General features: G+C 41.1%; 2 protein-coding genes across 3 annotated transcripts; one reads left to right on the forward strand and one right to left on the reverse strand.

The window, feature by feature from the left end:
• Positions 1-17919: 17919 nt before the first annotated feature.
• On the forward strand, positions 17920-36871 carry LOC103175062 (BTB/POZ domain-containing protein 10). The gene is given in 10 exon segments (XM_007887810.2): positions 17920-18058; positions 22827-22923; positions 29108-29304; positions 30628-30913; positions 31323-31425; positions 33256-33376; positions 34197-34394; positions 35176-35234; positions 35236-35287; positions 35947-36871. Coding segments are annotated over 10 exon segments (1503 nt in total). The 5' UTR covers positions 17920-17979; the 3' UTR covers positions 36258-36871.
• An 814-nt stretch (positions 36872-37685) lies between these two features.
• arntl1a (aryl hydrocarbon receptor nuclear translocator-like 1a) lies at positions 37686-57023 on the reverse strand. 2 transcript variants are annotated; one of them, XM_042345464.1, is made up of 18 exons: positions 56994-57023; positions 47063-47210; positions 46832-46852; positions 45526-45564; positions 45189-45230; positions 44798-44955; positions 44073-44152; positions 43889-43981; positions 43290-43407; positions 42806-42955; positions 42006-42252; positions 41774-41880; positions 41308-41458; positions 40551-40639; positions 39935-40043; positions 39350-39443; positions 39119-39221; positions 37686-38425 (listed from the first exon to the last, which is right to left on the reverse strand). In XM_042345464.1, exons 2-18 carry the CDS (start codon positions 47200-47202, stop codon positions 38268-38270), a joined length of 1899 nt encoding a protein of 632 aa, XP_042201398.1. In that variant the 5' UTR covers positions 47203-47210; positions 56994-57023; the 3' UTR covers positions 37686-38267. The 2 variants fall into 2 exon arrangements, with proteins under 2 accessions (XP_042201398.1, XP_042201397.1); XM_042345463.1 differs by lacking the exon at positions 56994-57023 and adding an exon at positions 56833-56913.
• Positions 57024-57808: the final 785 nt, after the last annotated feature.

Below are 57808 nucleotides of genomic sequence, written 5' to 3' on the forward strand. Positions count from 1 at the left end.
GTAACTGAGTTCAGAGGATAAGTACATTGGACTGGGTAAAAAGAATATATTTTACAGTATGTTCTAATTCCTTTCAGATTATTTCTTAGCTGTTTATGTTCTCAATTGCCCTCCTTGCAAGAAGTAACGAATAAGGAGACAATTACTCACTAAAGAACTATCAATACAGAATTGATCCCTGGAGTGAATAAGAATTAACGCAATTAGCTTACAATGAATGAGGCAGTGTGTCAGAGCTGTAATGAAATTTGTGCCTCAACTGCAAGTCTCAACTATGTGCTATTGGGCAAATCTATTTAGAATCTACATTTCTAGTCCACTGTTTCCTCCTCAGCTACGTGAAGAATATACAGTGATGCTCCTTATTAATAGTTCTAACAGTACGTAGGCTCTGCTAAGACAACAGACATAGTCGCAGAAGGTTAGAGACTTTCAGTTGATCGAATGAGTTGCTTTAGCCACTTATTCCAGGGAAGTAATAGGTCATTACAAAACATAAATAGGGGGAAAATGGGAAAATGAAAGAAAAATTAGGGGAAAAATGGAAGACCGGCAGTAACAATGATTTTGCAACAATATTCACTCTGCAGTTATAATGGTAAGATCAATTGAACCAGGTTCGATTCCTGGGCAGGGCGAAACCTTAGGCAAGTTTCCTTCCTCCACACACCTCTGTTTACTCAGCAGTTAGTAGGAACCTGGTTGTTAGTCGATTGGCGGATCGCCTACCAGGTAGGGGTAATAGTTCAAAAATTACCCCATTCAAAAAAAATAATAATTTGGTTATTCGATCCATGATTGTTTGTGGGACACTGCTGGGTGCAATTGGCTGCTGTGTTTCACCCACAAAATACACAGTCAATCCACTTTACAATACGTTCTGTGAAGCACTTTGAGATGTCTGAACAATGTGATAAGGCACTGTACCAAATGCAAGGATTATTACTAATATTATTAGAGTGTGGCATGGTCACATTTCAGTCACTGGCTTTGCCTCATATTGACAGCACAGGTTTTGCCTCAGCAGATGAGAAGATCTAAGTTCCCATTGCATACGTCATGCTTCATGGATAGCCCTCCCACATTCTTGTGCGCGACGTTTGTGAGTCTTAACATGCTGATCATTGTTCAGACATGAAGTAATTAAAGCCGTGAATTTGGGGTTAAAGGTTTCTCTCTGGGAAGCTTGATACTGGTTTGAACTATGCAGCAAAGGTTTAGGATCTCATGCAAGAGCAAAGGGCAATTCATTTAGGCTCATGTCATCAAAACATGCACTTACCCAAAGTCAATCACCACAGGAATCCTCTTTGGTCCCAGGAGTATTGCAGCATGCTGTCATTGCAGTTCTGGTTGCTGAGTTCATTATATTTTTTTTGCTATCAAATCACTAATCGATGTACACTAAAGCTTAGCCATAATTGTTGCACTCATTGCCAAACAAGGCATAAAATACATATTAATATTGAAATAAATAGCAATCCCTCTTCATGTGCTAACTTCTATGAATGAAATTGATAAATCCTTAGGGATTAACGTTCAAAATAATTCCATCCAGTATTGCATGGCTCGTTGTCTTGTGCTCAAAATAGGGCAATATCCATCATCACTTATTTCCTTACCAATTTATCGCTAACATCAGTAGAATTTACCAAGTAGTCCTTGCATTTCTTATAGCGCCTATAACATTGTAATGTCTCAAAGTGGTTTACAGGTAATTACTATCAAGTGGTGCAATTGTGCATTTCTAAGCAAAAGATAATATTTTTTCTCAGCAATACTAAATTTGTTACGTTGGAAATCGATTTCTTTAAAGTTATTTTCAAGTTCTGACTTAATATTTTAGTGAACTATATAATTCCTCCCACTCTCGTCGTCAAAATCTGTGTCAACTACACAAGGATCTGTCCAATAACTGGTGGTGCCTTCTCTCGATCAAGCCATGAAGTCACACGATGGCCATTTGTTCTAACATTATGAACACTAAAATCGACGATAGAGAGAATATGAAATGTGTAAGTGACTATTGGAAAGTTGATGTGAAGCTTGAGATTGTTGCGATGGCCACCCATTAGGTGTTATACAATTATAACAAAGGAGCACTTTCCCTTGGACTAATGTGTTCACCTTTATTCCAAGGGTTTACACTTGTCAGTGTTCTCTAATCTAAGCGCTAATTCACTGAGACACCTGCTATCCTGTCAGATTTCTCACAACAAAGCTAGAACACTTTAGAGAACAGATAAGCAGGGCGCAAGGCCATTCCATCGAGGCACATTGAAACCTTTAGTGATTGTCACATCAGGCGGGGATTACCCCTGTGTCATGACAGATAGGCATTCCTTTGCCACATTTAGAATACACAGCTCATAGTCATCTGATGTGTAATTGTTAGTCTAAAAATGTCATTTAGCATTCTTAAAATAACATTGCTCATATTATTTATAGAACAAGACACTCAATTTCAGCTACTCGGTGCAAAAAATATATCACTGTATTATTTTTAAATAAATTGTATGTTTATTAAGCTACTTTAAGTACTTTACTAGGAACGTAAGCTTTCCTCATTTCATTTCACTTTGTGAATACACTACTGTAACTACTGTAATGTACAATTGAATATTCATTCCTAAACAAGGTCACTTTTATGAATACGAATGCTGATGTTATTATTAGTATCAAGCAATACCTGGAATGTGCTTTGATAGAATGGGTTTTAATAATGACCCAATTGTCACCATTTGAAAGGATTGAATAATAATAATAACACTCAATTCATGTCTGTTTGTGGAACATTGCTGTGCTGCCATGTTTTGCCCACAAAATATGTAGTCAATTCACTGTTGCAGTATATTCTGTGAAGCGCTTTGGGATGTCTTGAAGACATGATAAGGTGTTATATCAAATGGAAGGATTATTATTATTATAACACCACCTCAAGGAGGACACAGATGTTGCGCTACTCCATTATTTTCATTCTGTTCCAGAACACTTATGACTGTTCTTTACGACTTTCTTTACAATTTTCACTTCTATAGAGAATTCCACAGAAAAAAAATCTTAAAGTGCTTTACAAAGACAGAGTGGGAGCCTGAACTATGAGACAGATGGGGATTAATATGAAGTACAGTCAAAGAGATAGGTGTTTGCATGCATTTTGAAAACAGAGAGGAAGTGGGCAAGGCTAAGGGATTTGGAAGAGAGTTCCAGAAGACAGTGGTGCCTGCCAATGGTGATGGTGGGAATGAGCCGGGGTGGCATGAAGCAGAGTGGAGTGAATGGTTGGGTGAGTAGGATCATGGGAAGGACAGAGGTAGGATAGGACAAGGCTGTGAAGGCATTTAAAGGTAAGAACAACATTGATCCACTGAAGGTTAGGCAGTCAGTGGAGCAAAGCAAGGATAGGGGAACCTAGTGCGGGTCGGGTGTGGGCTGCAGAGTTCTGAATGATAGGGGCGGTGGGGGTTGGGACACGAGCACAACATTAGAAACCTTGAGTCGAGAGTGAACACAGATGTGGATGAGGGTTTGGGCTGCATTGGGGATGAGGGAATGGCAGGCGGATGAGGATGATATTCAGAAGATCAACACAACACAACTTCATGTTCGGCAATAATTTTGAAAGTTGAGAAATGGCAGTTGTAATGTGTGAGAGAGCAGTTTCCCTCCAACCCACAAACCACTGTGACAGTTTGCAGAGCTCTGACAGAGGTCAAGTTCACTCACCCAACTCTGACTATACCTGCTTTAAAGTACAAATGCACCTATTGCATTGGATGCTTCCCCCCTGGAGCAATGGTATTAATTGAATTGAATCTGCATTTTATCTCCCCCACCACCACCACCACCACCTCGGCAATTGCCGACTCCAATACATTGGTACATTTGGGACAAGACCACCAATGAGAATGTGGAAGCCATGGCTGACTGACTGAGGCTCTGGCGAGGTTTGCCTCGTTGGGGGCTTCCCAGCACTGAAGCCAACTGCCCACGCCGAGGGGCAGGCGGTCAAACTGGACATCTCCAGTTGACATGATGTGAGAGTCTGTGATCAATGCTGATAACAAACTTCTCTCCATATAAGAACCCAAGCCAAGAGGCACTGGCAACCTGCACAGCCAACAGCACTCCAACCATAGCAGCTCGACTGCCAATGGCAAGTCAAAGGGCATTTGCCCACAGCAGTTGCTCTTTGGTAAGTACTAAACCACACAGTCAACTGACAGCTCAATAACTCACACGTGTAAGTAAATGAGTTTTGTTGACTTAGTTTCGGGAAATTGACTCAAACCGAATTTAAACTGTACAGACTCGAGTCTCGGATTCCACCAATCAAAGCAATAAGTTCTGAATTGTTTGTTATATGTAAGTGTTTAACTAACTTCGGGTTTTAAATGTAACCAACGATGAGGTGACAACGCTCCTCTTCTGATCACAGTTTCTGCATTGAAAGGCAACACATGGAAAGGTTTACGCGGACCCTGTCATTCTGCATTAGAGTAAGAGTGAAGATCCATAAATAAATGGTTTGGATGTTTCTGTGTAATAGAGCAATTGGGTCGATAAACCCTCACAGGAAAGTCACCTCAGACTAACCTGCGATGCTGTGGGGAACTAACCTCCGATTGCACTCCATGCCGAGCATTTGTTATTGTTTTAATGAGTTTTTAAACACACGATATTATTATTTTGTCCACTTGAGTTGTGTTGCACGTTATATTGATGGGGTTTTGCTGCTGTTTCACAGTGTCTCACAGTGGCCTCTCCGAGTGTGAGAGTGTGAGAGTTTGGTGACCCTCTCTCTGCCCTTTGTGTTTCCCTTTATTTCCCGACAGCAGAGACCAAGTGAGGGTTTGCCATCACCGCCTCCAACACCGCACCTCAAACAATACCTCCTCCTCCTCCTCCTCCACATGGACACCGGGACTCACAGCGCTGGGAAACAAACTCTGTGCTTTATTCCCCACTCAGGAGATCGGGGAGTGAAGTCCGGCGGATGCGCGACCGAGAGCGACTTGTGCGCTATGTATGGCAAAGGGCAGGAGCGGAGGACAGAGGTGATGAGAGGTGTCCGCACCGCACCGCACCGCCAGAGAGAGAGGGACCGCACCGCACACACCGCACCGCCAGAGAGAGAGACACCGCACCGCACCGCCAGAGAGAGAGACACCGCACCGCACCGCCAGAGAGAGAGACACCGCACAGCACCGCCAGAGAGAGAGACACCGCACCGCCAGAGAGAGAGAGACACCGCACCGCCAGAGAGAGAGGGACCGCACCGCACACACCGCACCGCCAGAGAGAGAGACACCGCACCGCACCGCACCCTCAGCTCCCACCGGAGATTCGCCTCCTGACAGTCCTCCAGAACTTGACCTGAGACGCTCTCCGCAAACTGTGACTGTGACAAAGTGCGATCTCCTTTCCCGAGTTCGGCGGCAGAGATCGCAAAGCCCTTTCGGATTTCAGACACAACCCCCGAAGTTGATGAAAATGCCGAGTGTGGAGCACAGACTGTGGGGTTTGTCTGATCAGTGAATACGTTTACATTTCCAGCCCCAGTGGTTGACTTTGAAATCAGATTCGGTGACTGTTACAAGATTTCAAATGAACCGGATTTGTAATTTTGGTGAAATGTAATGATGGTATTTTCTTGAGGATTCGGTGCTATTTATTCCGTGTGACTTATATTTTGCATACTTTGTCGTTTTGTAACTAAAAATGCACTTTTTTTGTATTATTTGTTGTAATAAACACTTGACAAAGGGGAGACGACCGCGGACGCGATGGGTATTGATTTCATTAAGTAACAACAGAGATAATTGCGCCTGAGTTTGTTCTGAATTTACTTCCCCCTCAATCGCATGTCGTGTCCTCGAGTTGCACTGTTCTTACTCGTTAACTACCTGATACTTCACTATATCAACATCTGCATCACAGATACTCTTTAAAATATTGTTTTTAAACTTCAAGCTGCAAACTGGAGAATTCGTGCAACAAATAGACACATTTTGCTATATTAGCATTCGTGTTTATTTTAAATTTATTTATTTAAAATGTATTTGTTTAAAATGTACTTTCTTCTCCGGGTTCTGTCATATTCTAAATTGTTTAGATTGTTGCCCCAGTTAATATTTTGAAAACATGTACATTTAAAATAACAGTATCTGGTGTATTATCAGTGGTTGTTTACCTAATGTTTATTTTGAGATATTAAAAAATCTAAGCATCATGTAATAAATGTCAGCTTTCCTACAAACTTTATTTTTGTAATACCTGCAATTGGATACGTCAGTCGAGATATATAGGAATGCTTCCATCTCTTTTATGATCCATTTATTTTATACTGGATCAAATAATACACATTGAAAAAAAATCTTAGGGATTTAAAATCCAATATTCATTGATGTGGCACAAATATCTAAAACCAGACATTGTTTCTCGACTATACCATTGTCTCAGTTTACATCAGTGAAACTTTATAATTCCTCACACTGCATCAAGTACAGGTACTATCCCAGATGTTATATGAAGCCCTACCAACATAGAATTGCACACACACACAGTTCTCTTGTAGCTGATAACATTGTGACAAGGAACCAGTTGGATGTGTGGTACCAGTACAACGTTTCATTCTATAGTCTGGTCCTTATGCTTTTACAAATACTGTATTCAAAAGGGAGGTGAACTAACATGTGGCAAATTGTTCAAATATTATATGTGTGAAAAGTTTCCAGTTGTTCATTCCTATGGTTCTCCATCTCGGGCATATTCAAACTGTTATAAAAGCATCTGGAGACAACCTGCTCCGATATAGGCGCTACAAAAGCCCTTCTTCCCACATAATAATCCTTATTTACAATGAAATATCAGAAAAATCAATACTTTCTTTCTTGTTCATTTTGCCCTTTCCCCGTTTAAAGGCGTTCAACTCATTTTCCATTCAAATGTGATATAAACAGGTGTCTCGACAACGTGATAAGGTGGTACACCAAATGCAAGGATTATTACCATTAATTATTATTAAAATATTCATTATTATTAATAATAATCCCACGAGAGCTGTTTTTTTCTCCAGCACATTGCAGAGGTGTACTAACCATCCTTGGATACAGAGGTGTCCTGACTGAGTTTATATTTTGAGTGTGAAAAAGAGCAGAAACTTTGGCTGATTCTCTTCTCCTAACCCAGAAGGTAATTGTAGCCTTCGAGTTGCCACCCTGACCTAAATCAGCTCACTCGAGAATTAACTTAGATTTAAAGCGTGTTGTGAAGGGAATTTTAATATCCAGCCCACAGCAAAGACATGAAAAGCACATATCCCTCAGTGAAATAAAGTCAATGTAATGTGGAGCATGTCGTTCAGCATCTCAAAGTACATCAACATGTGTGCCAAGTATCTGGGAGGTCATACCTGGAAAGTCTCTTTCTCTTTCAGTTGGTGAACGATCTGATGCGCACTCCAGGCATTTAGATTTCGATCATTTAAAAAAAAAAAAAAAAATCCCCTCAAAAGTTTTCAAACCTGCGAGGTAACCGGTCAGACTGACTTTTAAATAATCCATGGCATCTCACCGATGGCCCACGACATATGACTTATTAATGGTAATAATTAATATTATATTGTCTTGCGCGCCTGTTCAGATATGTTAGCGCACTCGCCACGCGTTTCCTCACCAGTGGAGCACTCTTCTGTGGAGCTGCTAACCTGATCGACATTGTGTTACTCTGTTTTATTAATTCAAATAATCCCATTTTCTTTTTAAAAGCGGCACGAGGAATAGGATTACACGGAGAAATAGTGCCCCCTGTTCTCTTGCAGTGAATTGCTTTTAACAGGTGAATTCCTCGACAGTAAATATGGTTGATTTGTAAAACGCAATTGTTTTTTTTTTTGTTGATGTGACTTTGCAGGGCAAATAAGTCACACATAATAAACACCTGCAGGTGTATGAGCAACCTCGAGCGTCTATCCCTGATCTCTACTTTCACATTTTAATGTATTCAAGTCGAAAACTTAGTTTGAACAAATACAAGAATAAATCTATCCGTTTCCTTGAGACTTTTATCAGAAGAGCTGACAATTGGCCACGATTCATCATCTGCATGTCTACCTATATCCCGTGCAGTGGTGGCTGTGAGCAGTAACAATACACATAATACAGGTGTTTTTTTTTCAAGTCAGAGCAACATTGAATAGATTCGAGTATTCATAAAAGGTAATGAGATGATTTTATCTCAAAGTTGATCCAAAGCATTTAGGGCAAGACACAAATGGGAATCATTTGAAAGCGCTTCAACCTATGTCTTGTCAACCTATGCAAGTTGCCCATAAAGCTGCCCATAAAGCTGCCCATAAGATGCCCATAAAGCTGCCCATAAGATGCCCATAAAGCTGCCCATAAGATGCCCATAAAGCTGCCCATAAGATGCCCATAAAGCTGCCCATAAGATGCCCATAAAACTGCCCATAAGCTGCCCATAAAGCTGCCCATAAGATGCCCATAAAGCTGCCCATAAGATGCCCATAAAGCTGCCCACAAGATGCCCATAAAGCTGCCCATAAGATGCCCATAAAACTGCCCATAAGCTGCCCATAAAGCTGCCCATAAGATGCCCATAAAGCTGCCCATAAGATGCCCATAAGATGCCCATAAAGCTGCCCACAAGATGCCCATAAAGCTGCCCATAAGATGCCCATAAAGCTGCCCATAAAGCTGCTAATAAGCTGCCCAGTGTCCTTAGAAATTTACAGATAGAATATTTTCAGGGAAACTTGCTATTTTACTTGCATTTTGAATAATAAACTTAAATTGGTTTGACCACCTGACGTGGCTTGCCCCAAATTTATCGCCAAGTTTATAGAGGTGCAGAGCATCCTGAGTTGTCCTCACTGGCTCCGCCAGTCCTTTATTTTTTTGAGAATAGGACTGTTTCAGTTGTGCCAATGGGACAGAACAAATAATCCGAACTCCCTTAGCACTTTTTAAAGGATTTTTTCCCCAGATTAGTTTGTTGTCCGAAATTGGAAATGTTGACAATATATTTATTCTCTAAAGGTTAGAAAAAAGAATCTGCTTTGTTCAAACCAACATACCCAGGCTGGTACTGGGTTACCTGATCTCAACCAGCAAGGGCACTACAATTGGCCTCAGTGTCCCTGAGCTAGGCAGGGGGTAACTCAGATAGCTTTTGACCCTGCTGAACAATGTCTATGTATGGATATTGGATGCGGACAGGATTTAGACTTGGACACCATTTGTGAGAGGAAAGGAGGACTGAAGGAGATAAGGAGCTGTGAGTCTTATAAGTATTAGGAAGGAATAATGCATTGTCGAATATGCTAAATATATATATGTAAAGAAATATCGGTGTCAATGTTTGCTGTTTCATTTCTGAGTCCTGGTTCCCTTTATGTGTAGGGGATCTATTACATAAGTGTAACTTCCGTTGTGTAATTTCATCCTATTTATTTTATACTGGGAGTGGAGGGGGAGTGCAACGGTACTTACTGTGACTTGCAGCAACAGAGAAGTGTTTTGTTGGCAAATAAGATGATCGTTAACGCAGAAACGTGATGGAGAGGGATGAAAACTTTAACGCTACACTGCGCTCCAAAGGGAAAAAAAAGACCTGAATGAGCCCCAACGACAATCAGAGAGCGTTTGTGATTCATTCTTTTGTGGCTTTAGTTTGGCGTAAATCGACCCGACTTTGGCATCTTCTGCTGAGTTCGGAGCCCATCCAAGTCCTCATCATTGTGACATTTCACAGCTATCAATACTTTTCAAGGCGTTTTGTTTCCCATAAATGACAATATCCTCAAAACGGTGCACACGACCTTTTGAGAGTCAGTGGCGATCATCTTATTGCACTGATAATCTCAGCAGCGTTTGTGTCTGACGTTGTGGATGGGGGGGGGGGGGGGGTGGGGGGGATCTCTTCAAACCGAGGTATTTGTGTTTCGGTGACATTAATGTTTTCTTCAAACAAAAGCTGGTGATCTAGTCTAGAAGGTCAAAGTCACGGGGTCAGTGTCATAAATCCATTGCAGGATAGGAGCAATGCCAGACAGCTCTGGCTCACACAGTTCAAAAAACTCAGGAGAATTTGCAATTACTTTCCTCCATTGAGGGCCAATTGTCTGCCATTGGGTTTTGCGTCTGACCAACAGTGACTCGTTACTGTGACATCAGCTGTAATAATAAGGAATCACGATCAATGGGTTCTGAACCCTATATAAGGAGCATTTTCTGCAGCCTTAGGATCCAACACAACCTTGAAGCCATGAATTGAGATCCTACAGCCAAGCAGCAATTAGCAGCTTTCTCCAGAAGTCACTGATTGGGAAATCCGAAACGTATTTTGTGATTTGGTAAATGCAACACAATGTGTGCCTCCAAGCAAACAATGCAAATTAATTTGTGAGTTATGACTTAATGTGGTTCAATCCTTTGTAAGGAAATATTTCGAGAATACTGTATATTGTTTAAGATCAAAGGTAAAGTGTTCAGGATGATTTATTTGTCTTGTTTTTCAAGAATGAAGCTATTTCTATTAATAACCTCGCTTAATTACATGGTCCATCAAGTTAGATACATTTATAGGTCTCTAATATTATGTGAAGGTGCATTGTTCTGATTATTATAATTATATCATTATTAGATTTACACCTGTAATATTTTTGGCATTGGGTGTTCATAATAATCCTTATACATCGTGTCTCAAAGCACTTCACAGGATTTTTAATGTGAAGTGCAGTGATTGACTGTGTATTTGTATTTTTAGTGAATTTTTAGTGATAAACCAATGTAGAATGCTGAAAAATAATCTGTTTTGTTTTACAGTTTAGAAATGCTCTCTTTAAGAAATCAGAAGAACGCTGCAATCTTGATAATCCTCTATACCATGTTCTCTGTTCTACAATGCGATGGAAAACCAATAGGGTAAGCAGCCAGTCTCATTTTTATTTAATAAATCAAATAATATTATAATAATAAACTTTGCATTTGATATAACGCCTTATCACAGCTTCGAGACGTCTCAAAGCACTTCACAGAATACACTGTAAAGTCAATTGACTGTGTATTTTGTGGCGAGCGAAAATTTTACAAGATTAATTTGTTCTTTTCAGGAAAAGGACGGTGAGTGAACATCAGGAGATGCACGACAGGAGTCGATTCCTGCAAGAAATGAGAAGACAGAAGTGGCTTGAGGAGGTGATGAAGGACATGCACACAGCAGGTGGAACCACGTCTCGCAGTATTGATGCCAGAGACTTGTTAAGATGGAAAGAAAGTGCTCATTTTCCTGAATTGTTTGGAACTCCACACACTCAGGAGGAAAGTAGCATACCACAACTAGGTAGCAGGCCCAGAAACTCCATCGGAGCCAGTCTTAGGGAAAGAGAACAGATTGCTTCCTCCTGAGTTCATAGAGTTGGGAGTGAAATGATCCAGACATGGAATCAATCCATCGCTAAACTGTTGGAAACTTTGAAGGACCTGGAGTAAGGCAAATGCAGTCTGAAATGAAAACCTAATAAGGTATCCACTTGATAGTGTAAGTCCACACCTTACAACTATATTGCTTAAAATAATGTTTATTTTATGTTAATGTTTCACACACCAAATGCACAGTCACTCCACTTTACAATATATTCTGTGAAGCACTTTGAGATGTCTCAATGACGTGATAAGGCGCTATATCAAATGCAAGGATTATAGGATTATTCTTATTCTTATTATGTACGGTATTTTGCGACATGGGGGGGAAGGGACCCTTATTATGTACGGTATTTTGCGACAAGTGGGGGAGAAGGGGTCCATCATCTTTATTTTCCAAAACAGCACTTGCAAAGAGATATTTATTCAGTAATTTATATAATTTATATTTCATTTTCTGAGTAAATTTTCTTTTTATTGTTAAAGTATATATTTCCTACTGTAAACCTAACACTAAAAAATAAAAAGGCTGTGCAGGGAAACAGAAACATGGTAGGATAATTAGAGTTGAGGTTAACTTCGCAAGCCAGTCATTCTAACACTATTGACCTAGTAAAACCTGACTCATAACACCTTATTATTTTATAATTAAAGATTTTTATTTCTCGGATGATGGATGGATATAGGATGTAGAAACATTATAGAAAGACCATGACGTTTCTAGAAACAGTTCTCAACTTGAGTAGTGATCAAAAAAGTCAGTGAAATGACTTCTGTAGCAATGTTGTTACTTGAATAATGTTTGAAGTGTTACTTGTCATTCGATGTTCAAAATAAAACATTGTTGTGTTGGTTACAAAACAAAAAACAAGCTTATTCTATCTATTTTTTTAAAAAAAAGCAAGCGATATTGTCCTCTCACATTACACTACTGACCTCTACTGCTAGTGTTCAGAACAAACCTGGAAAGTGTCAGTTCGAAAAGATTATTTGTGCTGAAGGTTAATCCTGGACAGAGAAGCGGAAAATAAACCTTCCAACTTGAAATATTTTCTAAAGGTGCAGCCACTTTTTTTTGCAGCTGGAACTGAACTTGGTCATAATCAGTGGACAGAATCCCTCCCATAATTGTCCTGATTATCACAGTTACGTACGAAGGCAGCATTTAAGTCATGTAAAAATAACTCTGTGAGTAACTTGCAAGACAATCTCGCTTTGCACTGCTCCCAGCATCGCCAGCGTAATCGTGCAGTAAGCTGCTTATTGTGTCTGAGAGCAGTTTGGTACAAGGGTTGACATCACATGTTTCATGGTTACTTCCACATGAGGATAAACAACACAGACAAACGTGGCTTTTGCTGTGGCACAATCAGATTGCATCTGAATCACAAAGTCAATTGAGTGAAAGGTAAACTCGCAGACAATCTCAAGTCCCATGTTGTGCTTTTAGCAAAGTGAGAAGACAATACATTGTTAAAACCGACGATGGTGTCAAGAATAGGATCTTAAAATAAAATATTATCTTTGCACATTAAAGATGGCCCAAAAGGAATTTGTTGTTTCCAAAACAAAAGCTGCTGACCGCACCGGGACAACGGAAATGTCTTAAATTTATACGCCTGCACAACATTTGAAATCACTAATTAAAAAAGGTACAGTGCTATTACTTGTCATATATCATTTCCATAATAAGATTATAACTATTATAAAATTTCCCATTAAAATTAATCTGCAACGAAGTGCGCGTTTTCCGCGAGCATTGGTCGGCATGATTTCATATCGCCAGCATAAGCTTCAATAAAGTACCTTAATGCAATGGTGTCACTATATATAGCAGTGCAACAGATTGAGAAGCGCGCAGCATTTTTTAAACTTCTATTTTTGGAGTTAATTACGCGCTCATCAGATTTCAGCATTGGTAACAGAATGCATTTCTGCTCTGTGCTACCCTTGTCGGCATCAATCATGCCAAGCACAGCACACGTGGGCTACAATCCTCCTTCGACAGGAGCCCCAATACATACCAACACGACGGCTCAAGCCTCGACTCTCGCCAGCCTGACCCTAATGTTCGCTTCGGCAAACTGGACGCCTCCCTCCGGGGAGAGCATTCCATCCAAAACACAGGAATTTTCATGCGTAGGTGGGATGCGTGGAATTCTCCGTCTAGTTTGGATGCTCTTGACAAAAAATAAAATATGTTTATAGCCCGAAGTCTCCATTCAATACTAACCCAAGTGTACAGCCCAAATGTACAGCCCCAATATTCTGCGCCGCTCTACTATGGGGCAGCAGAGTGGGAAATCTCGGGTCGTGCTTTTCGTAAACTGTGTAAAGAAAGGTCTTCGAGGGGTCGGACAAAAAAACATTTGTTTTACAGGTTTAAATTTTTTTAGAAATGTAAAAATCCGGGGCCACAGAAACCACGGCCCAACCGGGCGTGAGCCCAACCAATCTGCCACCGTTCCGACACGGGGTCGCGGACCCGAAACGCTGACCCACTCCCCTCTCCCCATAGGTGCGGTCTGACCCCGAGGGCTCCCGCGGACACCTCCGGTCGTGGGTCAGATTTCCAGCGTCTGCGGTATTTTGCGTTTTGTTTCTGGCAGTGACGTCAGTGTGAGTGTGAGGGGGGAGTGTGAGGGGGGAGTGTGAGGGGTGAGTGTGAGGGGTGAGGTGTGAGGGGGGAGTGTGAGGGGGGAGTGTGAGGGGTGAGTGTGAGGGGTGAGTGTGAGGGGGGAGTGTGAGGGGGGAGTGTGAGGGGGGAGTGTGAGAGGGGAGTGTGAGGGGGGAGTGTGAGGGGGGAGTGTAAGAGGGGAGTGTGAGGGGTGAGTGTGAGGGGGGAGTGTGAGGGATGAGTGTGAGGGGGGAGTGTGAGAGGGGAGTGTGAGGGGTGAGTGTGAGGGGTGAGTGTGAGAGGGGAGTGTGAGGGGGGAGTGTGAGGGGTGAGTGTGAGGGGTCAGGGGAGTGTGAGGGGTGAGTGTGTGAGTGAGGTGAGTGTGAGGGGAATGTGAGGAGTGTGAGGGGAGTGTTGGAGAGCAGAGAAACCATCGCGAGAGTTGCTGTCTGGTGACGGTTGGGGGGCGGGGCTGACGCGCGGCGTGGTGGGGGGCGGGGCTGACGCGCGGGCGGTGGTGGGGGGCGGGGCTGACGCGCGGGCGGTGGTGGGGGGGCGGGGCTGACGCGCGGGCGGTGGTGGGGGGGCGGGGCTGGCGCGCGGGCGGAGGGGGCGGGGGCGGGGCTGGCGCGCGGGCGGAGGGGGCGGGGGCGGGGCTGGCGCGCGGGCGGGCGGTGGGGGGGCGGGGCTGGCGCGCGGGCGGGCGGTGGGGGGGCGGGGCTGGCGCGCGGGCGGCGGAGGGGGCGGGGCTGGCGCGCGGGCGGCGGAGGGGGCGGGGCTGGCGCGCGGGCGGCGGAGGGGGCGGGGCTGGCGCGCGGGCGGCGGAGGGGGCGGGGCTGGCGCGCGGGCGGTGGTTGTGCGCAGACTCCAGCCGCGGAGAGAGGACAGACAGACAGACAGAGAGAGCTCAGGGGCTCAGTCGCTGCCGTGTGTGCGGTGTCCGCCTCCCTCACCCGGTGCCTCCGCTCCTCTCGCGCTCACACGGTAGGTCCTCGGCGGGTGCGGGGGCTGTAGTCGGTGTTGCCGGGGCAGCCCTCAGCCCTCCCGCCAACTACATGTCACTGTCAACTCAACTCAGGCTGAAGCGTCTCGACAAGGCCGCTCCCCACCCACGCACTGTCTCCCCCTCCCGCACCGCCTCCCTCCCTCCCTCCCGGGAGCGCAGGGGGAAGGCCCGGTTGTGGGGTGAGGGCGGTTGTGACTGGTGGGGGTGGGGATGGGGTGACGTGGCGCCGGGGCCTGAGGCTTGGGGCCTGGGAACCAGTGTGTGTGTGTGTGTGGGGGGGACTCTCTGGGCTGTGACTGCACTGCAGTGCTGTGTTGGGTCCTGTAGTGGGAACCATTTTTTTTTCGCGGGGAGAGGGAGGAGGGGGTTGACTCGGGTGCCCGACACCTGCGGACACCCATCACCGTGGCTCAGGACTCTCCAAACCAGCCTGAGATTCCAGGCCTCCCGCCGCCACCTGTACACCCCACAGAGGGAGAGGGTTGGAATGGAACGCGCTCTCTCTCTCTCTCTCTCTCCCTCTCTGGAGGGACACATCCTGTTTACCTAATTCCGGAGGGTATTAGGCACAGGTTTGGCGAGAGCCAAGGCTTTGGGGGGGGGGGAGTCTGGAATGTGCGTTGGGGGGCAACAAGCGGAGGGACTGCTCTGCTTTCAACGCTGATCAGTTTACCAGTTGTGAAAAGGTAAACGGTTGGAACAGGCGAACAACAACCGATCCCTGTTGTTGTAACCGTGTACCTCTCACGCCTCACGGAATTGGTTATTTTATTTTTATTTTAAAAAATTGTTGCTCGTTGCGTTTGCTCAGATTCCCCACCGCCAAAAAAAAATGTAAACACGCATTTATAATCGGTTTATAAGTATGTGCTGTGTAAATGCCATCTGATGGTTGCAGACTTTTTTGATTCATTCTTGTGCATTTTTTAAAATGTAGTTTGACGATGTTTCTGACAGTTTGAGTGAAGAAAGGAATTTCCATTTTGTGTGAATCAAGTGGTCAGTTGTCAAGTCAGCCCTTCTCTGTTAGTAGCTTTTAGTTTAGAAGGTTGTAGGTTCAAACCCTGTGGTCTTTGACCTCAGATGACAGATAAATACAGTGCAGGGAGAGCACTGACGTTTCTCAGGTGACTGTTTCATTTGGAATCTATTTGTTTCCTAATATTAGCAGTTATGACATCTAATGGTTAAAGAATTTCTATAAATTGTAGATATATAAATATTTTTGTATTGTGTGCATTGTGTGATGATGACTGGCTGCAAAGACTAACAATTACTAATTACTGCAGCTTTGATCATCAGCTGCTTGTTTAGAGATGTATAAAACAGGCCTCTCCTGCTGCATAGATATCCCTAAATTAATATAATTGATTCAAGAAGCACTGGTTCACTGAGTAACTTTTTCCTCCCCACAACAAACCTGTTCAATATGTCAAATCAAGGTGGTGTGACAATTAAGAAAATCAAAATTTGCAACAATCAGTTAGTCAATAGAAATTCACTTAATTTTTCTTCTTTTTAAAAAAAAGTCTGTGCCTTATTCTGTTGTGGATTTGTGAAGGTTCTTGTGTTTGTTTTGTTGAAATGGAATCCAAAAAGTAAGTTCTGGAATCTGCTGTGTATAGAAATGCTTCTCCCTCACTGGATATAATGACTGATTAAAATAAGAATTTAAATTTCCCAAATTTCTACCACTTTTATTTGCAAATATTGACAACTACTGAAAATAATTGATTGGTTGGTTATATTTGAGGTGATTAGTCTTGGCTTTTAAAGCTTTATACTGATTTTTTACTCTCAGTATGTTGTAAAACTACTATGCATCAGCGTAGCTATCCCCAAAAATGGTCTTAGAGAAAATGCTTTGTTGTGCACGTAAGGTTTTTTCTTAATATAAACAAATTGTAAATTGGTAACTTGGAAAAACTGTATTGTACCACAACATACTTTTTATACAAACTGGGGAAAAAACATACATTCAGTGAAAATGGTGGACATCTTTGAATTTAAGATGGAGATGGTGTATTCTCTGAATTGACAATTGAATTATCCTCATGTCCATACCCACCCTCCTTGGAGATCAGAGTAAAGCAGTGAGATGTATAGTTTTAGTTTTACACTTTACTCCCCCCTTTATGTTTCATGTTTATGTCTTCAGATAACGAATGGCAAATAATTTTCTTCTATTGCTTTTCATCATTTCTGAATTTTTTTTAAAAATTATTATTAGAGTGAGACAAGTGCTAATTGCAGTATTATTGGTATTTTGGATCAAACAGAGCTTGCTGGGTATATTGTGTCCATATAAATGGGAAGCCTTTTAACTTATCTTTTATTAGTCCTGCTTGTTAATGGGTCCTGCATTATTTCCCCTGATTTCTCTGCTGTATTTTTCTTCTCTCCATTGCTCTACCTTGCAGGGGGGCAATTAATAGAAGTCCTATGGAATGAAAAGCAAGTGAGAAAATAGCAGATGGATAGATTGAAGTGGAGAGTATGAGGAAATCTGAGCTTCAAGCGGAAACAAATTGAGACTTCAAAGGACAGTAGAAAATTGGTGGCATTTTCATCCCACACAGAGAAATGTCACGCTTTATTACACACATGGTAGAAAGTCACTTTTATGGGAATGAATCAATGTTTTATGTGGGAGTAACTCAATTACATGTTCTAGAATAAAGCCATTTTATTAAGTGTTATGTCTTGTTAAAGTCTTAAGACTTTATTAAGTCTTAAGACTGTTAAGAAGTGTCATAGACTACTTTTAGCAATGCTATATTGCTCACCTTTTAACTAAACAGTGATGTAAAAAGAAACTGTTCAAGTTTGAAAATATTTTCTTGTAGGTTATGTGTGCCTTGAGTGTGAATTGAAGGCAAGGCTAAGTGGGATGGCTGGACGGCCACACCCTTATGATAGTAATTCTAGTGATCCGGAAAATTGGGATCGGCGCTCACACAACAGACCTCGCAAACTCTATAAGCACTCAAGGTAAGTGAGTGATGTGAACATTTTGATCATGGCCTTCCTGCATGCTCTTTTAGAAGGTGCATCTGATATACCTGCCCAGCAGGAAGATGTGCTAAATCAATCTGATTGTTTGATCTTGTAAAATTGAGATTTATTGTGATTGAGATTTATTTATTATTTACATTTGCCCCAACAACTGTAGTTAAAACATCAAACACTCCCATCGTAGAATGATACTTCACCTGACTGGTCTTTAGTTTCATTATCAGTCAGCACTGAATGCAATGCCTTTATACAATAGTGCAGTGTGAATGGAAATGTTTTTTTCATGATTTGATATCACTGGTCGTGTGTGAATGCTCCCAAGATACCTTTCCGTTAAAAATGCCTTTCATGTTGCCTGAAATGCTGTATTTCTCTCCAGCAGGCCAATTAACTGCTGTTTCCAATATCTCAGCTATTCAGGAGATTCCTAAATATCCTTGACCATTACAGGCTAACATTTCAACCTGCCCCAAACGTAAATAATAACTTTCCTTTATTACTGTTATAATATGTAGTAACTGTTAATTAAAGCACAAATACTATGCCTTAACAGTTACCATTAGCGAACTAGAGTGTTATAGAATGTTCTCAACTGGTTAAATGTTATGAGTGTGTGGGGGGAGAGGGGAGAGAAGCAATGTGATTTTTTTCTTCATTGAATGACCAGTATTGAATTGTAGATGTGTGGGTTGGATGTATGTTACAGTGTTGTTTCATAATGTTCCTCATACTTCTGGGATCAAGGAGTATTTATGCAACAAACTAAGGGTTAGGTTAAGTTAAATCATATATACTCTTTGGATGGAGTGGATTTGATGGATTAAATGTGTTTTGCTTCTTCTATGCTTTTAAGTTCTTATGAGGCTTTGTGACTGTGACTTTGGTTTGGAAACATGAAGCCTCATTAAATAAACCTTCAAGTTAAAAGGATCTTTTAAGTTTCAGGTTTACACTTGGCCCAACATCCCGAGTATGAATGGTCTGACTGATATTGGTCTTGCAGTTTAGATTGAGACCAACACGTAAGAATAATTCTGAACTGACTTGATGTTTTTAATCCAGATCTTGCCCTAGTCATTTCCAACAGTGCCTCTATAGCTACGAGTCTGCAGACTTCAGTTAAACAACCGTGGACCCTTTCTTAGTTCCTTACAGTTATGCAGCGCCTGAAAAAGGATGTAGTGCAGTGTCATAGGGTCAACTTCTGTATGAAATGGATTTAGCCACTTGTGTGTTTATACTGCAGTATAAAATCCCCAAACAGGTGTCTGTCCAGGTAATTTATTTTGGGAGCAGCTCCATTGGAAACGGAGTAGGTGGAAGCCTGGGGAGGATACGAGATCTAAGGTTTTGGAATTTTAGAAATTTGACGAGCAAACTTAAATTTTATTGAAGTATATTTTGAACTACAGTGGTATTCAAGTAGCCGAAAGCAGCATCTTTTGGTCTTGCTTAACCTGTAGTTTAACAGCAACAGTGTTAATGCTCTGCTCAATCCTGTAGCCTGACAACAAACAACAGTGTCAATGCTCTGCTCAATTGTACTAAAGAAGAGCAAGTTTGTAATGTTACAGCGGTTTACATCTATTATGTCTAATGCTGGAAAAACAGCATAGAACTGATATGTATGTGATTGGATGTTTCAAAACAGTTGTGTGTGAAGATACTTAACTCTTGGGAAGCCGATTCTTTAACATTCATTTATTTCAGTAATGCAGGTCGTCAATGGCTTGAAACATTAACGTGAATTATAAATATTAGAGTGTGTAATGATTCATTGAATCCTCTCTTGAATCCCCTAAAAGATAATTGCATTTTAAAGGATGGATTGAATATCTTATATCCTCTACTCTAGGTCACTCTTTAGATCACTTTTAGTTTCATCTAGATCTTATAATACTTTTTTTTAAATTGCTTGAATTCCAAAAAGATTGTTTTGCCATCTATGTATTACCAAGAAATTGAACAATACTGTATTACACTACATAAGAGGCAAAGAGGAAAATCCAGATGACTCTTATCGTTTTTGCTTTCATGTGTAATGTATATCCTGTGAAGCGCTTTGGGACATCTTCCTAAGGTGGAAAGCACTATACCAAATGTGAGAATTGTTATTGTATCCTTAACACTTGCAGTAAAAAGGTTAAACGTTCATTTAAATTGTCAAGCTGAATATTAGTAAAATGATATGTGGAATTTACCGCTGCATCGCCATATAACAAACCAGTTGAAGTAGAAGCACTATAATTAGATGTAATGGAAATAATTGTGCTCGCCCAGACATGTTATAATGAAGGAAAATCTCTCTGGGCCAAATCTTTTCCTTTACGGGAGGCTCTACGGATAAAGGAAGAGTATTAGCTCAGTTGTTATGCATTGTTAATTCTAGAATCTATGCAAATTATGTTACAAATCTTTCTTCTTTTTGAAGCGATTTAAAAACAAATTGTGGTTTTCATATGCTCTGACCTGTACACTTTCAAGACTTTCCCCTGATTGTCCCAGTATTGATGTTAGCTGAGTGGTTCTCACAAATATAATATCCAAACTGGGCAATCTTCTGGATTTACAGTATGAAGATAAGATATGTCAAACCACAGATCCTAGGTATGAGTTATTGTCTTCAGAAGAGGAAAACTTGTAGATGAGAAGAGTGAAATAGTATTTCTGACATTAGACAGTGCATGCTGCTAAACTGGCAGATATGTGGACTGGACACCCTTGTGGTATTTTGCTGCTTAATGCTGTTAGACTAGCTCTTGTACAGTGAAAAGGTTTATGATTCCAGGGAGGTATTGAATTGGCTCTGAACTATGCTACAAACATTGAAAATGGGAGCTAAAGTAAAAGGATATGAAATTAAGTCAAATACCATTCATTAGAGCACAATACTTCAGCAACACAAATATTTTATTGGATACCTCATCTGATTGTCCCATGGAGCTGTTGCATGCGCTACTGCAGATGTAATAAATTTGAGTGGTTTTATAAGTTGAGACTCAAACCAGTAACTGGATGTGAATGGTCCTGTTTGTGAAGTTTGAGATGCTTGATCATACAGAGTAAATGTTGGATTAGTGTATTCAGTGCCATGTTAACTTGAGAGACTGAAGCTCAAGCCATTTACCAGAAGCAGTACTGAGTGTGTTATGCCCTTCATTTTTTTTTAGCAAAACAGATTACCGATTGAGAGCCTTCCAAACTTCTTGCTAAGTGCATTAAAAGTGGAATTATGCCAACATTTCTCTCAATCGCAAATATAATTTTTGTGTTTTCCGTTTCCCAATCAAGTTCCGTGGACAGGTGAAGCTTTGCTACTGATGTGGTTTTGACTGATGCAGAATATACTTTAATTATCTAAAACCAATATGAATCATAGAATTATATAGCACAGAAGGAGGCCATTGTGTCTGTGGCGGCTCTTTGAAAGGAGCTATCCAATTCAATCCCACTCCCCCGCTCTCTCCCCATAGCCCTGCGTTCTTGTCCTCCCCAAATAATTATCTACTTCTCTTTTAAAAGTTGTTATTGAATTAGCTTCCACCAGCCTTTCAGGCAATGCATTCCAGATCCCAACAACAAAAAAATTTCCTCATCTCCCCTCTGTTTCTTTTAACAGCTATTTTAAATCGTTGTCCTCGGGTTACCAACCCACCCGCCAGTGGGAATAGTTTCTCCTGTTCATCCTATTGAATCCCCTCATCATTTTGAAAATTTCCATTAAGTCTCCTCTTAACTTTTTCTACTCCCAGGAGAATAATCCGAGCTTCTCCAGCCTCTCCTGATAACTGAAGTCCCTGATTCCTGGTGCCATCCTGGTAAATCTCCTTTGCACCCTCTCCAATGCCTTGACATCCTTCATAAAGTGTGGTGCCCAGAACTGAACACGGTCTCTAGCCGAGGCCTCACCAGTGTTTTATATAAAGGTTCATCATAATTTCCTGACTTGTGATTTCTGTGCCCCTATTTATAAAGCCTGGTATCCCATATGCTTTTTTAACAGCTTTATCTCCCTCTCCTGCCACCTTCAAAGATTTACTATATGACCCCCAGGTCTCTGTTCCTTCACCCCCTTTAAGATTGTACCATCAGCTTATATTGCCTCTCATTCTTCTTCCCAAATACATCACTTTGCATTTCTCCACATTAAACTTCAAGCATTCTGTAATATCTAAATTATTAGCAACGTGCAGCTGCAATGGAGCTTCAGAGATTTTCAGTATCACTATGGCAAGTATGATTTCAGCACAAGTTTTCTGCTTGGAGGTTTTCGGGGTTTTATTTGGAAACTGAGTCCATTGTCTTGTTAACCTCTAGGACTTAGGTTCAGATCCAGTTTAGCAGGACTATCTCCCCTCTTCAAGGATCCTGAGTGAAATAAGTTTTGGCAGTGACAGACCGGTTCTCGCTAACACTTATGCAACAATTAGCATAGAATACATCTTAAATTGGAAGTTCAAAGAAGAGGGGAAATTGAAAGATTCTCAGTCGTGTAATGGCGGGAGGAGTTCTTCAGTGTTTGGGAGCTGAGGCAGATTTGTGGGGCTGCATTCTGTATCTGAACTGTGCAATATGTTATCTGAAAGTCCTTGATGTTGACACTGGGTGCCCAAAGTAGAAAGTGCTCTGTTTCCAGCACTTTAAGCACAGAAATTCACCAAAATAATTAGAAATGTTTGTGTACTCTTTTTTAAAAAGAAATCCTGCATTTTAAGATCTCAAATTTAGCCCTTTGTCTTTTTAGTGGTACACACAAAAACATTTGTACGTGTCAACATGCTGGGGAGAGAGGCAGCAAGAAAAATCCAGCTGGTCGAATCTCTTGATGTGTCACTTATTGGGTAATGAAATCTATTGCAATTTTTCTGGAAAAACTATTTGAAATCTATTCAGCTGCGCCCCGCAGTGTATTCAGCAGAAATGTTGGGAGGTAATTTGTTTTTCTGTTCTTGCATGGCAGATTTGTTCTGAAGTTAGTAAGCACAATAGATATGGATAAAATCAGCAAGTTTTTGTTTGGCAGGGAGGGTGACATAATATGAAGTTACCTTTTTCTGCTTGAGTTACTTGCGGTTCGTGGGCTGCAGGACTGATGTGCAACCTGTTCCCAGGTCATCCAAATACCATTCTAAGATGGTTGCTAGGAGATGTGCAAGAATAGTTCAGGAACTATAATCCCAGTCCTTGCCCTTTCTTATAAAACCGCTGATTAGATACGTAACTCAGGGAGTGTGGGATTTTGAACATACATTGCCCCCCATATTAACCTCAATCTTGCTTCCTCACCTTCATATTCAATTCCGATCAAATCTTTGAGCCTATTGAAGTCATCATTTCTGAATATTTTTCTAATTTAATTGTAGAAATTTTCTAGTAGCACATGCGACCGTACTCTTTTAAAATGCTTATTGCAGCATCCTGAGTGCATCAGGAAAAAAAGAGGTGAATAATCCAAATAGCATAGAATTTGAGTAGCTGTGAGACCACTGAGCCGCAGTGTTGCAGAACTTTCATTTAGGCACCATTTCTCCTCCAGCTGCCATTTAATTAAGGGAACCATATTCCCAAATGTTGCAATAGAAGCTGGAAGTTCTATGCTCAGGAGGCTGATATACGGATGAAAGGGGAAAGTACATCTGGTACCAATTTAGAACCTAATCTAAACTGCATAATTGAAATGTATTTGTAAAAATTGTAGTCGTACAGAACAATTTATGATCAATCTTTCCCCCCCCTCGCCGCACCAAGAACAAGCAGGCTTGCCTTCAGTTTTTCTATTCTGCAATTCGTCACCTATATCTTTAAGACATATAATTCAGGCTCTTTCATTTTTTAAATGTTATTTGTATTGTAGATAACTACATCTCCTGCCTTTATAGGTGGAGCAATAAGTGGTCCCATTTTAAATATTTGAGTTCAGTTTAATCTTCCAGCATACAGTGAAGAAACGCTTAACAGATGGTAACAGAGACAGCTGGCAGCTTACCAGGGGAAAAAAATCCTTTCTGCATCTGATGTCAATTGCACCATCTCGTCCCTGCTTAGAGTTGGAGTAATTGCAGTCACAAATGCAGAACAAAGGAGACTGGTGGGGGTCAAGACGTCAGCACCTACACAGCACGCCCCTGAGTCAGCAACTGCCACACAAGTGATTTGAATTTACAGCTCGTAGGCAGTGGGTTTTTTTGTGTGAGCAGAAAGGTTACTTTCAGAATCTGGCAGCTATCTAGCTTCAAAATAACCTTCGAAGGCAGCTTGCGATGCGGTGCTTTGCTGCAGGGTTCTTCTAGCTTTATGGCAGGGAAATGACAAATGGATCTGGGTTTGCTGAATTTGAAAAGTAATGCCCAAGGAGACTGAGAAAGCTGCATTGTTATCAGAAGTACGACTCTTCTGGGTTTTCCATTCGTCTTGTATTCAGAAATTCCTGACCTGCTGTTTTGTTCCAATTTCAAGTAAAACCGTAAGGTATGTACAGTATTCTTCATCTTCAGAGGCAGTGTAGTGTTTGGAAATGAGAAATCATTAAGCACGACTACTCTGTCCAGATATCGAGTGGGTATTTTTTATTATTATGGGAAGAGGAGGTGCTGCTGTAGTGCGAAAATGGGCATTTTAAAACTAGTCGTACGGGTGCAGCTCATGTTCAGATGTTAACATTGAGGAGAAATCAGAAGGCGCTTCAGTGCTAAATGGCAACCCTGAACCCAGGCTCTTAAATTGTATCATGATAAACTGATGTGCATGTTTTCATCACATTGTCATCATTGAAGGTATAACATTAATTGGTAAAGAAAATAACCTATTTTTCTCTCCCAAATCTGCAGTAGTGTTCAATCTTCGTGCTGCACTAAGTTTATGATTACGAATGCTGCTAGTCTTTGTTTTCAAGGGTGTCAGTAACTGTACAATGCCTAATAGCAGATGCTTGGAATTTGACTAAATAGCTGCAAATGTATCTTAAAGCAATACATGTTTTAACTTCTGACTTTAGATTGCAGTTTTCAACCAGGAGCAAGTGAAGTTATTTTTCATTTTCTATTTGGGTGATTTAGAATTGCAAAATAATCTGTTTAATCAACATTTCGTGCAATTTGTCCATTTGTGCTTTTTTCCTGTGAAATTTGACTTGACTCAGCAATTGTTACTAATCTGTCCATTTGACAAATCTGATTGGATTATCCAGTTTATTCTGCTGAGCAACATCTGTCAAATTGTCTAGCAAACTGCACCGTGTTATTAAAAGTACTGTACAATAATTTAAATTGTCACATTTTATAAACATCCACAATGTTGAGTTAGTTATTCCACTTAAGTGGGTACATTTGTTTAGTTAGGTGCTAAGGTTACTATCTGTAGTTGATTTCACTCAATATACAATGGTACTGACTGACGTCCGAGTGTATATTTTTCATTCCGTACCAATGTAACCCTTATTTCATTGCAAATACTGTTCACTTGTGTACCGTAGTTGAGTAATGCAAATAGCTTAAAGCCTAGAAAAGACAGTTCTACACACTATCCTCTCACCTTTCTTCTATCATTAGCAATTTTACTCAAGTCAGAGAGAAGCAGGTGATTAAACTTCTACGCACGCATGGAGTATGGATTTGCAAAGCTTTTTTCCGCCCGCTACCAACAACAACTTGTATTCATATAGCGTCCTTCACTTAGAATAATGTCTTGCAGTGCTTTAAACAGCTGAGGAGCAGTGTGACATGAGTTTCAAGTACTCCATTGCTTAGGGCATTCATTCAGGGGTAAAGTACTGTATTAAGAGTGATGTGTGCTTAACTTTACATCAGTAGTGTGTGGCATGTATTGCTTATACAAACCCTTTACTTCAAATTTAAATATGTATGTCTTTAAATTGCTGTTATTAACAGTGCCTTGGGTCATCCTCCCGAAGTGAAAGGCGCTATACAAGTGTAATTTTGTATTGTATAAACGCCCACGAGAGTCCGACTAGTAATAAGATAATGTGACTTTGGGTTACATGTTGGACATGAAACTAAGCAACATGGAAACATGTCTCTGATGAGCTGAAGTAAAATGGGAGTCGGTTTAGAACCTTTTTATTTTGGGGGTGGGGGGAAAAACTAAAGCAGCATTGAAATAAAATGCATAGAAATGAGTCATGGCTGCAGAATTTGATTAAACTGTACTGGTAAGTGTACAAAATTGCTGATGACTGTTAATGTCAGCTGAACAGATCAGTCACTAAAAATAGGGATAGTTTAGGGAAAATTGACATTTTATTTGCATCAAACCTTGCTTTATGGTGTATTATTGTTTTACTGTCTATCCTTTAACTGGAGCACGAGTTTTAATAAAGAACTCATTCAGCTGCTGACAGTGCCTGGCGGCTGATCTGCATGTTCAATTTGTTCCTAAAAATAGTATGAAATCTTCGACATTTTGAAAGTCATTTCATTTATTGCTTTGGGCTTTCCTCTCGACTTTACAATATTACTTTCTTGTCCATGGTTTTATTTCAGAAGGTTTTTTTTTCTTAATCTCTGCTTTAATTTTTTTAAAATGAAGGCATATTCCTTGTCATCCTCTTGGTGTCCGTGAGTTATTTGCCACCTAGAGTGAAGAGGAGACAGTTACGTGTTCTCAAGGCTCTCAGTCAGCCATTGGGAGGTGTACCAAAGCAGCCCAGTCATTAACTCGCCATTCTATTGTATCAGCTTCTATTTATTGGGACTTTCAGCTTTTTAAAGAAAGTAGTTTCATGCTTGATATATTTTCTCTCCCCTCCTTTCCCCATTTTTGTTTTATTAATCATCCCTGCCCAGTAAATCACTTGATTCCACTAACTTTTATCACCGTATTGTTTAGATCTTGCTTAGAACTAAATTCCAGTTTTCGGACTCCTCTAAAGCCCAGTATTGATGTATTATATGAATAAGTGTGCCTATGGATAATATCCTTAAATGTTCTCTTAATACAATTTTTTAACTGGTGCTTAGAAAATTATTTAGCGCAAAGTACACAAATTCAGAAAGTATTCCAATTTGAGTGCTTGTGTGCAACTAAGCTGTTTATACAAGCAGTAGGTCAGATATACTGCTCTGATACATTTAATTCTTGTTTGAGATCTGTATGTGAACTTCAAATAGCAGAACATTTTGAGAGGCTGTTCTGTTGCCTTTTTTGCTGAGTGATACCCAACAGGAAGGGCAGAATATGTAATTGGAGTAATTGTAACCTCAGGGTTTGTGGTTGAGATGGTTGCAGGAAAACATTATTGAATTTTAACATAACTGTGTGGATCATTAATTTATTTTTCTCCATTATATTACTTTCTGGGTCCATTAACCCCCCCGCCCCCCCATTACTTTCTCCTAATAAACTGGCCCAACAATAGTATTTGCCGGAGAACCGTGGAAATTCAGGTGGAGACGGGTTGGGGAAAACAGTGTTCACTGACCATTTTTTCGACTCCATTGTATTTTGTGGTTTTCAGTTTTTGTTGACAGGTCCAGGTACAGATGTAAAATATAGCTTTAATGTGCTATATCTTACCTCTGTACAGCCCCACCTGGTGACAACACGTAAAACAATGCAGTAAAATCCACCAGACTTTCTACATATTGGTTTTCTACCAATCCAGCAAGCAGTTGAGCAGTTCTATTGAGCACTGTTGCTAATTGAATAAAGTTTTAAAATAATCACTGTTTAAAGCTGAGCTGATGTAATAAAATCACACTATTTTGATGAACTAATGTCATAATTACTCTGTTTGGATTTTACCAGTAATGTGTAGACCATTGTAATTTACTAACAAGTCTTGTTAGTAAATTGTTTACTATCAATCTGAATCTTATCATAAATCTGTCCCAAAAATGTTTGCATACGTTTAAGTAAATCATATTGTTGGCAACTGTAAAATTGTAAAAATGAACAAATTCTATGGAAATGCATCTATTTTAGCATTGTGCAGGACATGACATTTAATTAGCTGCTAGATTTTGAGCTTTCCTGTCATTGCTTCATTCTTGGGTTTGTTTTTTTTACATGGGATGTTCAACGAACTGTCTCCAATAAACAGTACAATATGATTTTCCTGACACGATAGAAACAAACTAATGAGCTTTAGAAATCACATAGGATGATTACAGAATCATATAAATTACAGTTTAACAAACAATCATGGAGCCTGTGTTGGTGCTCGCTCTGCCTCTAGGTATTGAATCTAATGTGAATTTCACCAGACCCTTTCATTTTCTTTTGATAACCTTTGTGAAAAATTACTTCCACCTGCTTACCTTTGCCAGTGACAGTCATATGCGGTTTTGCTTTTCAGGGTTCCTTTTTGTCTTTCTCAAAACTCACTCTACATTTCTCAACATTTCTATGTATCGGTTACGTATTTCTCCCCTCTGAATCATTCTACTGTTTCCTGTATTCCCCACAGCTTGACATACACCATCATTTGGTATTGTAGGTAAATTTAAGATTTTGTTCCTCTATGCCCGGTTCCAAATCATTAATATAGATGAAAGCAACATAAATCACAGCACAGTTCCCCGAGGCACACAACTATCAACATCCAGCCATTTATAGCAACATACATTTACGCTGACTGCACTGACTGGAATATGAAAAACAACATGACCTAATCTTATTTTAAAAATATTGGTTACTACTTTTCTACCCATTTATTGAAAATCAGATAGTAAATTATGGAAAATGTTCTTATTCTCATAAATGTAAAACTAAGAAGGTTGCACTGATTCCCTGCTTTCAATATAAAATTGGTACACATTTTTTTCAGAATTGTTTTAAATGAGCACAAATAATTGTGACTTTCTCTAATTTTCATTGTTAAACAATGATAATTAAACAGTTTTTGAAAATTATTGTAGAAATTTACATTGTCAAAGTTTTAGATTTCTAGTTAGCATATTTGTAAGAATCTATATTAAGTGTCATTTTATTATTTTAGTGGAATTTTTAAGTGACCTAAACATCGTTAATCATTTATTAGGATGCATAATGCATATTTTTATTTTGCAGTGCTCCTTCACGTACCACAAGACTTGGGTCAGTCCGCGCTAACAAAATGAGTCTACATGAGTCCAGTGGATATGAACGTTCTCGAGATCGCCGCAGGTCAAGTGATCGCTCTCGTGATTCCTCACATGAACGGGCAGAGGGTCAGCTCACACCTTGCATTAGGAATGTAACTTCACCAACTAGGCAGCATCATGGTGGTGAGTTGACTTTTTGGAGTGTCTGTGGAGCAGAACCCCTGATTCGAAATGACTGATCTACATTCCATGATACTAACCTCTACCACTTGAACTTTTTTTTAACCACATAAGTATAGGTTATTCAGAAATAACCTAATTGATGTTGGTGAAATGTGAGTTTATGCCTATAATTCCTTTGTAGTGAGTATTGCATCCTGAGTGGGTTTCTGGCAGTGAGGTGGAGAACACAGGCTAAATGGCCCTTAAGGAAGGAGAGAAAAGTGGAGGGAATGCCAGCAAGAGCTTGTTTTCAACCCCTTGTTTGTGGTATTCTGTGTGTGACGTGGGGTGGGGGGAAGACGGAGCGACGAAAAGAGAATTTACATTGTTTTACAAATACTTCAAAGCATTATGCACCTTTTTTAATAATAATAATCCTTGCATTTGACGTCTCAAAGCCCTTCACAGAATATACTGTAAAGTGAATTGATGGTATATTTATTTTGTGGGTGAAACGCGGCAGCCAATTGCACACAGCAGTGTCCACAAACAGTCGGGGATTGAGTAATCACATTTTGTTTAAAGGAATTATGAGTTTGTGAAACTGAACTTATAATTAGTTTTAGTTACACGGGTGGACATGGGTACAGCAATTACATTGCCACTTTTGGTATCTCTTTAGTCTGAGGCATGAGCTATATATAATTTGAGTGCATCGTTGCGTGTGACTTAAAATATTTTATTTGAGAATGAAAACCATTATTTAAATTGTAATGATTTCTACAAACATATAATCAAAGATGGAAATCATTAATTTGGAGAATTTTTATTCTAAGGTTTGTTATTAGTTGTGTCTAAATATAGATCACAGTTGTATGTGAAATTACTTGTGTAATGTCTAGGTTGTTGGTCAAACATTAAAATGTTGATGATCTTAAGTACAATTACAATTTTTTTGTAAAAATAAATATATGAGTTAGTGATATTTAATGGAACATCTGGGGTAGTCAAGCCATAGTGTTGCAAGGGATTCAGAACGCTCTTGACTGCGTGGAGGGTGCTATATAACTGCAAGTTGTTGTTGTTGTAGAGCACTCTTTCAGTTAATCCAAAACATGTTATCTGGTGTGAAATTTCCACCAATACTTGAGAGCTAAACATAGTCATGGCATTTACCCACAGAGTTTCCATTCCTTTCAAAAGGCTTTCTTTTTCACTTCCACTGTAATTCCTAATCAAAGCCTATATATTTCTTACTACTTTGGGTGAATTACTGCCATTATTGTGAGATTAGTGAATGAAGACGATTTCATTCTCATTTTAGTGTGTCATTTCTGCCTACAGACCGAGAGAAGGATCTCAATTCCACATCACGCCCTAGTAGTCCCCGTCTTCAAAAACTTTCCCCTAATAGCTCCAGCAGCGGTGGCATCGTCAGCCGGAATGGTAGCCAGTCCAGTACTGATGGAATGTGCAAGGCGACAGGAGAGATGGTGTTTGTATATGAGAATGCAAAGGAAGGAACAAGAAGTGTTCGTACTTCAGAACGAGTGACACTCATCGTTGATAACACAAGATTTGTCGTCGATCCTTCTATTTTTACTGCACAACCAAACACGATGCTGGGCAGGTAAGCTGTGTGAATGTAGATTCCTGATTAAAGGGAATGCTGATGTTCCTTTGTTTCCTTCCAATAAAGCCTCTGTTTACCTAGCAGTAAGTAGCAACACGGTTTTTAATTAATCGGCGGATCGCTTTTCCGGAGGTAATAACCCCTTCAGATAATAATAATAATTTGATCACTCAGTCTACGACTGTTTGTAGGACACTGCTGTGTGCAAATGTCTGCTGCTTTTCACCCCAAAAATACATAGTCCATTCACTTTACACTGTATCCTGTGAAGCGCTTTGAGACGTCTCAAAGACATGATAAGGCGCTATATCAAATGCAAGGATTATATTATTATATAGGTAACCTGAGTGATTAACCAATACATTTTCTAAATGTGATATTCACAACTGTGTTTTCTCTTTCCCAGGATGTTTGGTTCAGGTAGAGAACACAATTTCACCCGTCCAAATGAAAAAGGAGAGTTTGAAGTGGCAGAAGGTATCAGCTGTACTGTGTTTCGAGCTATTTTGGTAAGTGCAGTATCTGTAAGTTAAGTGAACTGCCAAATAAAAGCTTTACATCCCTTCCAGCTCAGAAAAAAAACATCCTTTCAATGCTGAAAATGAATAGCCATGAATAGCCCAAAGCCATTGTCTATCATCATGTATCTGATTAAAATGGCTGAGATTATATTTTATACAAGCTAACCCTCTGGGTATGTAGTACATCAAAACTGAATTTAAAGTACGCAGCGATCTCTATTTCTTGACCCATTATATTAATGTATATAGATGATGCTTCAGGAATTATAAACTAGATGTAAGCCCTTGTTTATATAAGGGAGACTTGTTTATGCCATGTCAGTCTATGTGTGAGTAAAACCAGAATTGCTGGCAGGTTGGCAGATTGCTTGTATTAGAGCTGTCTTAAAAGAACGTTTTTTAATTGCTTATTATCAGCAAAAGAAAGCGCATGTTAATCCAAAATGGTTTAATCACAAATTAGTTATTAACATAATAAAGTAGCTTTGCTTAATTAGCTTCTTGTCTCCCATTCTAGTGTACTTTAATAAAGAAACCAACTAAGGCTTGTAAATCACAGGGTTAAGGGATATAATGTTCAATAATGCATTACACCATCTGTTCAATCTGGCACTTGAGAGGCAACTTCCATCCTGAATCTGGGGATTTGGCCATTGTCTGGTTTAATCAGCTTGATGCCATCTTTCACTACAGAGCAAACTCATTCATATTCCATGAAGTCAAAATGCATCATGTAGCAAACATTTATATCTTGAGGACAAAAAATCACATACACAGCCCGAGTTAGACTTCGAAAGTACATTTGATTTCTCCCCCACTGCTGTGTATAACATTTAACTATTTTACAGTCACCACTAATCTCTTACGCTTGAATTTTTCCCCAATATTTGTATAGAAATTTAGCAATGCAAATTTATGTATTTTTATAAAAATTTATAAATGATTTCTAGCATAGCAGGCCTGACTACTGCTTCTGGAGATGTACAAGGGAGCCCAGACATTTGAAGGCATTCTAGATTGCACTTGTGCTTGTCCATTAGCCATATAGATGCCTGGAGACAGCCAGACAATTTAGTTACAGTATGGAGAAAAATCAAGAGACAGAAAATAGAAAAAGGATCATTTTTAAAAAAAATAAAAAGTGATTGTAAAGCAATTTATTTATATATATATATATACAATCCTTGCATTTGATATAGCACTTTTCACGTCTTCTCGACGTCCTAAAGCGCTTCACAGAATAGACTGTAAAGTGAATTGACTGTGTATTTGTGGGCGAATTATTTTTTTAACAGGATTCAGTTGTTATATTCCCTCTCTGTTGACACACCAAGTGTTATAAATAGAATGCTTTAGCCAGCAGTCAGTGGTGAAAATGAATCCTTTTGATTGAAGGTTATCTAGTCAGTGTCACTTGTGCAGTGGTATATATGGTTTGGCAGTACCAGCTTCGAAACAACCTCTGCATTCTGGGACCACAAAAAACGTGTATTGGAACGTGTGAAGCTTTTGTTTTGTACCTTAACTTTCTTGCCCTTTTTTCATTCCCTAAGCTTTCCTCGTAACACACCTGCAACTTACAAAACTAGGAGCAGCTTTTAGCAATGTTGCCTTTTTTCACAACAATTAAAGATTGTAGGGGGAGGTTGACAATTTTAAAAACACAGTTGCAAACGGGGGAAAGATTGGCAAACATACAAAAAAGTGGCTATTTAAAAATGATTTGAATTCTCCAAAGCAATTGGTGGTGTCCTATTTTTATATAGATCTCTGAATAGTCTGTGTGACACTTATCCTTTGAAGTTAATTTGTTTGTAGGATTACTACAAGACTGGAATAATTCGCTGTCCAGATGGAATCTCAATACCTGAATTGAGAGAAGCTTGCGACTACCTCTGTATCTCCTTCGACTACAGCACCATTAAATGTAGAGATCTCAGTAAGTGCACCGATCAGTTTCAAAAAATTATAGGAACTATACTCTAAAAAATACTTTTCTTTACTTGATTTAAAATTGTACATCAGTGATTCATACCATAGTAATCACCATTTACTTGCAGGCAATGTTTCTCTGGAGCAGAAGTGTTCAGTCGTGTGCACCCAATACAAACGTTTCTAATTTTCAAACACCAAATTGTTACAGGAAATTCTTTCGCCAAAGCGTAACTATCCAAATGTGTTCCTTGTATCATTGTGTTCAACAGCACTCCACGCTGCTCAGCTGCTAATAGCATTTGTGTCGTTCAGCTTTACCTGAAGCATAAGTTGATGAAACCGTGTACTTCCGCACAACTATTCATCCAGAATTTTACAATTTCCAGGAATGTTTTAATTTCATCCATTTTAAATGCAAATAGAAAGTCTCTGGAGTGGAATGTAGATTGTTAATTGTGTTGGAATACTTTAGTCACATTTTGTAAAGTCATCTTATATTTTGGGGGGAAGCAAATGTGGCCCTTCTGGGAGATTTCAAGATACAGAATGAAAGGAGCAGTTTACCCAGAACCAGCTAGAGTTTTCGGACAAATGGAACTGTCATGTTCCTAAGAGATTTTATTATGGCCTTGGTTTAAAATCTTTATTTTCTTTTCCTTTCTTGCCTTGTGTTAAATAGCATGTGAATGTTATTAAATGAAAAATAAATCCTAATTTACAACGGTTCTGGCCATCGGAACCACAATTAGTTAGTTACATGTGCTGAATGTTTTTCCATCTACAGCAGAATTAGTGATACCAACCAGAGCTTGCTTTCTCTTCAGGTGCACTCATGCATGAGCTTTCCAATGACGGTGCACGCAAGCAGTTTGAATCTTACCTGGAAGAAATGATCCTCCCGCTGATGGTGGCCAGTGCTCAGAGCGGTGACCGAGAGTGTCACATTGTAGTGCTGACAGACGATGATGTGGTTGACTGGGATGAGGAATATCCACCCCAGATGGGAGAGGAATATTCACAAAGTAAGTCAGATTTGACACTAGAATTTCAGGGATAATTTTGAGCTTTTGTAAGAGCTTTATCTGGGTAGACATGATGGACCATTAATCTCTTCCTGTCTAAGATTGTTGCCTGTGTTACTTCTGCATGTTCCTCTCCCTCCCCACCCCCAAAAGTTAATCCACAACTTTTGTGGACACTGCTGTGCGCAATTGGCTGCTGCATTTCATCCACAAAATACACAACCAATCCAATATATTCTATGAAGCATTTTGAGACATCTCAACAATGTGATAAGGCACTATTCCAAATGCAAGAATTATTATTATTAGTGGATTGCATGTTATGCTTAAACTTGTATTCTCTGGAACAATATTGGGAGAAAAACCTGATTGAAATGTTCCACTGTGTTGATTCTGACACTGAAGTGCAAGGTTCCTGCCCCTTATTCCATGCAGTATCTAGTCTGGCCATGAGAGAGAGATGGATGAAAAGGCTCTGTTCATCTCATTTGAACTCCTGCCTCCAGATTGCTCACTCTGCTGTTTTCCTATGACAGCACCAAGCTGCTTAATTGAGCTCACAGAAATTACCAACATTGAGTGTACTGATGACTCATCTGAATTGCGCTGGGGAGAAATCCTAGCACATTAAAATGTGCCTGCTCAAAATAGTAACCGGCCATTATTCATGTTAATAAAACTTAGGATTTGCAACGTACAAAGAATAGAGCAACACAGTAAAATGTGAATGCAACTTACTTCCTTTTCAATGCAAATAATTTGATGATGAACTTTTTTAAAGTTATTTACAGTACAAAGTTGTATCGCTTCTTCAAGTATATAGAGAACAGAGATGTGGCCAAAAACTGTTCTCAAAGAGCGAGGATTGAAGAAGATACGATTGGGTATTGAAGGTAAGTGCATGTTTCACAACTTTAATCAATAAAGCCTATTTGAATAAATAGTTACATTTGATGACTGGCATGAAAAGATAATGGATCCCATTCAAGAACATTAGGATTTTAACTAGTGTTTGCGTTATGAGATGAGAATTAATTTGTTTTGTAAGATGATGGTATGAGTGAGGTAAATTGGACAATGTTGCATCAGTCACGCTCCAAAGATTGTGCCCTCATGCAAGGACAAATACCTAGGATCCCCTGGTTAAGCTTAATGTGGTCTAAAATCTCACCTAATGTACAGATTGTAACAGGTTATTTACAGAATGAGTGAATGGTGTTATTTTAGTCAGCAGAGGGACATTTAATGGTTCAGTGGTCTGGAGCTGACTACACACTTAGCACTAATCACTGTACAGTGTTCCGTTTCAGCCCTCGAGCAGAGATCTGACACAACCTGCCTGGTAACAGCAGGCGAGGTGAGATTGTAGGAGTTAGAGCTCCAGCCACAGACCAGTCCACAAACTACTATCCTTGAAGTGACAAGATAATTATTTCAATCAAGTGCTAAACATCTTCTGCTCTTAACTCTTCCCCCTTCAATCAAACTGCACTTGTTTATTTCTCTAGTTTTTGCATCCTGCCAGTACCAATCGCCATCTTTGTTCCATCAGGTTATCCTACGTACAAAGAAAAGGTGAAGAAAAGGCCAGGTGGTCGACCAGAGGTTATTTATAACTATGTCCAGAGGCCTTTCATCAGGATGTCCTGGGAGAAGGAGGAAGGCAAGAGCCGCCACGTTGATTTCCAGTGCGTGAAGAGTAAATCGATCACAAACCTGGCAGCGGCGGCCGCAGACATTCCCCAGGACCAGCTGGTGGTGATGCACCCAACACCACAGGTAGATGAACTGGACATTCTCCCTATCCATCCAGCCAACAGCAACAATGAACTGGACCCTGACGCACAGCCCCCAGCCATCTGATGGGAGGGAGGCTTTAACAACTTAGCATGCTGCTGAACAAGTGACAAGTGTATGATCAGCTTATTTGTGCAGAAAACTACAGCCATTGTACACTAATCTGAACAAAACCTGGAAGTAACTGCAAGTTTTAAGTTGCACTCGAATTTTATTTTCTATAAGGCCAAAGGCACACCCACTGCCTAGCAGTAAAACACAAAGCCTGTTTGTTTTCACATTCACTTCTCGTCAACACCATTATTTATAAAAGGTTGTTGCAGTCTTGGTGCTATATATTGGGAGAATGGCTTTTGTCTGCATTTTGCTAAGTGCTCTTTCAAATAAATGCATTTACCATTTTGCTGATGCAGCACATGGGACTGATGGAGGCACTCTTAGAAAAGAGGAATGTTCTAATGTTACATACACAATTTACTTCAGTGGGTTTAAATACTCACTGCTAATACAGTTTTGAAAAATATATATTCTAGGTATAGCTAGCTATATGCCAGAGGTTTATTGCTGTTCCGTGAAGCTGTTTTGAAGTCTATTTTAATTTTCTGAACTGTGTACCTGTTGCAAGAGTTTTGTATTTCTAACAGCTGATGAATGATTATATAATAAATATCACAAGCAAATCTCCCGTGTGTGATTTTTTCCTACTGAGACCCAGCAGATTGGATCCAGCAGAGATGGTGCCTTTTATTCAGGTGTGACGCAATAAAAAAATGAATTATAGGAGGTTTGGAATTTTTCTAACTAATATAAGTGTATGCCACCATAGCACAGATCTAGCAAGTTTAGTGTGCCTTGGAAATGGCTTAGGTCACTCCTAACTCAATCACTCAACTGGAGGTAGGTTTCTTCCACATCTATTTTATTTTGTCCTGAATTTGAATCTCATTAAAATGAAATGGACGTTTCATTCTGCAAACTCTACAGTAAATCTTAAATGCAAGTTAATTTTACTAGTCGGGTGAATTGCAAAGTTATATATACTTGACAAAACTTAGTTATAAACCTGACACTTCAGAACATTTTTAAATCAACCCACAATGTCTAAAATATTTGTATATTTTAATTATATGCCTCCTAATTTCTCTCAAAGGACTTTTCAGAAAACCTATAGTAACTTCCTAAATAGCTCTCCATGCATTGTTTAGAATTTCTTTACACAATTTTTGATTAAATCAAGATTTAATAACAGATTCCCTGTAGATACCTGTTGGTGGCAGTAAAGATGCAACAAAGCACTGCATTAACTTGAAATTTCTGGCATTGTATTCAACCAATTTGTAGATTTTGAATTTTGTGTTGGAAGTAACATCACTTATATGTATTGGGGGGACACACACACAAGAATCAACTGTGTTAACAAGCACTGTACTTTATATTAATGTAATACAGTAAGAGGTGCAATAAGAATAAAAGGAAACAATTTCAAGAGCGTTGCTCTCTTACTGATATAGATGTATTTTATATATAAAAAAACTGTACAGCCGATTTAACGACTAACTGAAACTGAATTTGTCATTTTAAAATATTTCACTACATTACTTTCCCATATATTTATAATCATTTCATAGAATAAGAATAAAACACTGACAATTTTGATACAATTAGTACTGAATAAGAAATATGCACCATGGGAATCTGTAGTGTAAAACACCGTCAGAATACATCGAGCACAAGGAGTGGAAAAAGACATTAAACTTGTGAAAATGTTAATGCTTAAATTGTACAATATTTAAAAAAACATCAACACCAGACAAAGTCCTTAAAATATATTCAAGAGCAATACTGAAGGAACTAGACAATAATTCAAGATTAATGCAGCAACTTCATTTTTACTTCCGCAATGCAAGACAAAAATTGGCTAGTTTTTGATATGGCTTGTAATGGATCCAGACATAAAAGCAGTAGCTACTTGAAAGCTAATAATAAGCAACATAATTGGTACAGCTCCACAGAATGACTCCACCCATTGCCAAAATAATGCACTTTTCACTGCTGAAGTTGCTAAAGCAATCGTGTTCAAAGGGGCCACGGTAAGTCACTAAAATCAACCGGCCCACCGAGTCCTGCATCAGCCTCCAAAAGGCTCATTATCACAGACATAGCAGCCTCATCACTGCTGGGACTGCTCGACGAATGATCCTCCATCATATCTATACCCAGGTGGGAGTTATCACCTGGAGAAAGCAACGAGCAGTGAAGTCACACAAATGGGAAAACTTTCACCAACACAACGCAGTATCAGACAACACGACCGAGATAAAGCACAAAACTACATTGGTATAGCGCCTGTCACGTCAGGAGGACGTCCCGAGGCGCTGGACAGTCAGTTTCGGACCCGGCAAGCCACAGTTATTAAAAGGCGTAGAAAACAAACGCAAACATTTGAAAGCCTGAACAATGAATGCAAACCTAAAGCTGTAAAACTGGGACAACAGAACAGCAGATAAAGACTGATGTCTATTATGACTAAATAAATCCAGAGAAGAATCACAGTGCTGACTGCCATTTGTTGACTGCTGTAGCTTGTACTTACACGCAAGTCAATGCTACAGTCAATTATTTGCATCTTAACTGGATTTTCAAAATGTGTAGACACTGCATCGAGTGATCTGATGGCAGTTCTGCAGCGTGGCGGGGGGGGCGGGGGGGTGGGGTGGGGCGGTGCAAGATCTGGAGTCTTCAACAGGCCATACATCACTCATCAGCCGAACAAAAGCAAAGGTAAACTCCTGCTGGATTAGTGAAGCACTCTATCAAGATCCTATAATGAACCCACCTGATTTATCGAAATGAAGACAAACAGACAAGTGTATTAAAAAAGAATGCACTTTTGCTGTAGTAGAATTGCCAAACACAGCAGCACTTACTTAGTAGCGAGTTATTGTCAGGATACGGATAACCTGAGCTATCTGTGACATGGCCAGGCACTAATCCACCACAGGCCACATCTGGAGTTCCACCGTTCAAAATCTGCAGAAATAACGAACAAAATGTACAATTCAAAGTAACTGTGGTACGTGGAACATTTGGTAAGTACAGAATGACTTGAAATTGGATGCTTTGTTCAGGAAGCGTTTCAGCCAGTACAAAGTTCCTACCTTCTTGCCTCCTGGAGATGATGTGTCGGGAGGGGGGGTGCTGGTCATGTTGAGTGGACTGGAACTGCAGCTCGAGGGAGATGATCCTCTGATCCTATCAAACAATCTCATTATTAACAGAAACACATGGAAAGGCGAAGCAAACCTCAAATGAAGTTAGCAAAATGTCACCACTTCAGGTGTTGACACCCAAACAGCTGCTGTTCTTCATGTGCAAATCCAGAAGTAAAACCTTATCAAGTTGGCTGTTTAGCTGTGGGGTTCAAGCCTGAGTGCAAACACAGGTCAACTTCCAATGTTACCCCAAGGGGGAGGGAAAGGAGGGGCATAAACAATAATAATAATGCAGTCAACACCCCACCAGAGAATCACTAACAGGATTTGCCACAAAACTCTCTTGATCAATATTGTACACTTATCCCTCCAGTCCAATACTTTGTAAATGGGTTAAATTATTAAAGATATTAGCATTTGCCAGTTCACGTTTTGTAATGAATTAAAATACTTTAGGTGCTGAAATGTGTAATAGTTATTATACAAACATGTTTTTATCCTTTATGGGAGCGAAACACAATAATTAGTTACCTCTGAAGCTCCATAACCTCTTCAGCTATCATTCTTCCAATCTTCCCGGCCCCAGCACGAGTTCCACCAGGAATGCCAGGAACTGTGGTGAGAGCTCGCTTTGAACTAGCTAGATTGTGGAAACAGAGAGAGAGTGCAAAGCGTTCAAAAGACTCGATCAGAAAAGTTCTTTCGAGTTTCATCTGCTCAAATGGGCCATTTCACTTCATCAATGTGCTAAACATGCACACCTACAACCCGGTACAACTATTCTACACAGTTTAAGGTGGTTTACAATTGTTTTGGAAACCTAACTGGAGCAGTCTTGATTCTCTATGTTTCCTCTGGTTAAAAGACCGAGAAGCGATGGAACCTCAAATACATTTTAATTCTCATGGCCTTTGGTTTAAAGCAATCAAAATGATCTTTCCCCTGCTCAAAATCATTCTGTCCCAGGACTCCAACACTGCGGAACTCCTTCCCTCTCCCCGAGTTTTCTAGCTTTTAAACTCCAAACCCTATGTAGTCAGTCCTTGTGCCGTTACTCAAGTTTCGCAATGAAATTAAATTAGTTACTTGCTGTTTGTTTTTCAGAACACACCCTCCTCCCTTCCAAATAAAAGCAAATATTCTGTACCTTCTGCAGTCTGTAGCAAGCTGTCCATGTTGGGAGGTGAGCCCGTGAGAGACAGAGCAGCAGAATCCCCTCCATCGAGAGAGCTGGCACTGGGAAATTGTAAGTCAGCAGTTTAGCTTCCTTCAGTCACAATCGCCTCCTTTTGTGCAGTTCAAAAACAATAGCGGCTTTGCTCCACAACTGGCCTGTGCTAACGCAGGCCTCGGAGTGTCTGACACTGACACGAGATGCCAATAAACAGGAGGGAGGGACAAAGAGAGTGGGGGGAGGGAGGAGGTGAGCTCCATCCCCAGCTCCAACATGCCTCTCATGGCATGAACCAAATACTATACATTCTGTATAACAAGCAGTCAACATCAAAGGGCAATTACCGAAGAGTAGTTTCACTTTTTTTAAAAAAAACTTAAATTTCAAAGTCCCCAGAGCGGTTAGATTAGACCAGAGACCAGGAGGGAGGACTCAGAACTCCAGCACTGGATTTCCAACTGGCAGATGTCATTGCACTTCCACTGACAGACAAGACAACACTAACTTCTGACAACTAATACTTTATACCATCAGCAATCCTGATCGCTTGAGGTGCAGCAACTTACATTCACAATTCATTCTGCATTTGTAGAGCGCTCTTTATGTACAAGAATTTGCAACTTTGTGGTTCTGAACAAGAATGCAGACTTTCATTGATATATTAAACACAAGCTTATTTATCAATTCCGCAGGAGCCCAGACACGTGCACAAGTCGCTTTTGATACTTACAAAACAACGGTGTTTGTGGAAACTATATATTCAACTTCTTTGGTCCATGGATTCAGGAAACTGAACCACCGACTCCTCAGTGTGATAAAAGAGCCATCTTTTATTCTGAATTTATAGCAGCTGGTCGTGATTTTGTCCCTACTCTGTAACACTAAACATTAAAGACAAAGAAATAGAATGAGAAAACAACAGGGACACTTCCCTCCAATGTCTTGTATCAAATAAAATGCAATCTAATTGGGAATTCTTTCAATATTTCGACAGACTTTTGTTTGTTGTTAAGAAGAAGCCATAAATGACTAGTAATTCTTACATGATTGCTGAATAATAGCTTGAGAACTAATAGAAGTGAATAGGAAGCCAATTGGTGTGGAATCAGGTTCCGACTCCCTCACTACAATAAGCTAATTCTGACTCAGCGCCCCTCTTCATTATACTGTGGTAAGTGATGTGGGCAGGACCTTACCTTGTCTATGGCATTCTGCGAGATGCACGATGTCATCTTGGTGGAAGTATTCATAACACGAGGTCCCGAGAAGCTCTTGTGGTAAATACCCCAGAATCACGGTTGCCCTAGATTAAAAAAAACTTTTTTTCCACCCCTTTCCCCAAATACACAGAATGTTATTTTTAAACAAGAAGAAAATCTGGCAAATGACGCCCTTTACAATGGTTGAACATCTCGAGGCCTTTCTTACCTCTGATCTACAAACACAAACTTCCCATCTATAGCGTGGCGAGAAACATACTCTGTTGACTTGACTCTAATTTCACCGCTGATGGGTTGTGGGACTATGTGGGGGTGCAATCGGCCAATAGCGACAAGGCAGCTCAGGTTACAGCCTTCGTTGTCAGGCTCGTTATCCTCATCTAACCCCATTTTGGTGGGCGGCCAGCTCTTCAGGTAGCCGGTGCTGTGAATGGTGCAAAAACTTTTGCGGTCGGCTGCGGGAGGCAAGAAATCGAGGCTTCAGCGTGAAGTTTTGAGTTGGGTTTTACATCAGCTGAGCATGAAGCCAATGGATATGTAAGCATTCATTGTCCAGCTTCTCACTAGAGTTCACATTCACTAAAACACGAAAATCGTACAAATCTGGAAGTGGAAGTTACCAGAATTGCGGAATCTTGGCTCACAAAGCTTAAAACAAAACACCTTCTGGGATTGCCAGCTCGCTGTTGATGTCATATCCTGTGTTTTGCCCTAGCGCGCTATGCGCAGGAAGTACAACTAATATCTCTTTGCAAAGGAATGTCAGCGGTGCATCTGTGCGTAGCATGCAGGAAGTGAGGTCAGTGGTGATAATGTGCTTCTTTATAACACAGACTCGGAGGTTAAACCCGATATTATGAATTCTCAATGAAAAAAGGGTAAAACGGAGACTGTGCCTTTATTGGCTGCCCCGGAGTTTTCTTGCGCATCTCAATTTACAAATAGAAGATGCTGAGCACGAAGAAGAAAGCTTTAGAGGTTAAAAAGGGGGAGAAGATGAATTACTACCTTTCTTCTTAGAGCAGGTTGAAGAAAAATCCTTCTCCTCCACTTTAACTGAAGGTCTATTGCACTTCATACGACAGAAAAACGAACGTCTTGCTCCTGAACAGAGCCGCGATGGTCCTGGGGTTATGTCCGTCTTGACTGGCAAACCAGCTGGAACCAGGGAACAGAATAATATATACAAATGAGCATAACCTTAACTAAACACTTCGTCTAAAGCAAAATTGTTTGACACGCAATAAATCATCGGAGCTGGCGGGATTAATATATTCCATTTAAATGCAAATTAAATCAAAGCAGAAGAAAGCAAATAATTAATCGGGTTACCGCTGGATACTCGCATTCAATGTCTATGACAAATACCTCTAGCAAAAGCTAAGAAACTGCAAATAGATTCTGTCTGTGTTAACTGCCTCTGTTCCAGTTCATTTTTTTTTGGATTTAGTTTTCAATCTCTTTGCTTTCACAGCAGAAAAACAAGTCTTACTTTTCGCGTCTATCAGTCTTTCTCGTGGTGCGGTGTCAGATGATGAAAGCTGCTCTTTAACTTTGGCGATGTCCTTAGGATGGAGGTAGTCAAACAAGCTCTGACCAATCAGATCAGTCTGAAAAGGGGGCAGAAAAGAGAGTAACTACACAGAACCAATGTAAATACAGTAGTGCAACCGTGACTACAAATAAGCAGGCCATCGATTAACAGAAAATGCATTTATAAGTGAAATATATCCTCAATTCTAATTAATAAATTATTTTTAGGACACAGCGCGGCATTCTGAAAGATTGTCTCTTCCTACAGAAGACATTTGCTCCTCAAAGGCATATGGTAAACATGGAAACAGTTGATGGTACAGTATAGCAAGGCTTTGATTTGGAGCTTCCTCATTTACATTACAGATAGCCAACCTGCATTGGTATCATACTTGCGGATAACATAACATCATAAATCTACACGGCAGTTTTGAACCACAGTGCAGGATGTGGTTCAATATCCGGTGAACCAAGTCAGTCACTTTACCATCAACAGTGCAAGCATTATCATTATATGGATCACATGAAATGTGCTCGCTCCCAGCTGAAGGACTTTACCTGACTGTAGTTGAGAATTTTGAAGACGGATTCAGACACAAAAAGTATCTTCCCTCGATCACAACCCACAACGAAAAGGAACCCATCAGCTGCCTGTGAACAGACAGTTTTATTAACAATAATTGCTCTTTGCTAAAGTAAGTTTGTTAAAATACATGCAACATTAAAAATATACTGTACACACCCTGAGGATAAGATGCTTCAGTTCATCATCTGATAGGAAAGCTGGTTTGTAGTTAACTTCTGTATAAGCATTTGTAGCACCTGATACACAAATAAGATATAAACGGATCAGATAAGGGGAAAAAAATTCAACATTTTTATACTTCAATTTTCAACTGTCAGATTTTTAAATTTGATTTCCAACACGCTCTCGATTAACAATGTCTCTTAAATCATTCACTGTTCCAGCAATATTGCACGTAATCTTTTCAGACACCTAGTCTCCGCACATCAACTAAACTGTGTATGAGAAAAAGATATCTGGTAACATCCTTTACTTTCAAGGTTAAGTTTACATTCAAAGTTTTCGCTTCACTAGTTTTCTCTGAATTTATGGGAAGTTGTATTTCCTATTGAAAAACAATGTAGCATTTGTTGACAAACAATCATAGGTTGGTAGCTCTAGTTTAATAATAATCATCATCCTTGTGTTTGATATCGCACCTATTGGAGCAAAGCACTTCAGAGTTCTCCGTGTTAAGTGACTGCATGAATTGTAGGCGAACGCAGCAGCCAAATTGTGCACAGTAATGCTCCACAGGCAGCCATTAATAATGACCAATTTTTGATATATATTTAAGGGGCTGACTGTTGGTCAGGACCTCCGGGAGCCCCTCCCCGAGACACGTGCGGTGCAACTTAAATTTGTGTTAGTTTGGCAAGTACATCTGTTGAGTAACGCCTCACCTCGTAGTGTTTTCATATGCTGTACAGCCATCCGCAGCACAGTGAGTTTGTCCAGTTTCCTGGACATGGCATTGCATGTAGGCACCATGGAGGCCAGTTCATCAATGAAACTGTTCATTTTATCTCGCCGCCGCTTCTCTATTTGGCTGTGGGCCTCTCTGAAACACGAACAAGAAGGTGTCATTTCCGCAAAGTAGCACATAACATAGGTGGAACGTTACACGGCCAAAAGTTTGGATCCGATCAAATTCCTTTGCTCTTCCAATATAATTCCCATCACCCGGAAGTCAGCTTTTTTAAACAAAAAAAATTTGCTCATCAAGTGTCCTGTGAGCTATTGTATCCAGACAGTATTATACTGTTCCCGATAACAGAACCAGAAGGAACGTACCTGGCGTTTTTCACTCTGCCATGCTGGTCTGCACATTCCATCCTGAAAAAAATATACATTATGAAACCCGCATCGATGACCTGCACTTCCAATTACAAAACAAACTTACATCAGTACTCTCTGGGCACCTGAGCTAGGGGCCGGGGGTGGCGGGTGGGCGGGCCGGGGGTGCGTTGGGACCCTGGGGGGGGCGCGGATCGGGGGTGGGGGGGTGGGGAAGACAATTGAAAGCTTAGACAAAGAGCTGAATCTTGAAATGGACCTTGAAAGGAGTCCAGGGAGTCAGTGAGTCGGAGACTAATTTAATTAACACATCACAAGGAGTATTGAACCATACCTGCCATGCTGGTCATCTTTGTCTGTATCCATGCCATCCCTAGAAACAACAAAATGCATATGAAAAGTCTTTCAAGTTTCGGACAATTAAAAATATGAAACTACAGAAATGAATTCCCCTAATCCAGCTGTGCCACCATCCATCCAATCAGGCAGTCAACGATTGCCTGAGCGGGATTCCTTTGTACATCAGTTAGTTATATGTTTCATTTTTAATATAATTATCCAGATTGTAAACCTTAAAGAGGAGATGATTACATGAAATTATCCTTTGCGATGTGACAGCAATTAGAATATTACAGATTTAGGATTTGCAACAATGCTTTCTTAAAAAAATTACAAGTCTGGAATTAATACCAACATAGGAATTGTCAAATAGTACAGTCACAAGGATGGACAGATCACCTATTTGCAAAGCTACAGATGGGGGAATAAAGAGGCAACTTCATCTTGGTGAACTGACTGAATTACTGGTCTTTGTAAACAATTACTGTAAGTGCAATCACAAGGTAAAGTCACTGTATTGGAAATCCGAGCTAAGTGTGGGATGTGGTAAGTGCAAGTCTGACGTCAGAGATTTAAAATTATAAGAAAGTATCCTGTGCGCTCAAATCTGAACATGTAGTTCATAGGGGATAAAGCATCTGTTACACATTGTATAATAATACACTGGGCAGCGTCGATCTTAATGGATAATTTTATTAAACTCTGTTGGTGACTGCCTCCAGAGTATTAATGGCACTGCTACAAAGTGGTATTTTCACATCATAAGTGGGAAATGTAATGTTCAAACGCTTTGCCTCATTAGCTCAATATCCTATCAGTGCGCAGACACCAGAACGGCACGGCAGCCTCTCCTTGCCTATCTGGCTACCTTACCATTATTGCCCAGACATAACCTACAGACATAACGGTGGCTGTGGTTCTCACAGTTGGATAAGAGATGAAGATGAAATAAAGCAAATTGCACCAATGTATTAATTACTACTTATATAAGGCTGATGAAGACAAGGCCCATGAAGACAAGGTCTTTCAATCATACCAGATTTTGATAAAAATAAAGACATACACTATGTAATCTGATATTTGTAGCCACTTTTGAATATAGATCGGTTAGGTCCCAAATGATCACATTACTACAGTATTGTGTACTTCAAGTATAAAGTATCTAGGTTACCTTTGTAAGGTAAAGAATCTTTAGGTTAATTGATCAGCTAATGAAAAAATCAGAATCAACCTTACACAAACGAGAATAAAGTAGAACTGGTAAAAAGTTCCACTAGCAGTTAAAGAGGTCTCATACTTACTCAAATGAAAATCCATCAAGTCTGAAAAATAATCACAATACTGAGTTAGTGAAATGGCGAGACAAATCTATGGGTTTGAAATGCTAGATACTATAGTAACACGGTGCACTAATCAGAATGATGGATTTCATTAAGTTGATAAAGAAAAGTAATCAGATTTGGGGTGGTGGAGGGGAGAGGGGAAGAGAAACAGCATAGAAGCAATGGAAAATCATAATGGTTTAGACTTACTGGTAGTCTGTTGAACTTCCCTTCCGCTTGCGTGGGAAATCCATGCTGCCTGTGCCCAGGGAACCCGATATCAAGCCGGTCGGATCAGAGGAGATAAAATCATTTATCGTTGAGGATATGTCCATCCTTTGGTCTGCCATTGGACTATCTGAAAAGGTCACACACATAGAGTTACAACTGGTTGTACATTTTCAGCTCTTTATTCGGTCTGTTTCCTACTCCTCCTCTTCCTTCTTTTCTTGCCATCGCCTGAATTCTATGCACCATTCCCCCAGGGCGGGCAGGCCTCAACAAAAACAACAACAAACTTGCATTTATCAAGCACTCTTCATGCCGGGCAGCGTCTCAGAGCGCTTCAGACCATGAGGAAGCATTTGGGAGAAGTCTGAGGAATTGCAGCCCGTGAAAAAAAAAAGCAGCTTCAGGAGATGAGAAGGGGACTATAGGAGAGGCTTGTCAATAACAAAAAGGATCTCCTCTAGACATATCATTTGTAGTTAGATCTCTACACTAATCTCAGACAGTAGAACACGCTTGTGAGGCAAGGACCCAATCTTTTAAGCACATCACAGCAATCACAGTAAGTGGTTTTATTTTTGGAGTGTACTTTTATAGGTCTCACTGCTGCCGTACAATGCGTTTTTAGCACCTGCTATAATCTGCTTAACTAACGCCTGGAATATGAAGTGCTAATTTAGGATTAACCACCTAGTTCAGACACACGTGTAACTCCTAAGGCAACTTCTTAACACTTCAATCCTTTTATGGCAATAAATGAACTCAACACAAAAGTGGCACAAGATTATACAGCCAGACAGTGAGGTAACAGAACAAGATCAGTGATCATGAAATATATTGGGTTCTACAACAACAACCACGATTTATACAATGCTCTGCATCCAGGACAAGGTCAGGGTGGGCCGCGGAACAAGGGAGGAGTAAAATAACAGCACAGAAACAGTAAGTACTGAATGGCAAATTCCAGGAAGGAAATACAATAGAATCTTACAGGGGAATCGTTACGTCAATATATGTGTATTCACACAAAGGTCTACTTTATCCATCGAGTCCTACAACGAGCAGCACCCTACTTGTCTAAGGTGAACATGTACGAACACTTGCAACTTGAATTCTGATCCTACAAAATGTTATATTCTATCCAGTTGATTTCTCATTACTTTCTTGAATCACTTCATCATGCGTCTCTCGCGATGATCATATTTTAAGCAAGAAAAGGAAACTTTGGCCATTGGTGTACACACGCACATACAGACACACGGACAGTTTGTAACCTAAAATAAAAGCCTAGGGACTATAGCCCATCAAAAAAGTACCGTATAAGCAAAGGGAATAAAACTAAATACCTACAGCCCATTGGAGCTTGTTTTTATTCTGAGATGGTTTCTGGAGCTGAAACATGAATACCCTATTAATGGCATATTATCAGGTACCTATACTTTATAATGATAGCCAACATGTACCGCCCGTTCTTGCTCACGCACAAACAGTGAAATTTTATGAGGACCAATAGAAAAATAGCCAATTACCGCGGATGATCCTGTTGCCGAGTTACTTTAAGTAGCAATTGAACCTGCGCCAGGCGAGGCATTTCCTGATTAAGCTTCATTGTGAAATCTGAGAAACAGTAGGAGCAATATTGCCCAAGTACATTGCATGTCAGCCACAGCCCTCTGCTTGCAAATCGGACCAGCCTCACCTTGACGCACATAAATTGCCTTTATTTTAAGGTCAATTCGAAACCCCCCTCCACCATGAGATGCCATACAACAAAGAAATGTCTTATAATCTCCCAATGTTCCCTCCGCACAAATCCCCCTCATGTGCATCAGTCACATGACTGGCTTACTTATTCATGAACCAGAGCTGATCGCGTGATCACACTGCATCTCGCTGAACAAATCAAGGTCAGGCATAAAGTAGGTCAGATGAATCAGTCACAACAGCTGCTCGCGAAGAAAACAGCGACAGCAACAAGCGACTGCTGAGTTAACCCTAACTGTGGCTCAACGTGGACTGTGTACAGACAAGAAAGTGCTGGCAATGAAGGAAAGACATTCTCCTTCTATTTGGTTACGGTCCCAAAGCGCGGACATCATCTACTATACCTCACTCGGACGGTACAGTGGTTGATTTTTTCCTCCCAAACTCAGGATGCAATCTTGAAATGTAATAATCGTCCACGTATTTGATATATTGCCTTATCACATCGTTGAGACATCTCAAAATGCTTCACAAGATTTTGCTCTTGAGTGCAGTGACTATTTGTCGGCGAATGTGACAGCCAATTTGTGCACAACAACGTCCCACAAACCTGCACCAAAAATGCACACCGTTTCAAACAAATGGGAAATTTCAGGAATGGGTGGAAGTCTATCCTTCAGCACATTTTTTCAAAGCATGGCAATGGGTTTCTTCGTGCGTCAGACACCTCACTGCTCCCCCACAAATCCTCCATTGATACCAACTCCACGAGAAGTATTGAAGGCCATTAAAGATCACAGCATCCCAGACACGCTCCTCTTCAACCCACGCCCCAATGGGGAATGCGGATTTGCATCAAAAGATTTATGCGCGTCATGAAGCAAAACCCTGTGATCTGGATTCTCGTCTTCGCAGGCGTGTGTGTCTCAAACCTGAATGAGCTGCCCCGCTGAAACCTAGTAACAAACAGGCAGCTCTACATGATTGCGTTTGCAAGTCCCGCTCACTGCCAGATCAGTAAAATAGGACAGCAGAATAGGAAGCATCTGCAGACACAGCAGCAAAGATGGCCATGGCCATCTAAACAGCTATCTCCACGGTCATTTCCAGGCTAGAGATGGCCATTTCTGGGCTAATTCAGCAGTTTAAACACTATATTGTGGGTTTTTTTGTGGGGCGGGGGGGGGGGGGGGGCATTCTGTCCCCTTCCTCTCTTTAAATTCTTGTACATTTCCACAAGGCGCCCTCGACTGCCTCTCTCCTGTGACCATCCTCCATGCCCAGACAACACGGTTTGCTTGATAAAGATTATGGGTGGAAACCTTTGACTGACTGAATTCCCATCATCTCCCCGTCTAAGGGGGTTGAGGCCAATCGAAGCACCATTCCTAGCTCTTGGCCTCAAGGTTCCCAGGCGAGAAATCAAATAACGATGGTTACATTTGATGATGTGACAAGGTGAAATGCAATAAAAAGCCAATGTTGCTGAACAAAATGGACAAACTCATTCAGGAGACAGTATGGCCCCTCCACTTCTGACCGAGCGAGTGGGGGGGGAATCACACTAGTTTCGTGGTAAATACAATACAAAACTCTCACTGACAAGAAATGCCAAAAGAGAAGGTTGTGTGAATTATTCACAACATAAAATACCCGGGGAATAAAGTGTATAGTGCGCTGGGCACTGAAGCCACTGATGTACATTGATTGGCTTTTAAAAATGAGATGAGTGGTAAAGAGTCCACTTAATTTTGCAGAAATGTTGTCAGCCGGTAATATTTCAATTGATTTTTAAGTGAAGCAAAAACAACAGCTTACATTTATATAGCGCCCTTCACATATAGATATATACAGTTATATATACATATACAGATATACATATATAGATATATATACACACACACACACAGATATATAGATACACATTACACACATATATATACACATATACAGATATACATATATATATATACACACATAAATATACACACAAATACAGATATACACATATATTGATATACATATATACATAAACAGATACACACATATATACACACACAGATATACACATATTCATACATATACAGATACACATACCAATCTACAGATATATATACTGTATATATTCGTTTATAACATATATTTACATATATTTTATAATATATTATAACTTAGATGAGATGTTAAAGCGAGTTTCCTTCTGCCTGTTCAGGTGGATGGTAAAGATCCCGATGCACTATTCGAAAAGAGAAAGGAGTTTTCCTGTTGTCCTGACCCCAAATAAAGAATTGGTCACTCACTCCATGTTTATTTGTAGGACAATGATGTGCGCAAACTGGCTGCCACCTTTCATCCACAAATTTAGTCAATCCACTTTACAGCATATCCTGTGAGGTGCGTTGAGACATCTTGACCACGTGATAAGACGCTATATCAAATGCAACGACTATTATTATCTTATACAAAAGAGGAATTCATTCAAGCAGACAAAATTAATTCGGCTGTGTATAACACAAAAAGTAATGTTCAGAGGCTGAGGCTTAAATTAGGTTATACCTTTTATGCTCATTCTTTGGAAAATACGTCATAACCTAAATGAGCACAAACAGCTTGACCACAGATTTACAGCAGGATTAACTGTGCACTGAATTTCTCCCCCAAATATGGATATTCTGCAAAATCATACCGCTGAGCAACTCGAGGAGCAGCACATCACAGAAAACAAACAGGTCTGATCTTCCGAAAATGCTGTTGATGCAAGGATTTGCAGGGTTGGTATGGTAACATCTTCCAGTAGCATTCTTACTAACACTGAGGTTAACTCATTTTGAGTTCCTATAACCCCACTGGACGTACACAGTACATAGAAAGAACAGAACCTAAAAGACCCACTGAGTTCACTCTGGTAATAATTCCTGCATTCCACCTCCCACCTAACATTCAAAACTGCACCTCTTTCCAGATTTCAACCACCACCACTACCCCTCCCTCCCCCCTCCCTCCCCACACCTTTCCCAGTGGCAAAAATCAAAGACAATCTGGAAAACTATTCCTCGATCCTGGTAGAGAGAGCTCAGGGAGGGGCTCAGCCCCCACCAACGCAAGAGCCAATCCCCCTGGGGACCACTCACAGTAATGTTATTGAGGCACAATTAGACAGTAGCGATTCAAAGGAATCTCAGCAACCAGGTTATGGTATATAAGTAGTTCATGAACAATAAATAGGTGGAATATATGAGGCACCGTTTCGAACACATCAAAGGAAGGTTCAATTCATAAAAAAAGTTACACCTGACATTATGTCAAGCGAGGATTTATTGCACAAAATAAATGTGGAAAACTGGGCACCTACTGTGTGTATCTGAGTAGCTTTTGACTATACAGTAGTTTTCAGTAATCAGTTTCCAAATTATGCACAGTATCCATCAAGTCTGTAGAACTACAGCAATTTTCCCCCCAGTTAAATACACGGTAAGAAAATCTATGCTAATTAAACTTAATTTAATTTAGTCAAGGCTCACTACAACTAAAACAATGTTTAACGCCTACACAAAATAGACTTCCCTTCCAAGTCATAATATAAGTACTACAACAGTCTGCTTGCACTGAGGTACAAAAATTCACGCACATCTTCTTTCTTGACAGCTCAGTCAAACCTCGCTGCACCCAGTGCTGTGCTGAGCCGATTGACAGACAGGAGAATGGAAAGCCTAAAGATCCCTAATGAAGAGAATGGATGTCAGAGGAAAGGCAGTATCAGGCTCATCTTGGTCAAATAAACTGCCTCCATTCAATACCTGGGCTCACACATGAAAAGGAATATAGACAGAGAAAGCTAACTCACATGCAACCACCTTCAGAAAGGGAGAAGGTTAGAGTGCACGTAAACTCCAATTGGCCTACAATACACTGACGAAACACATCTGTAATATTGGAGGGATGAGGTTTAAATAAAAAAAGGGCAAAATTCCCCTGGGATCTACATTTTGCAGGTTACAAAGTACACACTGGAAGAGTCAGCAACGAGAGTCAAAGTCCAGTCATAGAAAGTGTTTGTAAATGAGTAAACGGGTGTCTGCTATTGCAATTCTGATCAGACTTGAACACCCATTCATACAGAACTTCTGGCAATACAGTACGAATGAGGTGTTACCAACTCCGATCACATTGCAATAACATTTAAACAAGATCAGTTCACTTTTCAGAAGGAAAAAAAAACATATCTTTGTGCGTTAAAGTCAATCAATAATCACCCTCATGACAGGACTGTCCAGGTGCCGGTGGACCTGCTAATAAAATGCTGATAAACTCGTAAAGTCACCGCACAATAGGATGACAGGAAATTACAAAATCACTTGGGCTGATTTAAACAGATTTCAAGGCAGACTTTTGCTCCTTCCAATTATATCCCCTTCCACTGCTTAGCAAATACATCAATGGACACATTTCAAGAGCCAGCGATAGCCATTCATTACCTGAACCCAAGCGCTCGTTCCTTCATGAGCAACCCTGGATGGCGAATGTAAGTTGCTTATTTAACAGTGAGATTTATCACCATCCAAGAATTTATAAACACATTGTAATATTGTTTAGCGACATTGTAGCACTACTAAGTGCCAATTTTATTTTACTATAAGCAGACTGTCATACTGTTTGGCATCACTGCGGGCTTCAAGCTTGTGATCATGGTCCAGTTGATTGCCAATGTATTTGAAAGTCACAAGTTGTTACCCAAAACATTTCTTAAAGATCAATGTTTGAACGTAAACTATTCACTTGACCTTAATTCGAGACTGATATTTTAAAAGGTGTAGTAAGCACATCACAACACAGTGCCATCCAGAGATTGATTAGCCAAGTCAAGCATCGAGAAACATCAGCCACTGTTGTCTCCCAGTTACAAGGCACATACTGTATATTACTTCACGAAAGTCACATAAAAGTAGAGTTTGACACATTTGTGACTTGGAAAGTTTCAAAAAAAAACTGTAATCACCAGCAAAACGTTTATATTTAGGTTGTGTGTGTGTATATATATATAACTGCCTTTTTTCCCCAGTTTAATATCAAAATGTAATTTTCACGACATTGTTTCATTAGTTAACAACAGATCACAAAACAAATGTGGAGCCGCGTTCTCTCTCTCTCTCTCTCTCTCTCTCTCTCTCTCTCCACCCTGGACATCTCAGTCTGATATTACAATTGCGGAAACTCACTTCATCAAAACTATAATCGCCTCCACTCGACCGGCACCGGCTCCTGAAAGCTCGTCCCTCGCACCCTCCGCCCCACCATCAGAGGTCGTGCTTTCAGCCAATATGCCCCAAAACTTTCTCGCTCGAATGCACTCCCTCAATCCCTCCACCTCACCCCCTCCCTCTCTCCCCTTCTTCAAGTCCCACCTGAAAACCTTCCTCTTCGACTGTGTTTACGCCCACCCCCGGCTCGGAGCGAGTCAGGCTCCGCCACTGTTAAGCGCCCTGAGACGCTGCCCTGCATGGAGGGCGCTGTTTAAGTGGAATTTGTTGTATAATCAACCTTGCAGCATTGTTATCCCATTTAAAATGATTAAAATGCAACAAAGTTCCTTACTGTACACATTTTAAGAAGCAAAGTTTGCTGTTTCAGTAGATTTGGGTTTGTTACAATTACAGGTTTATGTAGAATCAGAACACTGATAGATAGCAATAATAATAAAAATAATAATCTTGCATTTGGTACAGCGCCTTCTCACACCATTGAAATGTCTCAAAGTGCTTCACAAGATATACTGTAAAGTGGATTGACTTGTGTACTTAGTGGGCAATGGTGTCTGGCTTTTGCGGTGACACATTAACAAGATTAATTCCAGCGTTGCTAGACACGGTATATACCTATATATCACTGGACCATTTGATATGCAGTCGGGACATTTAAAAACAACTACCACCACTACTACCGAAGCAATCAAAAAGGAATGAAGGGCAGACCAAAAAAAAAAAAGCAAGACTGTACCAACGTGTTCAATTTATTCCACTCACGTTAATGAGCCTGACGTACGGTTAACCTGTCTTGAATTAGGGTATCTGCCAAACCCAAACGACCCCAAACCAGCACTGACAGCAGTACAGCAGTTGAATCGCATCGCGCCCTCCCCGGCCAACCTGCAGCAGCACCTCAGCCACAAATACCGCTTTACTGAATTTTAGGTTCATTTTCAAAACGCGTTAACGTGAACACAATATTTGACTTTTTCAAAACCACCACTTGTTAATTTAAGCTCTTCGCAACTTTCTTCTGGGGAGGAGAAGGGAAGGAGCGCGAAGAACTGCAGAAATTTACGGCTGCCGTTTTGACGCCACCACAAAATATAACAACAACAGTGCCACAACTCTGCAACAGTTCCAAATCTTTGTTTCACTTCTCAAAGCGCTCCAACAACGTTATATCTGAACGTATCAAAACATTCACACAATAATAATAATAATCATTTGCATTCTGATACACGTCTTCTGGACATCTCAAAGCGCTTCACAAGATAGACTGTAAAGTGAAGTAACTGGAGATTTATGGGAGAAACGTGGCAGTCAATTGCACACAGCGGCGTCTCACAAACAGTCGTGGATTGAACATAAGAAACAGTTCCAGGAATAGGCCATTCGGCCCCTCGAGCCTGAACCCCGCCATGACTGACCTTCTAACCTAATTCCATTTACCCGTCCTATCCCCATATCCCTTAAACCCTTTACTTTTTATAAAAAAATCTATCAATTGAGTGATCAAATTATTATTTTAGAGCACTTAATAGTGCAATACAAGTGCAAACCCCCAAACCCAGTGCAGTATAAATGTGGGGCAGAGTAATTTTAAGGAAAAAAAAATCTATCAAGAATGAGTTTTGCGACCAAGAAAATCTATCTGGAATTAATATTTCTCACATTGTTCCATATACACAGAAGCAACATTGCATCAACCCGGTCATGTTATAATCGGACGGTCAGAGAGAGAAACACGACACAAACTGGGAATCTGAAATCCAACAGAAATGCTGGAAATCCGTAGTACCACTTCAAACAGAAAAATAGGTCAGTGTTTGGAACTTGAAAAACCTGTCATCCTTCTGCCAGGACCTCACCAGGAGTTTTATGTGTGTGTATATGTGTGAGTGTGTATATGTGTGTGTGAGTGTATATGTGTGTGTGAGTGTGTGTGTGTGTATATGTGTGTGAGTGTATATGTGTGTGTGAGTGTGTGTGTGTGTATGTGTGTGTGAGTGTATATGTGTGTGTGAGTGTGTGTGTGTGTATGTGTGTGTGAGTGTGTGTATGTGTGTGTGAGTGTGTGTGTATATGTGTGTGTGAGTGTATATGTGTGTGTGAGTGTGTGTGTGTGTATGTGTGTGTGAGTGTATATGTGTGTGTGAGTGTGTGTGTGTGTATATGTGTGTGTGAGTGTATATGTGTGTGTGAGTGTGTATATGTGTGTGTATGTATGTGTGTGTGTATATGTGTGTATGTGCGAGTATGTGAGTGTATGTGTGTGTGTGTGTGAGTGTGTGTGTGTGTATGTGTGTGTGAGTGTATATGTGTGTGTGAGTGTGTGTGTGAGTGTATATGTGTGTGTGAGTGTGTATATGTGTGTGTATGTATGTGTGTGTGTATATGCGTGTATGTGCGAGTATGTGAGTGTATGTGTGTGTGTGTGTGAGTGTGTGTGGGGGGGGGAGGGGGTCCTTTTAGATGCTGGTGAGCCTGCGGTGGATTTCCAACATCTCTGCCCCCCCCAATAAAAATGACAGAGGGGGCAATAGGAGAGTGGGGGAGACAGGGGGAGGGCGGGAGAGGGGGAGAGGGGGCAATAGGAGAGGGGGGGGGGGGGAGAGAGGGGGGAGAGGGGGCAATAGGGGAGGGGGGGAGAGGGCTGCAGAAGTGAGTGCTGATGACCTGACGGTTAAAACCTGTCAAAAAAAGGTGAGCTCCAGAGAGAGAGAGAGAGAGAGGGACAGAGGGAGAGAGACACCGAACGCCTCCACACAGCTCCCGGGGAGGGAGAGGGGGTCAGTAACTCACGTGACGATGGGAGAGCAGAGGAGCAGTGAGCGGTGTCCGGAGCCCCCGCGCCCCCCCCCCCCCCGGGGCCCTGTGGCCGCTGTGGCTGCGGTGCGGCCCCGCGCGGTGCGGGTGCGGTGCGGCTCTGACCCACTTTCAGTCGCGGTGACGCTCCGACTGACCTGGTTTCCAGCATCCGCCGCCCGGCCCCGCCCCCCGGCCCGGCTCAGCCAATCAGCGCCGCGCTCGCGGCCCCGCCCCCGGCCCGGATCAGCCAATCAGCGCCGCGTTCCCGACCCCGCCCCCCGGCCCGGCTCAGCCAATCAGCGCCGCGCTCCCGGCCCCGCCCCCGGCCCGGATCAGCCAATCAGCGCCACGCTCCCGGCCCCGCCCCCCTGCTCCGGCTCAGCCAATCAATCAGCGCGAGCAGCGGGGTGGGGGCGGGGAAGGGGAGACGGCATTGGAGGGCAGAGGTGCGAGCGGACCAATCGCTGCCTGTCTTACATCACTGACTCCAATCGGCAGCCAATCATGAGCTCTCTTGCAATGTGGGGGGGGGACACCTGACCAATCGTGGCTTCCCCTCTCCCCTCTCCCCTCTCCGGGGGTGGGGGTGGGGGTGGGGGGGGCCGGAGCTGACCTGCCCCGAGGTGACAGGACGGGCAATGGGAGCCCGACATCCGCCACAGTCTCCAGTCCCGGTTCCTGAGCCGTGGGGGGTGTGGGGGGTGTGGGGGGGATCCCAGGGCACTCACTGCTGACTCCGGCAGCTTCACCCCCCCCCCCCCCCCCCCCCCCCCCCGGCATTGGCTCTCACTAACCTGTGCCCAATACTCCCCGGAATTAGATGAACAGTAAGTGTCCCTCCGGGGAGAGCGAGTGCTGATCGAGTTTCCTCGGTGATGCACCGAGTCACAGCGCCGCTGAGCCACAGCGCCGCAGAGCCACAGCGCCGCAGAGCCACAGCGCCGCAGAGCCACAGCGCCGCAGAGCCACA

This window comes from Callorhinchus milii, unplaced genomic scaffold, assembly GCF_018977255.1.
Source record: "Callorhinchus milii isolate IMCB2004 unplaced genomic scaffold, IMCB_Cmil_1.0 Scaffold50, whole genome shotgun sequence".
Lineage (NCBI taxonomy): Eukaryota > Metazoa > Chordata > Chondrichthyes > Chimaeriformes > Callorhinchidae > Callorhinchus > Callorhinchus milii.

Bases quoted from the DNA above. Each gene is read 5' to 3' on its own strand.
- arntl1a (XM_042345464.1), bottom strand. From the start codon at position 47,202: ATGGCAGACCAAAGGATGGACATATCCTCAACGATAAATGATTTTATC. The intron at 45,565-46,831 runs GTAAGTATGAGA...TGTTGTTTCTAG, and splicing joins CTTGATGGATTTTCATTTGA to GGATGGCATGGATACAGACA. The intron at 41,459-41,773 runs GTAAGGTCCTGC...TTTAATGTTTAG, and splicing joins CGCAGAATGCCATAGACAAG to TGTTACAGAGTAGGGACAAA.